The 51,570-nt window shown below is 48.6% G+C and overlaps 5 protein-coding genes and 1 long non-coding RNA gene across 9 annotated transcripts in view; 1 reads left to right on the top strand and 5 right to left on the bottom strand.

The window, feature by feature from the left end:
* Nucleotides 1-1,817: 1,817 nt before the first annotated feature.
* LOC117836853 (protein FAR1-RELATED SEQUENCE 5) lies at nucleotides 1,818-6,423 on the bottom strand. Of its 4 annotated transcripts, none has more exons than XM_034716368.2 (5): nucleotides 5,829-6,423; nucleotides 4,999-5,101; nucleotides 2,675-4,537; nucleotides 2,534-2,599; nucleotides 1,818-2,232 (listed from the first exon to the last, which is right to left on the bottom strand). In XM_034716368.2, the coding sequence occupies exons 1-5, from the start codon at nucleotides 5,906-5,908 to the stop codon at nucleotides 2,155-2,157; spliced, it is 2,190 nt and encodes a 729-aa protein (XP_034572259.1). In that variant the 5' UTR covers nucleotides 5,909-6,423; the 3' UTR covers nucleotides 1,818-2,154. The 4 variants fall into 4 exon arrangements, with proteins under 4 accessions (XP_034572259.1, XP_072147318.1, XP_072147319.1 ...); XM_072291217.1 differs by having other exon boundaries at nucleotides 1,902-2,232; nucleotides 4,999-5,109; nucleotides 5,829-6,422; XM_072291218.1 differs by having other exon boundaries at nucleotides 1,902-2,232; nucleotides 4,999-5,154; nucleotides 5,829-6,422.
* A 13,246-nt stretch (nucleotides 6,424-19,669) lies between these two features.
* On the bottom strand, nucleotides 19,670-23,115 carry LOC117838445 (3-ketoacyl-CoA synthase 10). The gene is made up of 2 exons (XM_034718481.2): nucleotides 22,572-23,115; nucleotides 19,670-21,196 (listed from the first exon to the last, which is right to left on the bottom strand). Exons 1-2 carry the CDS (start codon nucleotides 22,980-22,982, stop codon nucleotides 19,979-19,981), a joined length of 1,629 nt encoding a protein of 542 aa, XP_034574372.1. The 5' UTR covers nucleotides 22,983-23,115; the 3' UTR covers nucleotides 19,670-19,978.
* A 6,015-nt stretch (nucleotides 23,116-29,130) lies between these two features.
* Nucleotides 29,131-31,477, bottom strand: LOC117840440 (protein WHAT'S THIS FACTOR 1, chloroplastic). Its single transcript, XM_034720951.2, has one exon. It carries the CDS (start codon nucleotides 31,154-31,156, stop codon nucleotides 29,810-29,812), a length of 1,347 nt encoding a protein of 448 aa, XP_034576842.1. The 5' UTR covers nucleotides 31,157-31,477; the 3' UTR covers nucleotides 29,131-29,809.
* A 2,984-nt stretch (nucleotides 31,478-34,461) lies between these two features.
* LOC117840441 (protein TIFY 11b) lies at nucleotides 34,462-35,359 on the bottom strand. The gene has a single exon (XM_034720952.2). The coding sequence runs from the start codon at nucleotides 35,238-35,240 to the stop codon at nucleotides 34,695-34,697; it is 546 nt and encodes a 181-aa protein (XP_034576843.1). The 5' UTR covers nucleotides 35,241-35,359; the 3' UTR covers nucleotides 34,462-34,694.
* Nucleotides 35,360-47,586: 12,227 nt separating this feature from the next.
* LOC117839891 (uncharacterized) lies at nucleotides 47,587-49,878 on the top strand. The gene is made up of 2 exons (XR_004636911.1): nucleotides 47,587-47,681; nucleotides 47,760-49,878. It is a non-coding gene; the product is annotated as an uncharacterized lncRNA (long non-coding RNA).
* Nucleotides 49,879-51,283: 1,405 nt separating this feature from the next.
* LOC117836106 (protein TIFY 11c) overlaps nucleotides 51,284-51,570 on the bottom strand; it is a 1,583-nt gene continuing 1,296 nt past the window's right edge. Inside the window, exon 3 of the mRNA XM_034715477.2 lies at nucleotides 51,284-51,570. This exon is cut by the window's right edge and continues 234 nt beyond it. The gene's annotated coding sequence lies outside the window, so the exon portion shown is untranslated.

Genomic DNA, 51,570 nt, shown 5'->3' on the forward strand with positions numbered 1-51,570 from the left:
TCGGCTGCCTCTCCCTCTCCAGTCTCCCCTCCCCTGCGGCGTCCACGCGCGCTCGTGCGGTCGTGTACGCACGCTTCCGTCGGCGCACGTAGCATTATCCGCTTGGCCCCTGGCCCCGGCGTGCTCAGCAGGTTGACCAGCCGGCAAGTTCATCCCCGCATGTTTGCAACGTGCCGGGTCACAACTTCTTCGCTGTGCTGCCGATCGTTTCGGCTCTGGACCGGGGGAAAAGGGCGAAGATGCCGAGCTGGTCCAGCACTCCCGCTTTGGGGTTTGGTGGAGGCCACGCACGAGGTCGGTCAGGATCATGGTGCGAAAGCTTTGGGTTGTTTTTAATGTAGTGGTGGTAGCGTGCAAGCTGTTCCAATTCGTAACAGCATTCCTGAGACTTGTTCGCGCAAGTATTCTCGATTACAAGTCCTAATCCTACAACAAGTGAGTGATCTCGTATCCTACTACAATAAGTAGGAGAGTCTAGTGGAGTTTGGTTCGGTATGTTTGTTGCTCGTGCGTGAGGTCGTTGCCTACGAAAAGTATTGGCGTTGGTCACTCCACTGAGGAGGAGCACGTCAAGGATACGGGCATCGGGTAGCCCAACAAGCGACAGGCTTCTTTGACGCTTGGCAATACTTGAGACATGATGCATGTACGAGTTGTACTAATTCAGGATTATATGCTCATGGAGTATGGTGAGTGTTACAAGGATCCGATCCCCAGCCTCTGACGTCTGACCGCACGAAATCGAGTGGCCCGCGTCTTGAACTGGCATGTGACGAAATGTCAACTTCGACCGAAAATGACCCTTCACTTCCTATCTGCTTCTGAACAGCACTCTACACAGCGTAAAAAGTATGGCAGAACGAACATGACATGGTTTCACCTTTTGCTTTGTTTGGTTGGGTTTGGGTGTTACATTACCATAATGCACTACTACTGATGGTTGCTCTATCCTAATGACTGACACGGCCCGTGTACTGAACCTCAACTACCACACTGACGCGAACCTAGCTAACTTCCAGTGAACTCCACTATCTGCACCAAAAGAGTGCAATCCTAGAAAATAGATCTGACTACTGCCTAATTAAGTGGTCAGATCTGATTTGCATACCAAAACTTCCTGCATGTGACCAACAAATGAGAGTATTAGAGTCTTTTCACGCCACCACTAATCTGTCCTAGAAAAACTAGAATTGCACTTTTCAGGGGAGGGAGGAAGTAGTGCTCAGCATTACCATAATAAACAAAATTACTTGAGCATTAGAACGGTTCGGTTCAACCATCCAGGTTGCTCACACCACCAAATCCACCTCAGCAAGTGCAAGGCGATAGCATGACCACGTCAATTCGCTTAAGAAATGCCATCAGAAGCAGCAGCTCGCCGGTCATGTCAAGCAGGATGTCTCATCTTATTTCCTGCAAAGTTTCCCACTCGATTTCATCTTTTTCTCCCCTGTTGATTCGCCTGTATCGTTGTCAGGCGTCCGGAGCCCATGTAATGTCAACATGGACACTCCATCTGACTCATAATTTCATATGCTTCCGCGAGCATATTTTATTCTTGGCCTGGTCTGGGCAGCCTTGCTGGAAAAGTTCAGACGAAATGCAACCACCAACATGATTCACCAGAATGTCCGAATTGCTGGAGATTGCTGCGATGTCGTAGCTGCCAAACTTGATGATCCTCCCTCAAAAGTTAGTCGAGTAATGACTCCACCATCCAAAGTTTAGGATTCTGGAAATGTTGACATGACACCAACATGTAACATCAAATACTCCATCATAGCAATATTTCAAATTGGAAATGCTCACAAAGAAAGTAGAAAATATTACATGGTACATTTCTGCAGCGGAAGTGATTGAGTAGTTGTTCTTTCCTCTTTACAAAGATACAAACGCACGCATGCTCATAACTTATTATTTTTACCATCCAGAAGTCAAGGGAAGTTTCATTCCTTATAACATCAAACAAACTTCCTACTGCAAAAACATAATGATACCAAGGTCCAACTAACAGCGTCTAAAGTTTCTAGAAAACTAGCTGGATTCTACATTTCTGATGCTACACAAACATACATTATATAATTTACAAGAGAAAAGATATTTTAAAACTGATCAATTGGACCAGTTGGGACAAAGCTCAGTTCCATTTTTGCATCAAAAACCTGCTCCATTGTTAAGGTGAAAATCCCCGATGAACTCTTGCGGCTGCATCCCAACTAAAGGGGTATAACCCTGTTGAACAGCTGCAGGTCAGAAATGTGGAAGACAATAATCTTCTGCATAACTTTGAAACTGAATGTCAGAACTGCAGAATAATCTATATTAACATAGTGATTATTCTTTTCAGATCCAATGGATGGTTCGTGTTCTTTTGTGAAAACAGATCCAGGATGGGTCTTATAAATTTTACCAGCAAAATTTTACCCTGTATAAATTTTATTGGATTATTGTAGAAATATACTATGAAAAAGCTCCACTGTGCTGAGTGACTGGGTAAATGCATCAAGCTAACAGTTCGATCAATGAGCCAAACCTGATTTCCTTGTGCATCTCCATGAAGACCTTGCTGGTGGAAGCTAGATACAGAGGAATCCTGTGGCTGGTAACATGTCAATCCCAGTTGGAAGTGAAACAAAGGAGCTTCTAAATTAGAAGGTGTATTCAATTAACTTACATGGTTAGGCTGATTATTTGTTTGCATGTGTTGGTGATCTATAAATGGCCCCAGACCATTTAAAGAAGAGCTTGGAGTTTGTGAAGATCCATCATTAAGAAATTCTTGATTTCCTGTATTTGCAGACTTTGCGTCCTTCTTCCATCTTCCCAAGAAATATTTTTGTGGTAACTCTTTTATATTTCTGAAGTCAAGAACCTTCAACACATGACAGCACTGAATACCCATTGATTCAAACTTTTTACAGCTGCAAACAACAGAGAAATCACTGGATTCAAACTTGACATAGTGCTCCCCAGGTTTATCCGTTACTGCTACTCTATAGTCTGATGCAGTCCCAGCCTCGCCACAACTATAAATCACTGAATCCACAAACATCTCAAACTCTCTGCGAAAAATTTCAAAGACCACTGGTGTGTACATGCTAGCAGCTTGCCTTAGCATTTTGGATGGAGGTATTCTCGGAAAACTTTGGCTTGCATGAAAATCAGCTTGTAGCTCGGCATATCGATGCTCATCCAGTACTTTTTCAAAATGCTTGAAGAAAGATGACAAATCAAACTGTGGACTCAAGTATTTTTTCAAGACACTGCTTATACTCTCTGATTGTAACGAGTTCTTTATATCTGCAGTGAACACGTGCTTATTGTACACTGAAGCCCATTTATCCCGATCTTGAAACAACTTGCGAACCCACTCATTGTTTCTTAGATTATAATCCTCTAGCATAGTACTCCATCCTAGCAAGAAGTCCTCTTCTTCCTCATATTCATACACACATTTGCTGAAATCCTTTGCAAATGTCTTAGAACCTTGGAAGATGTGATTGAGGTGATTAACAGCATTTTGGTAAACTTGCCATGGACAATGACAATGAGTTGTACCTGGCCATGCTGCTGTTATGGCAGCCGCAGCTGCCATTGATTGATCAGACAAGACTGTTTTTGGCTGCTTTCCACCAGTGGCAACCTTGAATGTGTCAAACAACCAATTGAAAGACTCCATCGATTCATCATAAAGCAAAGCTGCGCCAAAAATGGAAATTTGCTTATGGTGATTCACTCCAAGGAACAGCATTAATGGCCTTCCATGTGAATTTATCTTGTAAGTTGTGTCCAAACAAACTACGTCACCAAAGTAGCTGAAGTCAGTTCTAGATTTGGAATCAGCCCAGAAAATGTTGGTTAGTTTGTCGTCTTCATCAAGCTGAAAAGCATAAAAGAATGAAGGGTTGTTCATCTGCATGCTCTGAAAGTACTTTACAGCGGCCCCTGCATCACCAGGTTGCATATTCTTCATACGCTTTGAATGAAGTGAACTCCTATAATCAGCAGGGAGGAAGTTGACATCTGTAGCTGCCCCCGCCTGCCGGACTAAACAACCACTGGAAAACCTTGATGGTGTTGTTGAATCTTCGGAAGAATCTACTTCAGTGGTCTGCAGCTCGGTCAGTACTCTCTGAGATCTGAGCATATGCATGGTCGATGGTGGTGCTGGTTGATGGTTATGGTCTGCTACAAATTCTGCGATACGATATTTCCCATCTGATGTAATCTTAATTGTCATCCGTGCAGGGCACCCTATTCTTGTTTCTGGTCGTGGCCTTTTAACTTCTTTAGCTCCTTTCTTGTCCTTACGGAAACCTTCTCTCGAGCATACAAAAGTTCTTGACCTTGTGATATTTCCAGCTGATTTATCTGATGAACTCTTACGAACACTAAAGCCCACATGTCCAGCATACTTATTGTAGAATTCATATGCTTTATCTTCATTGTCAAATTCCATGCCGACTTCTGGCACCACTTTTGCAATTGTGGCATCGTCTATGTGGGCATCAGAATCAATAACTTTTCTCGTTTTCCCCTGCTTGTATGAAATTCAAATGACTAATAAGCTAGTATGTTAACTAAATAGGACTAAATTTACACTACAGCAGACTGTTAAAATTTAACACATTCTATTTTTGCACTCATTTCCAGTCCAGAAACAAGAAAAGACATTTAACAGTTCTGACTTTGTAGGGTGTCATCCATGCAGTGTTCACACAAAATGTGTATGGCATCTCAGTAGCAAGTCTGTCATAAGTATATGCAAGTTTAACGAATAATTTGAGCTCGAGGATAATGGCAGTCCACACAAACATTAGTGTTTTGTTATAGAGATGCATAAACAAGTCCTCATGTCATTCATAACGAAAGTAAATGGTCATCCACCGATCACATAAACCAAGGAAGCAAGAAAAATGGTCACAACCAAGAATGTGCCAACACTGAAGTACAAAAGGAAATATAAAAGATAAGTGGTGAAGAGCAATTGGCACCTACCTTTGCCCATGCTATGCCACATGCATTGCATAAGGTCCTCCGTCCCTCCGGCCCACGACGCATATGAGGCGTCGCACTTGCACTGATGCCACAGCGTAGGCATCTGAACAGCTATAGCATAGAGCTTAGAAATTATCTCACTGTCATGCAGTATTACTGCCCTTAATTGAAGACAATACAAAAACAGCATTACTTCCAGGCTCAGCCGCTCAGGCATACTGTTGAATAAAACTGGCAATCACTGACAAGTGCTATACCTTTCTATTCATCACGATAAGAGATAGTGCAATAGCCAAAATAGCAAGTCAAGTAATGTGCCGCCTAGTGCATAAGAATAGGACAGTCATTGAGAACTTTGTTGTTTTGACATTCCCTAAAGAGAAAATGCATTATATATTATCAGCTACAGAACTGGTTTATGTGAATGAAGGTCCCACTACGACATAATCCAAACCTCCGAAAGGCTAAATGGGTCTTGACACAATTAGTAGAACTTCAGATCCACACAGTTACACTAATCATAATACACGAAAAGACCAAAGCAACCTTTGGCTGCAGATATGCGCCTCAAGTTCTTCCATGACATTTCCTAGCTAAATTCGCACTACTTACTTATCTACCTTTGCACATAGATGAACAGAAAGCAATAGCTGCATTTGCCTCCGTATCAAGTTAAGACTTGCCCAGAATGGACGGATTCAATTGGAAATTTGGAAGAATTGTACTGGCTCCTGCAGGATTCCTAAGTTCCAAATTATTTTCACGCCAAAATCCATTGCATAAATCAAAACGTGTCCCTAAATATATAAAAGATAGAATCATTTCCTCACCTGGCAGGCTCATCCACTTTGTCATCAACTTCTCCACTGCCACCACCCGCACCAAAGTCCCGGTCATCATCAAACTGCATGACTTGCAAATCGGGGTAGAGTTAGATTTGCGCATGGGGGGTTCAGTTGAACCCTGCTCTGAGTAGTCAACCAGAGCACCCGCAACGCAAACGATCCGCAACGAGCTGGATGGACTGGAGGGTCCCTCCCCGAAATGAAGAGCGATTTGGATTGGAGGGGGACTAAAGGAATGGGGGGAAATAGTTTGGGGGTCGGGGATGGAGGCGGGGGTGGGCAGGAGGAGGAGGATTTCTAGAGAGAAGGGAGGATGAGAGAGAAGTGGCGGCGTTGCGCGCTTAGTGAAGGGGTGCGCAGGTGGAGGCGCGCTCGGCGGTGAGGGTACAGCGGCGGTGCGGGGGAGACGACCGGGCTAAACGGGAAAGAGAGGGGAGGCGTCAACTGATTGCTCGCCGGCGCGAGGGGATCGGGAGAGGGCGCCCGCCGGCGCGGTGAGGATTGCTGTTGCCTTGTTGGGCTGGAGGGTCAACTCGTGTCAGTAACTCAGTATCTGGGTGAGAAATAGAATTGCTAATCCAGTTCGTCAGGGGAACAAAAAATGAATTTGCAAAGCCTCGCCTGCTAGCTGCATAGCGCATGAAAGATGTTCTAGTGTTCGTTTTTGCACGCAAGGGCCAAGGGGTATACTTCCGTATGATTTTATTTCAAAACTCGTTTTTTTTTAATTCAAAACTTGCTTCATTTCTGTAGAAAACATAGAGTAAAATGTCGGCGGCTCTTATACTTTTTATGGATTTTCGTTTTGGTCTTTATATTTTTCAAATTGCAGATATATCTTTATTTTTTGAAGTGTCTCATTCCAGATGTCAAAACAGCCATGAATGATGTCGTCGACTGCTGACGTGGCTTGGCACGCTGGATCAAGCGCTGCCGCTTCCTGCGCTGGGAGCTCGGAGGCGCCGGCGTCCCGCATCCACTGCATCGCCGAGTAGAGCTGCACGGCGTCCAACCCGCCCTGCCCATCTGCTGCAGCACCGGTGGCACCGTGCCAGGCCTGCCTGGCTGCCTCCCTCCTGCAGCGCGCACGTGAAACTTTGATGCGTCGTGCAACGACTCTGCACAGACAGCTATCCTGAACCGTGTCAACCAAAAAAAATGGAATGGAACAAGCTAACTATATCTACGAGGTGTTGATCTTTCGGTCGGAATAAAATTCATGCCACGTCAAATATTCGGAGGTTAATTAGGAGGACTAAATACGAGCTAATTATAAAACTAATTACACAGATGGATGCTTATTCCCGAGACGAATCTATTAAGCCTAATTAATCCATCATTAGCACATGTTTACTGTAGCACCACATTGTCAAATCATGAACTAATTAAGTTTAATAGATTTGTCTCGCAAATTAATCTTCATATGTACAATTAATTTTGTAATTAGTCTATATTTAATACTCATAATTAGTATCTAAATATTCGATGTGATAGGAATTTTAGGAGCTCCAAACGGAGCCTACGGTGCACAAGAATTATTCAACAGGCCCCGGTCATTCCGTCGGGCCCTGTAGACTTGTCCAGTGGCATGTACCTCATCCTCGGTGAAAGGGTCCTCCAGGTTGGGAGTTGGGAAATCATGTTGCGTGATCCCCAGAGAGGTCAGGTTAACTCCTCTCGGGTGCTGTTGTTCCTGACCCAGTAGCCTGTCAAAGTACTGTACTCATGGATCACATCGGCTATTTCCTCCTGAGTGTATGCTGTTCCATTCTCCCTGCATAGTTATTTGGTGATATAATTCTTCCGTCTTGGCCCGTTTGGCGTCTCCCTCACTGAGGTACAGAATGCGTGACCGCTGCCTGGCAATCGTTTGTTCAAGTAGGCAAGACCGAGGGATAGGATAGGACCAAGAGTTTCCTGCGGAACTCCCTTCCGGCGTCGGATAGGTTTCCTCTGAACTCCTGGAAGCATTTGTTTGCAGCAAAAGTGGACAGTGGTCGGAATCGTCCGAGGACAGTGCTTGCAGGAAGCAGAGAACGCGGTCGAGTTTGACCGGCGTCGGGTTCTCCCTTTCGTTGCTCCAAGTGCAGGTGCGACCATGGAGATGGATGTCAAGCTCGTCCGCCGAGCGCCGGAATCTGGTCATGTTCCTGTGATTTATCCTTGCGTTGTTCTTGTCAGCCAGGTGAAGCATCAGGTTAAAGTCGCCCGCCACGATCGACGGCCCCTCGCAACTGTCAAGGATGGCATGGAGCTCATCGATGATGATCAGTGAGTGCAGCAGTCTCCCTAGTACTTACCAACCAGCCGCAGGCAAGTAAGCAAATTCAGTACTTCCGCGCCATCTCCTCTGGCAGCAGCTCACTACCAAGAGCGGCGCATGAGCATAGCACTACTTGCGCGTGCTTGGAGGAGGCTTCGGCTTTCTTGTTTGGCGCGGCATCAGCGGTGTGCCGAATTCGCATTGGACCTCGCGAACAAAATGTTGTAGCTTGTCACGAGGGGCGTCGGTTGCCGCTGCACAAGGAGGAGGGAGGAGAGCGAGCCGTCGTTGCACTGCCAGAGAACCACAGCTCTGGACCCATGCTTGCAATTCAAAGGAGGATGGTGGCTTGGGCATCCGGCAGCTGGGCAGAAACTCGTGCCTCCTCCTCAAACTGCTCCACCGGCTACATCACCCTGCCGGGTCGGCATAGGCGTCATGGGCTCGCGTCGCGACCAGATCAGCCTGGCGGCGAGGCGACGTCGAGGTCGTGCACCGGAACGCCCTCCTCAACCTACTGCATGCCCGCGTACCGCAGCATCACAGATGGTGCGACGACTGCATTCGTGGAGGTCGTCTGGACAGGGGACCTGCCGTCCCTCTACAGCCATGTCAGCACGAGGGGCGCTACGGTACACGGGACTGTCCTCGAGGAGATTGTTGGCTCCACCACCACCATTGACTCCACTGCTGATGCGAGGACCTGGTGCTTCCAGGACGAGCGGCATCGCCTCGCCACGGCCCAGATTTACCGCTCCACTACCAAGAGCGGCATCTCTGCAGCAGGGGCGTTCAGAACGCTGATCATTTGATCTCAGGGTGTGTTTTCGCGTCACAATTCTGGTTTCATCTTAAATACTGTGGGTGCTTTGCGTGACAACTTTCCCCCTCGATCGGGGGTATAAAATGGCGACTGCACGGCAGACGGCACCGCACCACACAGCACACCACGCGATGGCGCGCTCCAAGATGGCGAGCAACCACCCGGGCCTCTCAGATGAGCGCCAGGGCGAGATCGTAGCTGCGGCTGCCATCCTCGTCGCCATCGCGTTCCTGCTCTGCTGCTGGTGGCGCCGCTACCGCAAGGGCGGGAAAAAGACAGCGACGCCGGGAAGCACCGCCGCCGCGACTTCACCCCTCGTCCCCGCCGCGCTGCCGTCTGCCCCGACCTCGCCCCTCGTCCCCGCCGCGCCGTCCGCGGCGACCTCACCGTCGACCGACCTCATCGTCACCGCGCCGTACGCCACCGAGCCCGTAACCGCTTCGTCTTCGGCTTCGACCTCGCACACCGCCTCACCACGGAGGCCGTCACCGCATCGCCTTCCACTTCCGCCTCGACCTCGCCGACCGACATCCCCGCCGTGCCGTCCGTGGAAACCTCGCCCACCACGGAGCTCGCCGTCGTGCCCGATGCTCCAGAAGAGGAGAGGATCGAGATCGTAGTCGAAGTCCCGCCACTTCGCATCCCCGCTGGAGTCTTCATCCCATGATCCATCTCTTTCGCGAGTTTAATGGACATTCCACTGACGTGTTTGTTGCTGCAAAAACCCCGGTGAGCTAGAGACTGAGAGTTTAGGTAGGCTAGTTGGCTAGCAGCTGCAAGAACATGCAGGAAAATACTATGTACTACATACATATTTTGTCAAGAGATCGTTGAGTGGCCAATGTAATTAATAATGCACTTGTGCTCGTTGTCTATTTCTGCGTGAATGGACGCTTTCAACGAAATGCCTTCAACCAGGTGACGGCCACGGATAGATTCTCCCAGCTTCTCCCCCAAGGTTGGCATGGCATTCAGAGCGCACAAAGACGACAAAACGCCCATCGCATCCTCTCCTCTCGCTCCTCCTGCAAGAAGCATGCACGCATGTCTTTGTGGATCGCTTTTATTTTTTGTGCTCTCGATCCGGCCATCCTGCCGCTGGCTGCTCTGCGCTAATCCGGCTGAGGTCAAATATCCGATCCGTGTCGTGAAGGGAGGGCGGGGTGAAGGCGTCGCGGACGGGCACTGCCATTTAGCGGTCGCTCCCGCCCCTGGACACCGTCACGCATAGCATATTAGTAGCTGGGGAGTAGAAGAAGGCACAGGTAATGGTCAGTAAGTGGATAGCTAGGAGGAGCATAGGCATCCCATTCCCATTCCCTTCCCCTGCATGCATGTCATGTTTCCTGATTGAGTAACCATTCATGATTCTCTGCGCTCAGATTTTCCGTGATTGAGGCCCTGTTTGGATACAAACTCCTAAAGTTTAGTAGTATACTAAAGTTTAGGACCCTCAAATTGCTAGTCATAAAGTTTAGTAGAGGGCTGTTTGGATGGACTACTAATCTTTAGGATGTTAGAGGGAAGATGTCATTTTTACCCCCCAATTACTCCTCTAAACTACCCCTGCACTGTTCACGTCATTTAGAACACGACGGCGGCGGCAACCGATCCGACGATGGCGACGAAACTGACGGCGGAGGAGGCGGCGCCGTTGCCGGTGGGAGTCTCGGTGGGGGGCACCGACCGGGGTGGAGACTGAGGTGGTCGGGGTCATCGCGGAGGGCGCGGTCGCGGTCGGGGCCTCGTTGGGCGGGGCTAGGGGAGAGGCCATCGGGAACGACGCCGAGGCGGTGGGCGGCTTCACGTCTGGGGACGGGGCGCTGGCCGGGGACCGCGTCGGGGAGGCGGCAGGGCCATCCTGGGTGCTGGGGTGGGCATCGCGGCCGGGGGAAAGGCCATCGGGGATGGCGCCGAGGCGGTGGGTGGCTTCACGGCGATGGATCGCGCCGAGGGAGGCGGCAACGGGGCTATCCTGGGTGCCGGGGTAGGCGTTGTGGCCGGGGCCTGCGCGGCCGCGGTGACGGCGAGAAGCGCGACGATGGCGGCGACCACGGCGAATCGGGAGAGAGAGGTTTGCGGGAGGAAGAACCTGCGGGAGGAAAGAGAGAGGGAGGGTGCGGTAGGAGGAGAGAGAGAGCGAGGGCAACAGGGGTAAAGGAGGACTTGTGGATCACTTTTAGGAGAAATAGAACCCATTAGTACCCCTTGGCCCTCCTAATGAAAATAGCCCTCCTAAACTTTAGTAATCCACTTTTAGAACCTATGTTTGGATGCACAAGTCCTAAGTGTCCTAAAAGTGGAGTCCTAATCTTTAGGAGTGTGTATCCAAACAGACCTGAACCTATACCAAACGGCAGTGTGCTTCGATTTCACTGGCAATGTAAACACACGTAGCAATAAAATGTGGTAAACAAAGCGCATCCAAGAGAGATTTTCTTCACGTATGGCAGGAAGGGCATTGATTTGGGGGCAACAATGATACTTTTGGCGGTGAACGTTCAGGCTGCCAATAATCTATTTCTCCATTTTAGAAGAATCTATCGTTAATTTCTCTCCATGGTTGCACAGCTAACGTCTTACCACAGCCGTATCGTTATACTAGTGAGCGTGTCTGTGTATATAAGCCATCTGAATACACATGTAACAGGCCACTGGACAATCGCGCTCGCCTTGCTTAGATCCTGATCACTCCTCACGATTCAGAATGAACACGAGGGACATGTGTGGAGGCTTGCTGCCCACGATGATGATTGTACCTGTACTCTTGTCGTTCCTCGTTTTTTTAAAAAAAAACGGTATACGCGGTAGAGATTGTCGGGCCTCTATTAATTAATAGAGAAGAAAGTCACAAAACAAATTAATAGAGAAGAAAGTCACAAAGCCTAAGCTAAAGTACAAAGAAAGAAGGTATAACTGAATGTACAAAGGGGTGGTTGAAAAAGTGATCACTCCTCAATTTGGTAGATAGAGCCCAAGTACCTTGCTTCCGCTATAATCCAGCATCGCGCCTCCTCCTTGATTTTCCCGAGTAGTTGGTCAAGGCTTTTGAACTTGCACTGAAAAACTCTAGCATTGCACTCCTTCCAAATTTCCCAGGACACGAGAATGATCAGTGATCTTAAGCCCTTCAGGGGAGCACCGCTCATTGATCCTATTTGTGCCCACCATTGGCTGACAGATGAAAATGTAGACCAATCTCCTCTAGGCGGGACGTGTGCAGCCGTCCACTCAAAAATTTTATCCCAGACTCGTACAGTATAGCGGCATTTTGTTAGCAGGTGTAATAGTGTTTCGTCGTGCGAGTGGCAAAGCATACAGACCTTTTGGTTGGGCTATCCTCGTGTAATTCGTCGTGCGAGTGGCAAAGCATACAGACCTTTTGGTTGGGCTATCCTCGTGTAATCAGGCGATCTGCTGTCCACAGTTGATTTTGATAGGCCAGCCATGAGAAAAATTTGCACTTGGGCGGTGCCCACGTTCTCCATATTAGGCGCTCCATGTCAGAGGGTGTTGAAGATTGAAACTGTGCCCTATACGTCGAAGCTGTCGTGTACTCGTCGTGTTTGGTCTAGTTCCAAACTATGGAGTCTGGCATTCCTGGGTTTAGCTGGATTGTTCTTGTTCGAGCCTAAAGGAGAGTGAATTCTGAAAGATGTGTCGTTGACGATATTATCGTCAAGTTTATGTCTGAAATCCAGCTGTCGTTTGTTAAGGCGTACTTGAGTGTTCTTTTCTTATTTTTTGATATTTTATACACAGATGGCGCAATATTTTTCGGTGCCTCCCCTACAGCCATGCCGATTTCCCAGAATTTGGCATTTTCCCCATCTCCTAGCGTGATGGTCGTTGCGGACGCGAACAAATTTTTGTCCTTCTCATTGCACGGTGTTGGCATACCGACCCACGGTTTGCACAGTTCCTTCCATTCATACCACAGCCAGCGTAGTCTCAGGGCTCGCGCAAACTTCTTTAGATGTAATATTCCTAGGCCACCCAGTGTAGTTGGTTTGCATGCTGTGTGCCATGCCACCTTACACTTGCCGCCTACAATCTAGTCTGTGCCAGTCCAGAGGAAATGCTTCCTTCGTCTGTCAATTTCTTCCAGTACCGTTGCTGGGGCATTCAGGGTAGAGAGGTAGTAGAGGTAGTAGATCGGCTATGAGGATAGGACCACCCTGACTAGCGTTCTTCTTCCCGCTGAGGTGAGCAGAGGCTAGCCCAGTTGGCTAACCTTGCATTCGCTTTGTCAGATATTGTCTAAAAGTGGACCTTTTGTAGTCTGCCTAGAGAGAGAGGTAGTCCCAGGTATTTAACCGAGAAGGTTGCTCTGGCTGCCGGGAAGGTAGCTAGGATTGACCAAGCTTTTCTGAATGTTAGTGCTTAGTCCGGTGATGCGGCCAAATTTGTCTAGCAGCTCTTTGATGTTCCAAACATCCGCGGCTGTCAGATTGATGAAAATTACTACGTCATCCGCGTATAACGATAGGCGTAGATGAGCACTTTTACCTCTTAGTTTCGATAGGGCCCTCTTTTCGGTTGCCAGGTGTAGCAATTTTTGGAGAGAGTCGATTTCTAAAATGAAGAGAAAAGGTGATAGCAGGTCCCCTTGGCGGAGCCCTCGGCCATGATGGATGTCCTCTCCTGGTGCGCCATTCATAAGGACCTTGGATGTGGCAGTGCTTAGTAAAGTCGTGACCCAGCTTCTCCATCTCGGGGGGAAACGGTGATGCATAAGTTCTAGCAGGTAGTCCCAGCGCACGGAGTCGAAAGCCTTGGATATGTCTAGCTTGAGCATGAGAGACGGGGGTCTAGATGAGTGGAAACGCCGAGCGAGGCTTCTTACATACATGAAGTTGTCGTGTATTGCTCTTGTTTTAATGAAGGCGCTCTAGCTCTCCGATATCAACGTGTTCATGAATGGTTGCAGTCTTAGGGCCATCATCTTCGGGCCATCATCTTCGTTATGATCTTTGCTATAGCATGAATGGGGCTTATTGGCCTGAAGTCCACAATAGAATCGCCTTCCTCTTTTTGGGTATTAGCACTATGTTGGCCGAACTGAGGATGTCGAAGAAATCATGACATAGGTTGTGGAAAGCATTGATCATGTTCATCAGTTCCCCTTTGATTATGTCCCAACATTTGTGCAAGAACTTAATTGTAAAATCGTCCAGTCCCGAAGCCTTATCTTTGGGCATGAGCTTGAGCGTCCTTTTGACTTTGTCCTCTGTGAATTTCGCATCTAGAGAGGAGAGATCGATGGACGTCCAGGAGAGGAGGTCCCAGTTGAAGTCAACTTCTCGTGTCGGTGGTTGTCCTAATACGTTGGCGAAGTGTGTGTGAGCGACGTCAGCTTTATCTTGTTGCGTTGTTGCCCAACCATTTTATTTTTGAATCTTGGTGATGAAATTCTTCCTTCTCCTAGAATTAACCTTTAGATGGAAGAAACGTGTGTTTGCGTCACCTAGCGAGAGGTTCGTTATTCTAGAGCACTATCTTTTACGTAGTCGTTCTAGAATGGCAAGGCCCATTACCCTTTTCTTCAGTTTGGAACGCAGGGCTAACTCGTCGTCGGATAGAGTTTGTGACTCTTGTGCGATGTCTAGCTGGAGGATGACTGATTGCGCCATATGGAATTGAAGCTTCGCTTTTGAGAATAGGTTCTTGCTCCATTTTCTCAAGGCCAGCGTTGTCCTGGCAAGCCTGAAGTTGAGGCAATGTGCTGGGTTTGTGTGGGTGTTTGTAGAGGACCAGGCATCTTGGATCACTTATTTGAAACCCGGCATAGAGAGCTAAAAATTTTCGAATTTGAAATGTCGTGGTCGCGGTGGACTCTCTTGGTTGGATAGTAGCAATGGCAGTGATCATACAGCGAAGTGGAAAGGGCTTGCAGTACGTGGGGTGAGAAGGTCAAGTCCCAGGCGTCGTTACAAAAGACTCGGTCGAGATGAACTAAAGTTGGGTTGCGACGTTTGTTGCTCCAGGTGAACTTCCTATTTTGAAGGTGAATTTCTTTGAGGTTGTCATTGTTTAGAGTTTCTTGGAAACTTTGCATGCTGTTGAGGTTTAAGTTTGAGTTATTCTTGTCTCTTGCTCTGTATATTAGGTTGAAGTCGTCGAGAATTAGCCATTTGACACCCTGTTGCGGTACTGAGCTTCTGATTTCCTGTAGGAAATCTGATTTATTGCAGCCTCATGTTGGGCCGTAAACTATCATTAGCAAGAAGGACGTAGCAGTCGCTTTTATGTTGACAGTAGTGGATAGTGAGAAATCACGTTTTGTGATGCGGTCTAGGTCCACCACATCATTGTTCCAAAGGATCAGTATGCCCCTCAGTGTACCCGAAATTCTCCCAGCCGGTAAAAAGGTAAATCTACGTAGCCTGAGCCCTCCCACGTTTAGAGTCAACCGCTCATCAATCAATGACATTTTTGTTTCCTGAATACAAACAATGTGGCAAGAGGATGAAGCAAGTACTTGTTGCACAATCTTGCACGGTCGATCGACGCGCTTCGGAATTAAGTCCCTGAACATTCTACCACAAGATTTGAAGATCATTAGCTGCCATGTGAAAAAATCGTGAAGCTCTGCCGATGTGAAGAAGCGCTGAAATTGAAAGTAGCAATAAACATACATATTACAAAGCTGGCAATTCTGAAAAAAGACCATGAAGATGGAAGGAACGAAATTTGTAGGACAAGTTTGGCACTACTGAACGCCCAGCGTAGAGGGCCGCACTGGGGAGCCGTTACAATGGCTGGAGCAAAATACATGGTGAGGATAAGACTCGGAGATTTCTTCATTCTAGGCCACATTGTTGATCACCATCGGTGCTTCCATCACCTCTGTGCTGCCAATCTTGATGAGAGCGTTGGTCGCCTTGCAAAGATCTTCATCCTCAAGATGGAACACCGCCATCATAGCCTTGATGATGTACTGGGGCATGGGACCCTGGAATGTGCGATGAAGTCCCTGATTTGCTTCTTCCACTGGCGTGGTGTCGTCCTTGATGTAGCCTAGGCGCCAGCAGAGGACGTCTTTTGCCCTTTCTTCCGCGGACAGATGCTTGATCTTGCTGCAGGCTTGCCGTTTACTGCGGCACATGCTTGAAATCTCCAACGCAGGCTTCTTGAGATGGCGACCCCTCCTCCCTAGTGCAGGTGGTGGATTTGGGAGGATTCCCTGATCCGAAGTGGTGAAGAGCTCAACGATTCCTCCAGGAGAGCCAGGTAAGTTTACGTTAGGGGTTGATGGTGGAACCTGAAGGGTATAGTTGCCATTGCCGTTGCTTCCATCGTCGTCTGTGCCGAACCTCTCCTGCTGGTGCTGCGGCTCCCTATTCATCTTGGCGGTGAGCTCCTGGATGGGGCCGAGGTCGCCGTCCATAGCACCCATGGGGTTGACCCGGTTTTGAACGGCGGCAGCTTCGACGTTGCCACCCCCTTGCTGTTGGTGTTGTAGGCGCTCCCATTCATTAGCGGCCGCCTCCTGCAGCTTGGCAAGGACGTCGTTGACCTCCTGTATGGATGGCGAAGGGGGAGCAGGCAGCTTCTCTTTTATGCGATAAAAGACATGGCGTGCAGGCAACATATAGTTAGTTCTCGTGTTTGGTACCTTGTATCCTTGCTTGTCACTACCAACATCGAACCAGGCTTCATCCCCCAGGTGTTCCATCATTTCTTCCGCCTTGGAGAAGAGCTGTTGCAGCAGGCGAGGCGAAGGGATGGCCTGCGCCGTCGGCTGTAGTACGGACTGCAGGTTGAGCAGCTTCTTGGTCGTGTCCTCCATGGTGGTGACGTTGAGGGAGAACATGAGCTTGAGGTCCCTCTGTCTTCGCGCTTCCAGCTTCTCCGGTGTCGTTGGAGTGCCATCGTCGCTGGCGGCTTGTCTGCGGCATCCACCGTAGGTGCTAGAGCTCCGACTCTAGCGTCGTGGAGAGCGAGACCACTCCCTGCGCACTGTGTCGTGGTGGTGCCCGTAGCCATCATCGCGGCGTCGTGTGTGGCCGCGGGGGTCACATGGCCAGCGGTCGCGGTCGTTGTTGTCGTTGTTGTCGTTGGCGTCGAAGGCGTCGCGGAAGTTCGGGTGATCGTCGACGTGGTCGCGGCGTGCACGGTCACGACGATCCTCCTCTTCACGCTCGTTCTGCCGCTCTTGTACGCATGGGGGTGGTGGGTGCTGGAATGGCTCGAACGCGGCCGTCGGCACCTGGTCACCATCCCGGATGCCCTAGTACCAGGGGAGGCACCGTCGCTCTGGTTCACCCACGGCCATGTCCGGGTCATGGTGGTCGGTAGACACCTCGGAGAAGTCGTGTATCTCCCAGATGTGGATGATCACCCAGTGCTTGATTCCGCGGTGCCACCGTTGAGGAGGGGTGTCGACCTGCATAGAGGGAGAAGAAGCATCCAGGATTCCGGTGGTGAAGATTAGCCACATGACCTTTGGAATCCTGCTTGGGTCGTCCGTCCACGCCCACAGCTCAATCCCGCGTGTGTTTGTTGGGTGCAGGAGGTTGGTGTCCACGCACTGAAGCGAATAGGTGCAGCCGACAATCATCTCGACGAGCTCCAGCTGCCACGCATGCCTCGAGACGCCATCAAGGACGAGGCGCACCCTGTAGAACAGCGCCGCCTCGAGGGCGGCCGTGAGTCTTCTCCATGGTCAGACGCAGACCTCCACGCCGTGACACTTGAACTTGCCTTTTGCATTGACTTCCTCGCAGCTGCGCCAATTCTGGAAGTGGATGAGGAACGCTTCAGGGCGGTGCCTGGTGACATCAACGTCGCCCGGGCGTAGCCTGAAATTAGCGATGAGGGCCTCCTCCAGATGACGCGCCGTGGTGTTGGGTGGGACGTGCATGGCTCAGGTGACCAGAGCACATCCCTCCCAGTCCCGCAGCTCCCGCTCCAGCTCAAAAGAGGTGGGGACATGGAGTCTGTCCACCTCTAGCCTAAGCGTCGGGTCGTCAACTCTGAAGTCTCTCATCTTCGAAGGGCCGCGAGGAGCAGCAGATGATGGCCCAAGGGGTTGGCGGCGAGAGGGAACAGGGCTGTGTATGTCTTGAGCAGAGCTGGGGTTGCTGCGACTGCGGTGGGTTGCGCGACAGAAGCTCTGTTTGTGCCCTTGCCGGAGACAGCGGAGGCAGCGGATAGGCTCCCTGCAAGAGCTGGCGCGGTGGTCGTGGGCGAGGCAACGGAAGCAACGGCCTTGCGTTCGAAGGTGGAAGGCGGTTTTGGAGAGGGGTCCGGCCGCGAGTTCCCTCCTTGAATACTTCTACGTCGATCGAGCGGAGGAGGTGGGTGGCGGGGACGGGCGCCGCCTTGAATGCTATGCGCGTGCAGGTGTACCCTCCGGCCCAGTCTTGCACCTCCATTGCCTCTAAACGCGGGTCTAGCCTGGCTCGTCCTCACCACGCTGCACTGTTGCCGCCGGAGTATGATGCGATGGCGCGGGTCTCGATGGAGCAGCGCGGCGCAGGCTCCCGTCGCGTCGAGCATTGACTCGATAGGCGGAGTGGTGGGTGGGCGCGGCATAAAGCAAGCTTCTACGGGGAGTAGTAATGGCAGATCTTTATGGACGGCGTACTGGATCTGGGCGGCCTCGGCGGACGCAGTTGGCATAGAGGTGGGGTGGCACGGCATAGCAGGAGCTTCTAGAGGGGGTGGATATGGTGGATGTGAGGGGGTGGCATGGTGGAGCTTTGCGTGGTCGATGTGGATCTTGCAGATTTTGGCGTGGTGGAACTGGGCACTTCCAGCGGACGATGTCAGCATAGAAGGGCGGATCCTAGACGGAGACGGGTGTGGCAGGGACGGCGATGTCGTTGAGGTGAGCGGGAAGGACGGATTTGGGTGGCGGCGGCGGCGGCGACTCCCTCCACAGGCCAGCTAGGTTTGTGGGAGATGCGGGGGAAGATACGAGGCCGTGGAGTAGGCGTGGGACCTGGACCACAGGATGTGAGGTGGGGTGGACGCGGGTGGCTGCGGGCGGCGCTGCCGGAGGTGGCGGCGTCAGGGCGGGGAGGCGGAGCGGGGCGCTGGGTGGGGGAACATTTAGTTATTAACTGTGAATAATTATCGTTCCTCGTTGGGTTTCCTTATCTTTTAGCATTGAATTTGTTGTGGATATACGTATGCACGCGTCGTGCTTATCGATGAACACGATACTGTGAAGCAGGTTGTCCTCACGATGGAGCCACAGCCTCAGGATCGCAACAAGCAACAACGCTGCGCACAGGGAAGTAGATGAGAGGAACAAGTTTCGGTGCGACTCGAAACATGAGTGCTACTGCTGCATCAACGAAAGGCCGGAGCCCTACTGTTATGACACCTGGGATGAGTGTAAGGCCGCGTGCCCCACCTGCAATCCCAAGTGCCCTCCGTAGGTTCTTTTTCTTTTTCTTTTTTTTCAAGTAGAATGCCCCGTCGTAGTTTCGAGTGACGGATGCATACGGGATCTTCTTTCCTCTTCCATTCCTAAAGAATATGATCGGCGGCTTGCCCTGTTAGATCCGTCCCTGGTTGTTCAGATTGCATGATCGATGCACATGGTTAATTAATAACAACACCAAGCTCTGGTCAGATCGGGTCTTTTCCCTCACCTGCTTTCTTTTGTGTTCCTTTCTTTGGATTCCATTAGGATGATCAAATATTACGCCTGAACAGAGCGCTACTTTGGGTCGTGACCTGCACAGCAATCATGCATTTAAGCTTGATCACACAACACAATCACCATTGATAACACCAACACATCTATTACCAACTTCGAGTCTTAAAACACATTAAAATTGCACGTACATAACAAGTTCACACGCAGCCCAACTTCCACGGCGCGCACGCAGGCGCATCCATTATGGTCTAGTGTCTCTTCTCTCTCCCTTAAACCGCTAAACAAGCAACACAAAACCAAAGCTCAAACGTACCTTAAGCATGCAGATCGATCGCGGTCCTATTCCATCCATGGATCATCGGTAGCATATAACTAAAGGCAGGCAGCGCAGGGCGCACGCGACAAATTAGACAGAGATCACCATCATCAACTTACTAGGCGTCCATGCGCGCCGGGTACTGGTCGACGCAGTCCAGCCAGGGGCTGCGCGACGGGCGGCGCACGCGTCGGACGGCGCGCCACACGGCGCTGTTGCACTTGAACCCGGACCCGAAGGCGAGCTGCCACACGCGGTCGCCCCTGCGGACGCGGCCCTTGGCCTCCAGGTACGCCAGCTCGTACCAGATGCTGCTGCTGGAGGTGTTGCCGAAGCGGTGCAGCGCCGCGCGGGAGGCCTCCAGGTCGCCGTCGCGCAGGCCCAGGTTGCTCTGCAGGTGCTCCAGCACGTCGCGGCTCGCCGCGTGCATGCAGAAGTGCTCGAACGCGCGCTTGAAGTCCGGGATGTAAGGGGCCGCGGCGGAGGCGTCCCCGGGTGTCGTCGCCGGCGGCGGTGTGGAGGTCTTGGAAGGGAACAGGTGGCGGAACAGCACCCCGGCGAAGAAAAGAAGCTGCTCCGAGAAGGGCAGCACCAGGGGCCCCAGCGTGGTGATGTTGGTCTTCAGCGCATGCCCGCCCACCTCTAGCAGGTCGCGGCTGATGGACAGGCCCTTGATCCGCTGCTCGTCCTCCTCCTGGTACACGGACCGGAACGCCCGGTCGTCGGCGCCCTTGTGCGTGCGCACCACGTGCTCCAGCTGGTACTTGGCGCGGTGGAAGTCGCGCCGCCGGTTCGAGAGCAGCACCGCCGCGCAACCCGCACGGAAGAAGGCGTTCGGGATCAGCATCGACCGCCGCTTCCCGGGGTACCACGTGAAGGAGACCGCCTCCGTGCTCACCACGACGGCGAGCCCCGCGCCGCTCGCCTGCAGCATGTCGCGTGCAAGGTCGATGGCGATGACGCCCGCGCTGCACCCCATGCCGCCGAGGTTGTAGCTCAGGATGTTCCCGCGCATCTTGTAGTGGTTCACGATCATGGCCGACAGCGACGGGGTCGGGTTGAAGAGGCTGCAGTTGACGACCAGCACGCCCACGTCCTTGGGACGGACGCGGCACTTGTCGAAGAGCTCGTCCAGGGCGGCGAACATGGCCGTGGACGCCTCCGCGCGGCCCTCCTTCATGGTGGCGCAGTTGACGTTGGGCTCGAAGACGCAGCGCGGCATGTAGGACTCGTCGCCGATGCCGGACTTGGCGAGCAGCCGAGACTGGAACGCCAGGCTATCCTCGTCGAACTTGCCCGACTTGCGAGCCAGGTCGATGAACTCCGCCTTGGACACCTGCATGCCCACACCAGCATCAACTATTATATTAGCAGCTGTTAATCCATTCTATTTGCAATTACATGCGGATCAAACCAAGCATGCTCTGCTCCTGTGTTGATGGATGGTCAGCACTAGAGCGAGTGATCCGACCGACATGCCCGTGCTGACAGTACAGGAACACTGAAACAGCGTACAGCTTAAGGTACTCTGACCGAACCACAATTGTACGGCTCATTGATTGCGCGTCGACGATGGCTCGAGCGCCCAACCGTATGCAGAAGTGTGGCGAGTGATGAGTGGCCGACTGACCTCAACCTAACGGAAACCGTTCCATCCTCTACCGACCTGCCCGTCTCCATCATAACTTCTTCTCCAGACACCGGCCGGCCCATTCATACCAGTGGGCCCCGAGGCCCAACGCCCCCATTCATGTATGCGAGCCAGCAGGTCCGATTATTTGCATGACAAACTGTTGATGATGGCTGATTATACGTGTTGATGGAGGATTAGATTCAGATGACAGAGTTTGTAGAATTGTACTAGTCATGTGGATGCGATCTGTCAGTGTACTGTCTGAATTCTCTACAACATTTATGGTCCTGCAATTGGTGGCAGCTGGCCGAGACTGTGACCATATTAAAGGGCCGGCCCAGCTAGCAATGGTAGTAGTACTTGTACGGTTCGTGCATCGACCTCTAATGTTTAGCTGTTCAAGCTTGTTATGAATTGGCCTTGCTATCCTCCTTTCGAGTGTGCTTTATCCCTTCTATCCAACCAACCATGACCTCGCAAAGTTAAGAGCCATAAACTCTAGCTCTTGATCGATTCATGTTTTTTATACAAAATATGCACTAATCGAGCGGTAGCAGACGGATGCCATGAACGACCATGTATCAGGTGCGCCGGGATACCAAGATGCCACAACTTAATTAATCAGATGAAACATTTTTTAGTAGATCCATGAATCACACTTTGTAAGTACAGTTAAAGTGTAAACACGTGACATGATTTTTGCTTGCATCATCTCTTCCCAGTTTGGCTTATGTCAACTACAAAAATAGCCTCAAATAACAAACCTAAATCAAGACATCAGCCTGATCCATTTTTCTCATATATAGTAGATCAGATGTATATATCCATTTGTTGTGTGTAAGGTGCGTGCAACATGACTATGAAATGTGCACTTACAAATTAAACAAGCAAGAGAAAGCAAGTCAAGTCAAATCTGCTTGAGGCTTGAAAAGCATGTTTCTTAGTGGATGCGAGTGCCTAATCTGTGCTGCACCTGCAGATCGATAGGTGCGCTTGCATGCAAATCATACTGCCGGATGCGCTTGCTCATGTCGTAGTGTCGTATAGCACGCATCTAGGCTGAGGCAGGATGCCTTACCTTGAGCTCGTCGGCGGGCTTGTAGCAGGCGAAGTCGATGAGGTAGACGGGCCTGGGCCTGGACATGATGTAGACGGAGATGGTGAAGGCGAGGACGGCGAGGAAGGCGAGCACGGTGGCGAGGTCATAGGTGGCCTCCCCCCACACCTTGTTCCACAGCTCGTCCCGGCTGAGGCTGCCCACCTCGGCGCCGCACACCAGCACGATGACCGGGATGGTGGCCAGGTACACGCCGTGGCTGATGAGGTAGTGGTACCCCAGCCGCACGTACTTGAGGTTCACCGTCTGCAGAAAATCCGGCAGCCGGCGGCGCACGCGCACCGAGAACGTCGGCGACCCGGCGTCCGGCCCCGACGGCTCCACGCCGCGGTTCACGATCTCCGTCGAGAGCAGCGCCTGCTCCCGCGCCATGGCCTCCGTCGGTGGATTGGGAGCTGAGACTGCTGCTGGTGGCAGTCGCCGGATCGAGCGGTGGCGAGATGAGGGGGAGGGGCAAGGGTCCAGCTAGTGCTGATATACTAGCAGCAGGAGCAGCAGCCGGGTAGGGGAGGAGATGGCGGGTGGGTGGGTGGCAGTTAATGCCATTAGAGGCGAGGCCAGGGACGGAGGGGGAGATCACTTCACTAGCCTCCCCTAGAGGCATGGTGTTCATGCCTGCCTCTTCATGCATGCGTCTTTGATGGTGTATGGGAGGCTGACATGTTGGCCCCCTAGCCTGCTGAGCCTGCACAGCGGCGCAAGAGCTTTTTGCATGTTCACTGGGTTTTACTAGTACCGGCATGGTTTAATTATGCATTCTTTTTCAGAAAAATGAAATGAAATGGCCATTGTATGTACACGTTTAAAACACTGATGAGTGTGCAACGGTGTGTATAGCATGAGGGCTTAGCATTTAAATCTTTGACACCTTGATTGTCTCTCCATCAAAATTAAGGTGGTTTAATCGTCATTTACAGTACCTATATGATGAGAACTGCGCTTTGGCTTCAATGTTGCATCCTCTTGCACTTGCATCAGTAGCGTGTGACCATACGCTAAGTTCGTTACTTGTGTGAAGAAGATATGTACGCTTTGTCTGCATGACATGAGCAGGTATGTCTGGTTTTCCTTTAAAACGGCCTGGAACGGACCAGAGCTAACTGGATCCGCACAAGAACAATGACGCACACTGCACCCTCATTTCAAAAACAAACACACACACACAAAAAAAAAAGGAAGTTGGAAGACAAACTGATGGCTGCCTTGAAATGGTGGCCCAATCGGCTTGATCGATGAGACCTGCATTATCCTTAATCAGGTCGATTGACACTCAACGAGATCCCAAAAAAAAAATCAGGTCAATTGGCAGCCGAGTAGCTGACGACGTGAGGTATCGCTGCACTGAAAGTGGCCTAGAATCTGGCCGGAGGGAGGAGGTGGCGGATAGGCCGGTCGGCTGGTGGATGGCTTGCGATTGGCATGATGCTGCCTGGCTGGGCGCCTGGCCTGCACACCTAACCTCGCCGGGGTGACATGAATTGGACCTGCCGTGCTCGGCGATAGCTGGAGCTCATTCATTCCGATTCCCTGAGATGGGTGTGATGAGGCGGTCCAAGGAAACGAGCACGATCCCATCTCACGGACGGCCTCTTAATTGGCCGCTGGCTCACCCAAACCGGTTGGGGCACTCGATCGTTCGTGGCATTGAAACCGCACGGGTACCACCCCAGCTGCCTCAAATTTCTTGACAGGTAATATCACATCACACAAGGAAGCCATGAATTTTGGAAGAATACGAGTTTCTGATTATTACTTCAAATTTAGATGCATAATAATATCTATGAACTTAGAAAAGTTAAAACGACCTACAATTTGTAATGGAACGGTGACGAGGATAATTTCGGAACACAGACAACGTTTACAAAATTACAGATAAGGAGCAGGAAAACAACGCGCTCCGCTTCCTTGTCTGAAGCTGACAGGACTCGGCAAGCCAGTACACGGAGACCTCAGGCTGGGAGTCAGACAGGCAGAGTGACAGCGGCAAGAGCTGCTGCTCATTCATGCCAAGAGCGATAGCTTGACCCCAGTCCGTAAGGGTTAACCACCCTGCTAGTAGTTGGTTGGGGGTTCGACTCGCGACATCACTCGCGATCTTGGCCTCCCGTGGGTGCTCGTTCTCAGGATCTGACAGAAAAGGAGAATAACAATGACTTAAATGACACCAGCAAAAGGAAAAGGCTGTTGAGTAGGTTGAGTGTCTCCGTTTGCCCGGTCAGATGGGTAGATATACTTTTTTCATGTATCATGCACAGTGATGGGGACAAAAGATTAATGTGCGTATTGGATCCCAGCAACTACTTCCGGCCCCCTAAATTTGACACGTCAGTTCACACTGTACCTTAATGGTACTGCTGCAACAGTTTCAGCTGGAGAGGTATCCCGATTTCATGATGAGGTTGATGGTCTAAGCATCCAGCATGGCACACCTTCTGCACATCAAAATCATCTTTTAGCAAAGACCGAAAATGCAAGCAACTCAATTCAGAATAGAAATGGCTTGGAAAATTAGGATTTGTTTGATGGGGAAAAGTATGCTCCATTCCATTGCATCGCCAGTATCCATGGAAGAGATGGTCGGTTCTCCGAGCAGCGCCAGGGCCATAACCCATAAATCCATGAAATCTGAACAACGAAGGAATATCCGGTGAACTCCCAACAGCACTGCCAGTGACGGAGCTAGGATTTAAACTTAAAGTATGCCGAGCCAATCATCTAAAATACAATACGGTAAAACCAAACTAATAATTTGGTAACAAATCGGTAAACAATGATAATATAGATAAAAAATCTATAATATCATGTATACAACGGTTAAATTAAAAGGTCCATAAATTATAATATATAATATAGATAGTTCAAAAGAAGCTTGGACCTACGGACCTATAGTTCAAAGAAAATTACAGTATTATTTCTTCTTCGGCCTACGATTTCTAATGGACATGAAAGTCTTAATTATATCTTCTTTATCCACTTCAAAGAAAATATCTTTCTCAATGAATGTGACAATATCTTTCTCAATGAATGTGACAAGACAATCATCCAAAAGACTATCACCCATCTTATTTCTTAGCTTACTCTTGATCAAAGTTATTGCACAAAAAGTCCTTTCAACAATAGCTGTCGCCACAGGTAGAACCAATATCAATTTGAGAAGCAAGTAAACCAAATTATAAATATTATGCCTCTTTATTTCAACGAGCTTAACTGAGAGGTCAACAAGATTTTGTAGGCCTTTGAAACTATCATCTTGTCTCACATCATCAATATAATTATCGACTGCAATTCAAGTTTTAGCAAATATGTGCTTGCGATGTCTTGTGGATAAAATTCAGCAAGTCTGCGTATCTTTTGTGCATCAAATGAAGCAAATGAATTAGCAGGATTGAAGGCAACCATACAAGAAAGCAACTCCATATTAACTTCGTCAAATCGATTATCAAGTTCTTGACTAATATGATCAATAACTCCAAGATACACTTCCCTTCTAAAATGATCATCATTTGTTTCATTTCGAGCAAACCGTCGAGATCTTCCATAAGGCACATAATTCATCTCCATTGGAGCAACTTCAACACCATGTTTGTTGCAAAACAAAGTGACCCATTTCAAGGAATTGATTCCACCAATTAGATCTCAATTATTGTATTCTACCCTTTGCCACACTAACAAGAGACATTGCATTCAGATATCTTGTTCTCTTCTTTGCAAACATTGAGGCAATTCATTTGTGTATCCAAGAATAACAAGCATTAAGTGAGCACTAAAGACAAAGTTAAATGACTCAAATGCTCCAAGCATAGTATGCAATTTTGGCCGGTCACTCCTTTGTGTAGTATCTTGTCCAAGGGTGATCAGTACATCACGGATCGTGGGATACATAGCTATAATGTTCAAAACAGTTTTGAAATGAGACCCCCATCGAGTGTCACCAGGCCTAGCCAACCCCATTTCTTAGTTTAATCCACTACTAGTTTCTAGTTCATCACACTCAATTGCTTTCATGATATTTTGAAGTCTAGCATCTCAAAGCATGCCATGACACTTACAAGAACTTCCAATAATATTCAGCAACATATATACTTAATCAAAAAACCACACACAATAATCATTTCTCTTAGCAACAGCAACAAGAACAAGCTGGAGCTGATGTGCAAAGTAATGGATATAATAAGCCGAATGTGACTCTTGAATGTCAATGTTTTCAGCCCATTAATCTCTCCTTTCATATTGCTAGCCCCATCATAACCTTGGCCCCGGATTTGAGTTATTGTCAAGCCATAACTAACAAGTAATGTTTCAATTGCTTTCTTAAATGACAAAGAGGTAGTATCATCTACACGAACAACTCCAAGAAAATGCTCACATGGTCTTCCCAAATTATCAACATAACGCAAACAAAGAGCTAGATGTTCTTTATGTGATATGTCACTAGACTCATCAGCTAGAATTGAAAAGGGCTCCTCACCAAGTTCTTCAACTATTTTCTTTCTAGTATCTATGGCACAACATTGAATAATTTGCTTTTGAATCTCTGGGCTGGTTAAGCGACATTTACCTAGAGCATTGTCGATGACACACTTATTCACATCTTCACAATTGGCTGCAAGAAATTTCAAAAGTTCAATGAAGTTCCCTTACTCCTCACTTTCATCATGTCCACGGAGTGCTAATCCCTGGTGCAAAAGAAACTTCAAACAACAAAGTGAATAAGTCAATCTGGTCTTATAAAGACGATGATCCTCATCACTCCACTTCTCAATTTTGTCATCAATTGCTACGTTTGGATTCATAGAGCCAATGTATCTCTCTTCAGCTGCCTTGTGTGCACCAGATTTCATATGTTTGATAAGCGCTCTGTCTCCTACATTCCAATTTCTCTAGCCATACACAGTAAATGCATTTGTCACCTTACCCTTGGATTTTTTTTATCTTGAACAGGTAGCATAAAAAGCAAAACACCGCATCCTTCTTGATGCTTATATTCAACTCATTTGAAGTTATAAAACTAGATAGGAGTGCAACAATGTTTTTTGTTTGCAATTTTTCTTTTTGAAAAAGTATGTGAAAATGGTTGGAATGGACCTCTAAGAATATATGCTCTTCTAATTGCATCGTGATCATTAACATGATAACTTGCAATGAGCAGCCTTTCACTTGGATCATGTGGAAGCCGATTGACATCATAAACCAGCGGCTCTGGCTGGGGAGGTGCCTCTGGCTGTGGCAATGGTTGTGGTTGTGTTGAGACATCTTCAATTACTTCAGAAGGACCAGATGGAATAGGATTCACAACCTCCTCTATTATACTCTCTTCCTCTTGAGTCTGCACTTCTTGCACAATTGGAACCGGAACTGAGGAAGGCGATGCAAAAGCAGCAAGCTTCTTTGCAGCATGTCTCCTAAAAAGTGATGCAATGTCTCCATCCCTCTTCATAATTCAATAATTCTAAAAAAAGATGCAATGTATCAACAATAAATTTCTACGATAACTAACATAAGCATAAGTAATTGAGCAATACACTAATTAGTAGAGCACACCAACACGAGCAGCCAAGAACACATCTACACAATTTCATATTAGAGCACTAACCAGCTAGGGTTTGAAATACCTTTGGTGGTAGCCTGATAGGTCTTGTCGTCTTGGATCCGCGGGCGTGGAGGCAAGGTTGAAGTAGGAGGGCACGGAGGAGGCGTGGACATCGAGGCAAGAGGTCGGAGGAGGCCAAATCAAGGCAGGGCCGCCTATTGAGTTACATGCACCAACCAGTTCAAGCCAAAAGCTTAAGCTGATAGGAAAAGGTGGGCAATTCACTTATACAACACTCCCCCTCACTGCAGGCTCACTCTGGCCGCATGTGGAAATTGGAGTGGGCTGCAATTATTTTATTTAATCGCGCCCACCAGGATTCGAACTCGAGACCTCTGACCCTGATACCATCTACTTCTCTACATGGTATCATGAGATTAGATCGTGAGCCTCCTCTCCTCTCCCTGCGCCTCCCCCTGATCCGCGCAAACCTAGGCGGCGCCCCCCTGCTACGCTGCCGCCACCCACCCTCCGCTGCACCTCCTTGTTTTCGCACAAATTGGTGAAAATGTACACCAGCTAGGAGAAAAGATATTTACTTATTTGTAATATGAACCCTTTTCTCAAGGGAAAAAACACAGAGAGAGGATGTAATGTCTGTATGCATGTTTGCAAACTTGGCTGGCACTGGAATCAACCAGAGAAAGAGAGAGTAACCTTCAAAGCACATAATTTGAGGATGTAATGTCTGTATGCATGTTTGCAAACTTGGCTGGCACTGGAATCAACCAGAGAAAGAGAGAGTAACCTTCAAAGCACATAATTTGAAACATAAACGTCTATATTATGCATAAAAGGAGAAGAATAAACAGGGAGGGCTGAAAAGTTCTAGCAAAAACCAAATAAAACCTAGAAGCACTTACAGAAACAACTTCTGGAAAAGCTCTAGAGCAAGACCAGCAAATCTAATCAGCATATCATCAAGATAGATCACACATTTGACATATTATAGTATAAATAAAATGTTGACATACTCCGTACATATATTTTTTACTGTCACCCGATGTACACTTTTATTAGTCATTTAGGTAATAAATTATAGGCCACCATATCATGTTTTGCACAGCAAAGTCAAATTAACAAAAGGGGAGAGCAGAACAAACTCTAAGTGACATGTTCTTGCAAACGATTTGTTCGTCCATACTACAAAATTGCTTCTATATTAAAGATTGTCATTCATCAATGACGCTGGAAGGTAGTCATGTACATATCTGAACTTTTAATTCATCACCTCCTTCCCCCTGGAGTGCTGAAAGGAAAGATATGACTGTTTAATAATGAAGATATCTTGGACAAAACCATAACTTGAGTACAGCAGCATGTTTTGTTTCATCCTTTTTTCCAAAGAAAATATCATAGGCCACTGATCTGGTTTCATAACATGAATGGGACATGGTATAAGCAATATTCAACCCTCCCACGTCCAATCATTGCAATCTGTTTGAGCTTTGACTAATATTTAGAAGTCCAAATACGTCAGTAGCAAGAGAATAATACCCAATCTGCCTCAATATGTTTAAGCTTGGCTAAATCTTGAACTCTGTAAATGGCAGCAGCTAGGAAATAGTGTACAATTATTCTTCTGTGCTATACATGCACAAACAGCAATTCAGTCTCTGCAAAATTCATCTGTATCCCCTAAATCCATCTCAGAGTCATCTGAAATAGAACAGCCATCTAAGATGTCATCCGAATTTTCACTTTCAATGTCCAATACAGCATCATCACCACCACCTAATAAGTAATCCTCTGAATCAGAAGAAGACGCATCAAATTTACCAAGATTCTTCATCCTCCCTCTGTAACCAGTAAGTTGAAGGAGCTTTTCCCTCCACCGCACCAACGGGCACTTCTCTATCAATTCTGTCCCATCATATGCCTCTGTTAAGAAGACGCTAAATCTCTTTCCCCTCTCAGAAACATAAAAGATGCCATAATGCTTCAAGAGTAACCTCATCAGCTTCTGCGGCATTACAAATTCACGGCGGAAATGCGTAAGGTGATCGGTCACCAGCCTCTTTTCCAACATGAAGCTCAGTATCTCGTGCATCACTGCAACAGCCCTCTTATCAAACTCTGGCGACCCAGGAGTCAATCTCTTTGTCTCTGCATAAGGGGAGAGGTAGGTGATCTTCTGAAACTGCTCGGTATTGCCTGTCTTCACATAGTGATGAGCTTTCCCTCGAAATCTGTAGTAACTTGTAAAATTTGGCGGGAATTTCATCGGGAACGGAAGCGAGAGCTCTCCTGGAGGACTGGCATTGGCATCACCAGCTGATGCAGCAGCCTTCTTCTCAAGCTCAGTGACTGCCCAGTTTGGGTTCCAAGAGACAAGCTCCAAATACTCACCATCCTCCAATCTGACCAACCTGAACTGCTCGGGGAACATGTGCACCCACCGTGTCCGAAAGTCATGAGGAAGCCCCATGTCGCGCCGGAAGTGGGCGATCTTGTCCACTGCCAGCCGCCGGTCAACGGACATCATGAGCATCCTAGTGACGTACTGCGCGGCAGTGGGGGAGTGCTCCTCCAGCAGGCGCGCCTCCTCCTCGACGAGCGCTTCTGCCTGCGGCGAGAGGCCCGCCCACATGACGCCGCGGCTGTCGCGGCAGACCTCGAACAGGTGCGGCGAGCGGCGCACGAAGTGAGCCACCTTGTGCGGCTTGACGAGGCCGAGCTGGGGGCGCAGGATCTCCAGGCGCTTGAGCGGCGTGACGTGCTCCTCCTCCTTCTTGAGCGCGTCAACGACTGTGAGCACCTTGGAGAGGACCTTCCAGCGCTCGGTGGCCACCTCGAGCGCGTGCACGCGCTTCTTCTTGCTCCGGTCCTTCACGCTGCGGCCGCGCGTCATGCCTCGCGCGGGCGAAAGCTGGTAAGGGCACTGGCATTGCCACTGCCCCTGGCCCCGGCAGCGAAGCAGCTCGCTCAGGTAATTGCGCGAACACGTTGCGTGCATAGCGTGTGAACCGGCCAGGAATCGCTCAAGCGGGAAAGATCGAACAGAAGCAGTAATAACTATTTGTGTATATAAGAAGGAAGCTGGGAGGATGACGCCGAGGACACGAAGCTAGTCGCGCCGCCGGACGGCGGCGAGAAGAGGAGGAGGACAGAGGCGGCGGCAGCTTGGAGAGCTGGAGAGGCCGAGGAGGAGGGAAGCAGAATATGGAAAGGGCCGTGTGTTTAATGTCGCATCGATTTCTCTATCGGGCTTGTCAGGCCAATTTTTTGTTGGGCTGTTATCTTAAGCCCATAATTATATAGAAGAGAGAGAGAGAGAGAGAGAGAGAGAGAGAGAGAGAGAGAGAGAGAGAGAGAGAGAGAGAGAGAGAGAGAGAGCGCAAAGCCTAGCGGAGGCCTCGTAGTCGTAGGCCTTCAGCCCACCAGTTACGTTTGTACTCTTTCAATCTCGATCAAGGCGTTTCTAATCTGATGCTTTGCTGGTACTACTACATGACACTGTTTGCAGATGCTAGCTCTTTCTTTCTTTCTTTCTGAAAAAAAAAAGAAGAGCAGAAGTCGGAGCACACGTTGTTGCCTATGTTTCCAAACTTCCATTCCCCAATGGTTGAAGCGAAAAAAAGAAGAGACAAAATGCTGTTCTCAATTTCAGCGGAAGATTTTCACAGCAACAACAAAAAAAAAAGTCAGTGGAGGCATTCTTTACTCCTCACAAGTGAGTAAACGTCTTCAACTTTTCCACTGGCTCTCCTCTGGACACAAACACACAATTGTGTCTAGTCTATCCCTTCAACGAAAGGGAATATGCAGTTATGTAGACATGTGCCTTGTTTAGTTAGCCAAATTGGGAGGTGCCAAATTACTATGCTGGCACTGTAGCACACTGTACCATTTCGTTTGTATTTGTGAAATATTGTCCAAACATTAACTAATTAGGCTCAAAAGATTCGTCTCGTAAAGTACAATAAAATTGTGCAATTAGTTTTTAATTTCATCTACATTTAGTACTCCATGCATGTACCGCAAGTTTGATATGATAGGGAATCTTCTTTTTACATAGTGCCAAAGTTGGGAGTTGGGGGTGAAGTAAATAAGGGCATGATCTGATGCTCCATTGCTCTCACCTACAACCGTTGGTCACAGCACATGTCGCAACTGCCAACTTGCCAAGCCTGCCGCGCCTACTGGTCTCCGAGGTGATCGCTCGAGTCACCGTGCAGGCTGACGACACGCATGCCGCCTGCGACCACGGCGCCCCATCCCGCGTGCGCGCACGAGCCAGGCTGCCAGGGCTGGAAATAGTAGCAGCCAACGAGCAATACCATAATTCTGGTGTACTTCCTCCGAACGAACCAGGACATGGTCCAACGGGGACGGCACCGCGTGATGGGGATTCTTCGCGTGGGCACATGGTGAGAGCCCACACGGTTCGGCCGGCGGCCTCGCGTCGCGTGGGCAATAAACTGGAGACGAGACGCAAGCTGCCCCGCAAATGGACTTGCTCCGATCGCTGCTGCCTGGTTTTCAAACGCCTTTTGACTTTGCAATGATCGACCCGTGGATCCTTTGGACTCGCGCCGCGTACGTGTTGCAGCCTAGCTAGCACGGAGAGTCCATGCCGCCGCCGCTTGCATCTTTTGAAACGGCAGGAACTATGTTGCGTGGGGGGATTTAGTTTAATGCTGCATCAAAATCACACTCTGCCTGGTGTCAAAAGCATGTTATGTTAAAAAAACACACACACACACACACTGGTGGCGAAAGAGAGTAAAACCGCGGCGCCACTTTGACCCTGCTTGCGTTTTCACGTCGTGCCTAATTCAAAGCGCTTTCTGTCCACGGAACCTCAACCTTTCCCGTCGATGTCTGGCTGTGCAGATTTGCTGCATGATTCGCGATTTCGCACATCATCATTGTCATTCGAAGGCCGTCACCGTCAGCTCCTTTGACCTTTAAACCCTGCTCCGATTTTTTTTAACCCTGGTTCCTTTGCCTGGCCGTGGCCGGCAAGGCCCCAATCCCTGAATTCCTGACCTGTGGTCGTGCTGTCTGCTGCGTTGCACCTCCCCCATTACTGAAAAAAAAACGTTTTCTTTTTTAGGAAAAGAAAAGAAACATTTACAGCCAGCCAGAGACTTTGAATTAGCGTGAAGCGCACGACAGATTCTTCCCCCATCCGAGGGCCGAGCGAGATCCCTCTTTAATCGTGGCCCCGGATAAACACCGAGATATTTCCGCACCAACATGTCGCCCGCGCGCCGAGTTGCATCGAAAACGTGACGGAATCCGCGCCGCGCATCGCATCTGACGGCGTGTAAACACCGGAGCACGGGTCCGAAGACCTCCTTTTTGAGATTCTTACCCACATTCAGATTTGAAAGTTAGGTAATCCCATTCCATAACCCACCCTTCCGAATGACGTGGTGTTCGAGTGTCTCCACCAATCGTCTGCGCGGGGGGACCCGCTCTTTTGGCGCTGACAGCATCCTATCCTCGTCCTCCCGCACAGCCACGCCTTCCCCTTTCGAAGCTGCACACCGCCACACCCTGACCGTTCCGTCCCGAGGCGGGCGTGTCGGCCACGTCGCGTGGCAGCCGGGCGCGACAGGGCGTCGGCGTCGGGCCAGGCCGGCGCGCACAGGCCCCGGCCGCGTGCGACACAGGAAAGCGCTAGGAGAGGAAGGCAAACGTCCAAGGGGAGGGAGATACTTTGCGGGGCACGGCGGGAGACTCGATGGGCGGGGCGGGGGAAAGCGACGCGACGGGCTCGGGTTTGATTTGAATAGTAGCGGGGCGTGCAAGTTGCAGGGCAGCGGTTGGATTGGGAGGGGAGGAAAGGGGAAGGTTCCCGTCGCCTAGCTAGCTCGGTCGGGTCGGCATGTGAATTCCGCGGGTGCCCCGGCCCACTTGGCCGGCGATAGACTAATGCGAGCGACGGCATAGTATAATCCACGCGAGGGGAGGAGGGAGGGTGGTGGCTGTTGGTGGTGCCGCTCCGAGACCGAAAGAAAAGGGTATTGGCGCGTACGCGGTTTTGCGGGCACGTTTTCGTGGTGCCCGTTTGGACCACCTTTGAATTTCGGAGCAATAGAATACTGTTACGAGGGTTCTGTACCGATTCGAGCCTGTGGTTGGAGTTCCATTTGGGTTGGGATTCTTCTTGTTTCTGCTTCATCTTTCGTTTTTGTTTTCTTGAACTGATTTTTTTTATACGAGTTATAGGCGTGGAGAACTCGTTGCAGACGTCAAGTTTTGTAAGAATCAGGCATGATTTGTTCACGAAAATCGGAGTATAAAGCAGGATTGAAGGCACAAACTTTTCAATCTCCATCTTCTTTCTATCGAATCTTACAAGAGCAAAGCACTCTTGTTAAGGAAAAAAAAAGGGTAAACAAGAATACATCTCTACAATTCTCTGTCTGTGTAAGAGCACGAGCAAATGCTCCTGCTCTGTTCGATCCAACCCAATCCAACCCCAAGAACCCGCCCAATTAAATCACACTACTAATCGATCTCGCAACCGAGCGAGCTCCAAATCACAGCGCGATGGTGAGGCGCTCGGCGTCCGTGCTCCCCAGCCCGAGCCAGGCGGCCGGTTTCTTCGTCTTCTCCGCCTCCTCGGCCGGGGACGGGCGGGTGTAGGGCGCGCGCTCGACGACGCGGGCCTTGCGCTTGGCGAGGAACCGCTGCAGCGACGCCTTCCTGGCGATGGGAAGGTCGTCGCGCGGGGCCGGGGCCGGGGCCGGTGCTGCCGCCTGCTCGGCGCCGCCGGCGGCGAGGCGCATCACCTCGGCCGCTTTCTCCGCCGGGAAGTCCTCGAACACGACCATCCTCCCGCCGTAGAAGATGGTGAGCGGCGCCGCGGTGGACGCGGGCCCGGCCGCCTCCTCCGGCCCCCTAGCGGCGGCGGAGGCCGGCTCCTGCTCGGCGCCGACGTCCGCGCCGGGCATGAGGCTCAGCGTCGTCGCCGGGGCGCGCGGGGCGACGGCCGCCATCTTCTGCTCCGCCTTGACGTACTGGCTGAGCACGCCGCAGGCCAGAGCGAACCTCCGGCTCTTGCCCTCCGCTGCTGCCATGGCCATATCTACCGAGACCGAACTGCGCTTCTTCGCTTCTCTTGCTCTTCTTGGATGCGGTTGCGTTGTTCACCTGAATGCTTGGTGGTGCTGTACTGCTGTGGTGGGAATTGATGGGTGGGGGAGGGCGCGGGGAGCTTTGTTTTATAGGAGTTGGGGTGGTGTGGGCAAACGGGCTTGATGGAGTGGAGACGTGGGAGGAATCGTTGGTTTTTTCGGCGGGTGGGGGAGACGTGAGGCGCGGTGGTGCGGGGCACGAAGAACACGTGATTCTTGTGCGGAGGGGAGGGGAGGGGAGCAGAGCAGGTTGGGTGTGGTGGGACGGTCGCGGGGCGCTGGCGGATGGAGACGTGAGGAAAGGGAATTGCCTAGTGTATGATTATTCCTTCGCACGGTGGGGAGAGAGGTGCGGCCCCTTTTCGTCTTGTCGACCATCGGCCATTCGGCTAGCTGCGTCCAGTTGTTAGCTTCACGCTGTGCGAAAACGTGGTTGGGAGTTTGGGGCCCTTTCTCTTTTTTTAAGAACCAAAAGCGGAGGGATGCATGAGCTTCTTCAGAAAGCATATATGTAAACGATCGATTTTCTTTTTCTGCGATCGAGATTACGGCATCGTACAACTTTAGAGAACTTGACATGACGTGAGGGTTGTGCTTGGTGTACCACGAAAATATGGAGCATGTTTGGCTTGCAACCAGGGGGTGGAGCTTTACTGTGGCCAGAGTAGGCCATGGCTCCCCTGAATTTGTGCAATCCTGTAGAGAATGGTAGAGTATGCAGACATATTTTGCTAATGGAGCTATGAAATGGTCACTTCTAAACTCCCTAATCATACATATTTTAGTGCTGGCCCCCTTAGAATCTTTGCCCAAGCTCTGCCACTGCTTGCAACGATCACCCACCACACCATAGATGTGGCACCATTGAGATCTGCCACATATGTGTGTCACGGTAAAATAAGTGTTCGAGAGGAGACCTCGTCGTGGTTGTGGGCGCTCAAAAGATCCGCCATGGCTTGGTGTGGCTCAAAACCAAGCATGCCCATGGTGGTAGACATGTGAAAGAGGGTATCTTTTTCATGCATGTACATGGAAGCATACACTAAACTCTATGTAAATTACACATCAATTTGAACAATTCGATTTATAAATAAGATCAAATTTTTTAGACTGATAGTTCTACAACTACACCAAGTTTAGGATCGATGCTTTTAGATTGATAATTCTACAATGGTTAGAGTGTGTAGTGTAATTTTTTCCTTCTCCCTCATCCTTTGCTTTGTATGTAAGTATCCCTGTTCATGTGTATATATGTTTCTTTATTGCAAACGAAGCGCTGCGGGGAACTCCCCATAGTTTTACCTTAACAAAACACTAATAGCATAACTATGGAACTTACAACCAGTGGATCTAAATTAATATCTATGGGTACGACTCTGTTAACTCTCAAATTTAAGTACCAAATGTTTTAAGTTTAAACGCACCAGTATGATAAACAAATTACTATAATTTAAATCACTGAAATGGTCATCAAACTAAATCAAATTAATTAACATGATTAAACAATAGAGTACATGCCAATTACGAGCATAGTTATGGATTGTTCAGTATCACTAGTTTCGGCAACCTCGTAAAAAGTTAGAAGTTTAATCCTCCTCTTGACTTAAGTTAATAGGTTAAAAAACAAGATAGATCCTTTAGAGAAGGTATGAGTAGGGAGTGGGTGCTTTTCACTTATTTTCTCCGTCTAGAAAATAATGTAATTGGAGCAATACCAACCCAAACACTAAATAGTAGTTTACATACTCAATATGTCATATATACATTATTAATATAAACTATATGTTGGATGGGTGGTTTCTTCTAAATAAATCATCATTCAATCCTCTCTTCTCTATTCTTTCCACTCCCTCTCTCTTTCTTGATTCTCATGTAGACATGTTTCCTTGCATGAGAGTTTCTCTCACCTTATTAATTATCTTGCCACATCAGCTATAGAAACCATCAGAGTCATCGTGTCGATGTTATTCTTATATTGTTTTTCTTAAGTTAAACTATTGGGTGATCAAATTTATAGAAAAACTTTCAACATTTATGATACCAGTAGATATATACTATGAAATTATATTTCATGATAAATCGGATGACACTTATTTAATATTATAAATATTTTCTTATATTATACTTCCTCCGTCCTAAATTATTATTCGTTTTAATTTTTTTAGATACATAATTTTACTATATATGTGCATAAAAAAAAGCTACTCCGTATGTTACTAGAAAAGAATGGATAGTAATTTGGGGAATTTTTTTTTATTTTTAACCCTTTTTTTCTTTATTTTTAAAAATAACCTCAGCGGGGGTTTATTTGCGTGGCCTAACCCTTTTGGCCGCGCCAGACCGCCTGGCGCGGCAGGAACATGCTGCCGCGCCACATGCACTGGCGCGGCAGCCCCCTGCCACGCTGGCGCGGCGAGCCGCGGCGCCAGGCGGGCGCCAGGCGGGCGCTGACGTGGGCGGGTTTTCGCCGCGCCAGCCCGCCTGGCGCGGCAGGGCCAACACTTAGGCCGCGCGCCGGCTCCCTTCCTCCTCCCTCCCTCCTTTCTTCCTCCTCCAGAAACCCCCGAGCCCGAAGCTCCAGCGCCGCCCCCCGCCGCCCCACCCCCAAATCCACCCCAAATCCGGCGTTTTCGGTGGGGGAAAGTAGTGGGAATCGATCCCTGCTTCGTGTGGAAGGTATTCCCCTACTTATTCTCGTGTTTTACCGTTGCATTTGGTAGATCAGAGGATGTTTAGGTGACTTAGGGTTAGGTTAGTGATTTGAAATTTCAATGAAATGCAATGGTGTTTTGTGTTAGATGATACGTAGTTCATACGCAATTGAGTCTCTGCCCGCGATATTGACGTGTAGAACTTATTGATTTAAGGATATATTCATTGAATCGTATAGTGCAATGTATATGTGTATTTTTTGTTTGCAATTTGTCCAATATATGTAATGTGTGTAGTTGATATGTCGAATATGTGCAATGTGTAGTGTATATGACATGGTGAAATGTTTGTATTTTGTAGATGGATCGTTTAGTTCAATTTTTTCATGGTGGTGTTGTGAAACAAAATGGGGAGTTAGAGAATATGAATGAGTCAATTGAAATATTTGATGGTCCTCCAAGTTTTAGTGATTTAGTTGACCGTGTAATGACGAAGTATGGATGTAGAGTGGATGAGATAAGTTTGAGAGGTCGTTTTGATTGTGGGAAAGCTAGAGCTCATTATGTTCTCATGAAGTTAGCATCCGATGCGAATTGGAAGCACTATAAGGATGTTGTGCACGAAGCTAATGTTGCATGTTTGGAGGTTATAGTCGAAATTGTTCGTATGCCTGGCCCAAATGTTGTCATGAGGGAGGAAGTGACGGTAGTGAACCATAATGGTACCCAGGAGTCAGAAATGTTGCATCACGTGTTAGGTGAAACAGAACGTGATTTTGACTTGGCTATTGCCAATGATGATTTTCCCAATAACATTTTTGAGAGGGATGAAGCAAATATAGATGTTGATAATATCTCTATGGGTTCCGAAGATTGTGAATTGGAGGAAGATGGGGTAGTAGGTGAGGAGGTAGAGGAGGAATCACTATTTGAGAGTGGTGGGCATGAATATGAGAACGTCGGGGTAGAAAATGAAGAGGATGGACTGCAATTTGACACCGCAACCGTACATGATGTAGAAGGCATTCGTCGTATGGACGATTGTTTTTCTTACACCCAGTGTGAGTTGCGGATGTTAAAAGAACGTGATGTCGAACTGCCATCCGTTCCCAATGATAAGGACATAAGTATGGTTCACAAAGCAATATGTGAATCTAGTATGGTGAATGCCGAAGGGACGTCCATTGGTGAGAGTCCAGTGATTAAGAAGGGGATGAAGTTCAATAGTCTTGAGGAGCTGAAGTTTTTCTTGGCTGACTACGCGGTGAGGTTACATAGACCTTTTACCGTAGTTCACTCTGACAAGAACTTAAGATACAATGTGATGTGCAAGCAAGGATGCCATTGGCGTGTATGGTCTCGGCTAATATCAAGCACCGGACAATGGAGAATTTCAAATGTTGTGCAACCGCATACTTGTCGGTCGTCACAGCCGAAGCGAGAGCATTTACAGTGCACAGCAAAGTACCTTGGACGGCGTATCCTAGGCATTATCCGTAAAGAAAGCGAGACATCGGTGTCATCACTCGTGGAGTCCATCTTCATCTTTAGTGGGTACCGTGTGAAGTATTCGAAGGCTTGGCGGGCGAAGCAACACGCTGTTGCTCTGCTTTGGGGCGACTGGAAGGAGTCGTACGGTATGGTTCCTAGGGTACTCTCAGCTATAACCTACTACAATCCCGGAGTTAAATGGTGGATCGACTCATGTGGCATGATGGTTCCTGACAATGGAGTGTTGAAGCATATACTACAAAGGGTATTTTGGTGCTTCCCTCAATGTAGTGAGGCATTTCAACATTGCCGTCCTGTGATACTGGTGGACGGTACATTCTTGACTGGCAAGTACAAGGGTACATTAATGATGGCAGTTGCTGTAGATCCAGAACAACAGATTGTGCCTCTTGCTTTTGCCTTGGTCGAGAGTGAGAATAATGAGAGTTGGTCATGGTTTATGAAACTTGTTCGGGTAAATGTTCTTGGAACTTCACGGATAGTGTGTATGATATCAGATAGGCATCATGGGCTTCTAAATTGTGCAAAGGACCACATTGATGGTTTTCCACCACTTGTGCATAGGTGGTGCATGAGGCACTTTGCTGCCAACATGTCGCGTCGGCAGAAGAGCAATCGTGTGATTGGAAAATTGAATTTATTATGCACGGTTCATACAGAGAGAGAATTTCGTGAGAAGTTAGAAGATTTAGTGAAGGACTTGAACGACGACGCAAAAGAATGGTTGAAGGGTGAAATGGGGGACAAGGATAAATGGGCGCAGGCTTTCGATGAGGGAGGGATGCGGTGGGGTATTATGACCACGAACTTCTCGGAATCACTCAACGGAGTTTTCAAAGGCATCCGAAGTAGGCCCGTCGCTGGAATTATTGAATACACATTCGAAAAATGCAACGCCTACTTTGTGAACCGATGGGGAAAGGCGCGTGAAATGTTAGATCAAGGCTATAGAATTGGGCAAGTTGCAGATAATTATTTATCAGAGGCTGAGCTTAGATCCGTGCACCACTTAGCAGAACCGTACGGACCAGAAAGGATGGTGTATTCTATAAGAAGTTACGGTTCGACTAACATTGGGGGTGAGAGTCATGGAGGCCGACACTATAGAGTGGATCTGCACGAAGTTTCGTGCACCTGCAATGTTCCTCAATTGTTGCACCTTCCATGTTCACACTTCATTACAGCTTGCAAGGCAAGAGGTCTTAACTTTGAAAGCCCCATGTACATGTCACCGTTGTACTCTAGGGAGCACACCATCAAAATTTGGGAATCAAGCTTTCAACCTTACCTAGATCCGTCACAATGGCCGGCATATGAAGGGGTAGGGTACGTGCCTAACCCCAGTTTAATGAGAAATAAAGTAGGAAGGCGGCAGAAGAAGCGTTTCACAGGCGAGATGGACGTGTTGGAAGGGAGGCTTTCTGCAGATTATGATACTGGTGATTTTGATATTGACAAGTCGGAAAATCGTTGCTCCAAGTGCCACAAGATCATCAGGAATTGCACATGCCGCAGTAGAAAATCAAAAGGCACTAAATCTAGACCGAGCAGTAATAGGTCGGGTAATTCGAACAATTGGGTATGCGCGTTGCCTATCATATTTTCCGTACATTATCATATTTTCCGTACTTATCATGTAATGAAGTTTTTTACTAACGATCATTTATGTTGTTTTTTTAGGATGGCGGCCCCGGGGTACCCTCTTCTTGAGGCTGCTTATGACTTGCACCACCGTGCCCACCACCTCGCGGACATGAATGAGGTATAACAATGGTTGCTATTTTTTGCTGATGAATGCATACCTTAGGATGAGAATTGCAAGATTTTCGTATGAAATGTTCTTATAAATTAATTAAGGATGTGCCTATCGTTACTATTCGCTTGTGTAGAGTGTAAACAATTTCATACTAAAAATGTCATTTGTATCATATTTGTGTTACTTACCACTTTTGAAGCCCGTTATTCACAATTAGATTGACTTCTCATTTTGGTAATAATCTTATAATGTTTTGCAGAATTTGACACCACTGAGGGCTAGGGTGCACTCACCACTTAGGTGGGATGAGCGGTACGCCCAGTACCTGCAGAGAGCAGGTTTCTTGGATATCGCTATTCAGGTCGTGGGGGGTCTCCCTCCAATGGACGGACCACTGTTGACCGCTATGGTCGACAGATGGCGTCCGGAGACTCACACGTTCCACATGCCCTTCGGAGAAATGACCATCACAATGCAGGATGCGGCTATGATACTCGGCCTTCCACTGCATGGGCTGCCAGTGACAGGTATTATCCAGAATGAGAATTGGCGTGATATGGTCGAGATGCATATTGGGATTAGGCCGCCAGAGCCAGAGGGCGGAGATAGCTCGAAGAAGACGTCCGGTGTTAGCTCGGCATGGTTGAGGGAGCACTTCGAGGTGTGTCCTCCGGGAGCAAATGACGAGGTCGTGCAGCGCTTTGCTCGAGTGTGGCTATGGCACTTTGTCAGTACATTCCTCCTTCCAGATGCAGCTGGGAACACAGTATCGTGGATGGTTCTCCCCATTCTAGGTCAAGTTTGGGAAAACATAGCCACTTACAGTTGGGGCTCAGCGGCTCTTGCCTGGTTGTACAGACAGTTATGTGAGGCTTGCCGGCGCACAGCGAGAGATTCTAATGTTGGAGGGTGCACTTATATGCTCCAGATATGGATTTGGGAGCGAATGCCCGTGGGTCGACCTTCCCGCCTCCGTGTCGATGTAAGTCACAACGGCTAATTCCTTTTTCTACGTTAATGTTCGAAAAACTATTGTATCATATGACCAATTGGACTTACTTGCAATTTCAGCCATGCCATCGAGACGATTCTCTTCCCACGTTCTATCACGTGTGGAAGCATGTGCGGCCCGTTCGTGGTAATCCGGATAGGCGCTACAGGGCCTACACGAACGAGTTTGATGTTCTCACGCAGTACCAGGTAATTTGGTAACCATAATAGTTTTTTAAGCTAACTTGCATATAATGGTAGATGAAATAAGTATTGCGTGAAAATTTTTGAAGGTGGAATGGAAACCGTATGACCGTCAGCAGCTTAGCGAGATCGTCTTTTCACCGACGTGCTACAGAGATAGAGAGCTGTGGAGGTGCACGACCCCAATGATACTGTACTACGTGGTAGAGTTTCATATGCCGCATAGGGTGATGCGGCAGTTTGGGAGGATGCAACCGTGCCCTCCTTTGGAATTATCGACTTCGCAGCAGCTGCACAGGTACGTAGGAATAAATAACTATTGGAGGGTATTCAATTAACGCAATTAACGTGTTATACTAATACTTCACTAATTTCTGATGCAGTATCGACCACAGAAAGCGGTACAAGGAAAATGATTGGAGGGTGAAGCATGACCGGTACATCCACATGTGGAACAACAAGGAAGGATGCGATCCTGAAGGTGGACCGTACTGGCGACCCAACAATGAGTACATAAGATGGTACTGTACTTCGACGAGAACCAAAGTGAAACCATCGTGGACTAATGTGCCCATTGAGGATGCACCGTCTGATGATGACGCTGACATAGCTGACGCGTACGACACCGTGACACGCCATGGGACACAGCCTGAGCGTGCACCTCTCCACGACTACATGGTAAGCTTTCGGTTTGTAATTATAGTATCGTCACATTGATCACTTATGGAATGAAAACTACTGCGTGCAGGGACAACAGCTTGCAAGGCTCTCTAACGAGGCGGGCGTGATTATGGAGCACGCTGTTGGGGAAGGTGATAGTCTGCTTCGTGCTTTTGCAGAGGTAAAAGTCCAAACAAATTTTCACTTATACTCGTACTATCTTTGTAACCATCAATAACATAGTCGTGAATATATGGCAGAGGGTTCGTAAAAGTTGCAGGCGAATGGCGCAGAGGATGAACTGCATGACATCCTCAGATGCGCACGACGGGGCCAATGTCCAGGGTACTTCTTCCGGATCACGTCGGACTGCATTGGTGACTACCTCCAGGGCTGCAACACCGTCCACTGCGGCAGGTCCTAGCAGGAGATCGCGAGGTAAGGAACCCGCATCCCCTCAAGAAAGCGAGGACTCGGAAGGTGACCAGTCTGAGGATGATGACCCTACGTATGGTGAGGAACTCGAGATTTCTCACGATGCTCCACCTGTGACTCAGACGCAGGGAGAGTCCAGCCGGGTATATTCAGAAGTTCCTCCAATTTCAATTATACATTTTAATGTTCGCTCCCGAAGTGTCATACAAATTTTATGATTTGTGCCCAATTATTCAATAGGAACCTTCATCTCATACCCGGTTGCCACGCCGACGTCGTCGTTCCCGGGACCACACCGACGTTGGCAGCGCCAATGTGCTGCCCACGCATCCAAGGAGGGAGCGTCGCCCAAGAGATCCTTTTAGCCCTCCGGATGAGCGGCGGTCACGCCACTGAACCTATCATGTGCCCAATTATTCCATGTCACGTTTATTCATGTCACGTTTGTAAAAGACTAAGTTGGTAAAAGACTAAGCATGTTAGGTTTATTCATGTCACGTTTGTAAAAGACTAAGTTGCTTGTTACGTTTTTTTATGTCCGTACAATGTTATATGTTTGCTCCATGATGTACTTGTATTTCGTGTATTTTTCCGTAAATGTTTAGCACAAAAATACGTTTCGGATTGTGCAGCGCGCTCCTAATGCCCCACCCCCCTGGGGCGAAACCTAATGAAAGTTTACTAAAATTGGCTCGGCCGCGCACCCTTGCCGCCACCACCCCCCGGCGAAACCTACTGAAATTGGGTTGCGTTTGGCGCGGCAGCCCAGCCCTGCCGCGCCAGGCCGGCTGGCGCGGCAAGGCCGGCCCCCGGCGCAACCTACTGAAAGAAGTTTGCTTTTGGCGCGGCAGCCCAGCCCTGCCGCGCCAGCCCGCCTGGCGCGGCAAGGCCGGCCCCCGGCGCAACCTACTGAAAGTAGGTTGCGTTTGGCGCGGCAGCCCAGCCCTGCCGCGCCAGCCCTCCTGGCGCGGCAAGACCTAACCTACTATTTCAAGCTTTCACTAGATTTCAGTAGATTTTCGAGTATTTATCTAAAGCATAATATTCTTACATTTTTATATGAAAGGGCTTTTTTTTATTTGGCTATTCCACTCCATTTAGATCTAAGAAAGAACCCAATACAATGAAATTCCACTAGTATAAAAAAGATAAATAGATACAAACACAAGGTCTCAAACCTTGTTATAGAATTTGTGTTTCAAAGAAAAGAAATATCATATATATTCAGCGAATGAAATAGAGTCGGCGAATGAAGCGGATTCATTAACAACTCAATTTACAGATCAAAAATGAAAAAAAAGATCTAATTGCCTTCTGTCCTATACCTTATTCCTTCCGGGTCGGGAAGATGCATGGAGATTGACTACGGTGATCCGTGGACAGGAGTTTAGGAAAACAGCACGCCAAAACCACAAGAAGCCAGTCATGTCACGGCAAACTTTGATGCGTCTGAACATAGTTCTCTCGGAAATGAAAATAGTTTTTGACAACTAATTGTAGTTCCTAGAATAAGCATAAACATAATGTTCTACATAGTTTTCACAGCTACAGAGAAACATGATCCAGCTACATCAACACGTTCATCTAGTCCGAGTCACCTTCATATAGTAACTCGTCGTCATCATCATCATCATCAACATCTCCGGCAACAACAACTCCCTTGCCTTTCTTATCGACATTAACCTTACCAACAGGTAAATCGGCAACAAGAGCCTTCATCGTCTCCATCTGTGCCTCTTCCGCTTTTTGTTGTAACTCTTCCATTTCAAGCCTTCTTTTTCTTGCCGCTTTTTGTTGCAAATATTGTTCCCATGAACCCTCAGGGTATTTCACATTTGGATCAACCACATAACCTAAGCGATCTCTTTCCTCCATCAACCTTTGTTTCTCCAACTCCCTCTCCTCCTGCAACTTCCTCCTATTTTCTCTCTTCTCATTTTCAGTTAGAGGTCGTGGATACTTGGATCTATTTTGCCTCCAATACTTAATAATAGTTTCCCTTGCATAAAGTCCATTAGGTTTCACTCCAGTCTCATGCACCATATCTTCATATATTTTTCCCCAAAGCAAGTCGTCGTCAGGAATAGGCACATCATACTTCTTCCTAATCTTTTCTTTAATTTCTTGTTGTTTCCTTAACTTCCATGGTTCCGATGTATTTCCCAACTTTAATAACAAATCATATCGACCACAAAAATCTTCCCAATCACATGTCCTTCCCTCCTGCAACAACAATTCAATATTCTTACAAATTTGAATCAAGTTACAACCTTCATAAAACATAAGAGACGAGTAGTTACTAACCCAGTAATCGCCATGTGCATTTCCACAGAACAAACCATATCCAAGTTCAGAAGGCACCACACCTTCTGTTGCCAATATACCACACTTGCATCTATCATTAGGAGAGGACATACATGGCCACGGTGCATTTTCACTTTCAAACTCCCGCACTTTCTCCTCTGTTGGCCACATTGCCATTGGGCCGTATATATACTCATTGAAATCACACAACGGCCACCCATCCTGCAAAAAACCCATGACGTGAACTACTCAGATGTAAAGTAACTACAAAACGCTTCTCCAACTACCATGCAATAACATCAAGTTAAAGTATGAACAATATACTGCAAAATTATAACTGCTAGCTAAACGACATACTAATATTCTCGTAATATACTTACATGAGTCTTTAGGGAGCATCGAAAGAATGGAGTAAACTTAGGTGGATCCCCTAAGTTAGGACGCATAAGCTTAGCAGGAACACCACACTTGCACATGGGAGGATCCCTCACACGCCTACAAGCAGCCTCCTGCTTCTCCTCATCGGTCATCCTAGGTGGGTTTGGTGGAGGAGGAACCCAACGCCTAAACTTATGGTATGGTTTAAGCTCTGTGCTATGATATGGGAATAGGCGGATCCTAGGATCATATTTGTCGGGTCCATCGATCCACTGAAAGAAATCGCAAGGTGCGGCAGGCAATGGATCAAAAGTCCATTTGCATACATAGAAGGCTCTTCCGGCTGTCTTTGGATGCCTTGATTGTTTCACCTCTGCTTGCGCGCCACATCTACAAAGTGGTACCGGAAGAGCAGGAGGTACGGGACCAGCAACATTGGACTCGCCCACATAACGCACATACCACCTACGCCGTTTGTATTCAGAACCAAACGACGCCATCTCACCTGTAAATCAAGTGCAACAAATTTAATACACAAATAAACTTTACACACGTAATCCATACTAGCTATATACATCATTTTGATAACATGTAAACACTCGATCTACAAAATACAAACACTGAAACAAAAATGAGACTAATTAATTGAACATATAAAAAAAATACATGTCATGTAAACCACACAATTGGATGAATATATACCTAAATCGAAGCATTCAACAAGTTCTACACGTCAATATCGCGGGCAGAGACTCAATTGCGTATGAACTACGTATCATCTAACACAAAACACCATTGCATTTCATTGAAATTTCAAATCACTAACCTAACCCTAAGTCACCTAAACATCCTCCGATCTACCAAATGCAACGGTAAAACACGAGAATAATTAGGGGAATACCTTCCACACGAAGCAGGGATCGATTCCCACTACTTTCCCCCACCAAAAACGCCGGATTTTTGGTGGATTTGGGGGTGGGGTGGCGGGGGCCGGCGCTGCAAGGTGCTGCTGTGTGGTGTGTCTGGAGGAGGAAGAAAGGAGGGAGGGAGGAGGAAGGGAGCCGGCGCGCGGCCTAAGTGTTGGCCCTGCCGCGCCAGGCAGGCTGGCGCGGCGAAAGCCCGCCCACGTCAGCGCCCGCCTGGCGCCCGCCTGGCGCCGCGGCTCGCCGCGCCAGCGTGGCAGGGGGCTGCCGCGCCAGTGCATGTGGCGCGGCAGCATGTTCCTGCCGCGCCAGGTGGGCTGGCGCGGCCAAAAGGGTTAGGCCACGCAAATAAACCCCCGCTGAGGTTATTTTTAAAAATAAAGAAAAAAAGGGTTAAAAATAAAAAAAAAACGCTAATTTGGGATGGATGGAGTACAAAATTTGGCACACTATATTACTGGATCAGCGATGGTCTGTGGGCATTTGACTTAGGCGTGGGTACTTCAGAGCAGCTGAGCGTCGCTCCCGCTGGGTGCGCTACAGAGGGCATCGTGTATTCTTGCGGGATGCTAGTCTGGTAATCTGCTAAATTTTGTTAATATTCTCTTCCGTATCTTATTTGCTTGCTCAAATGCTCTCTTGTGTGCTTGGGCAGTTGGGCCTGCTGGGGAGAGGGAAAGCAAAATTATGGATTGATAGAGTGCTGGTGATTGGATAGGCCTGGATCATGCTGGATCGAGCTAGAGCTGGATTTGAACAAGGGGTGCCGTACCTGCACTGGCTTAGAAAACGTCGGGTTCGACTGACCGCGGTGTTATTGTGTGAGTCCGCATCTGGGCGCTCGTACCGGCTGATCAAGAAATACATCGAGCTTGCTGACGACCGGCGCCGGACTGCTGGCGGTTGACCTCGCCGAGGCGGCGAAACGGTAGAGCAGGACGTCGCCGACCTGGAGCTGGAGGCGCGCCCAGTGTTTGGAGAGCGCGGTGTCGAGGCAACGGGGGATCAGGCAGAGCCGCGGAACGCATCGTCGGGGAGCGCGCTGGGGACGGTCCACGCCGCACGCGGCGCTGAGGCGGATGTGCGCCTGCCGCCTACCGTGGCGTACGCGGACAGCGCCGCTGTCGCGTCATCGATCTCGACGGCTCGACCCGCGTTCCGCGAATAACCCCTGACGACAACCACGCCTGGGGGCTGGGGCGACGCCAGGAACGGCTGTGTGATGGTCACAACAGCTCATGCCGTCCTCCGCGAGAAGCTCTTCTGCATCGAGTGGAAGAACCGGAGATCTCTACTCGTAGCAATCTTCAACTCGGCTGACAACTCCTGGCAGAAGATCCCTGTGCCGCTTACTGGTAGCTCGAGGCTGGGACTGGATGGATCAAGCATATCGATCTGAGCACGGCGGCCTCGACGTGCAGGAGCAGGACTGCCTCGCGTGGGGACTAAAATCACGTACTACAAGCGATCAGTAATTTCTCGAAGGAACCGTAATACCGTAACCATAGCAGGCATGTAAAAGTGAGGGAGCCTAATCCAGTGGCAACCTATGCCCTTGGCATTTCCGACGTGTTCTGTACTCAATGGATTTGGATCACGAGGTTGGTCATGGGTTGGCGCTCTCCACGGATGGCGTGAGGTCCGTTTTCTTTAGTATCTCCTTTCATTTCTCCCCCTTCTTACATCACCGTTGTAACTTTAATTCTGGTCCTAGGTGACACAGCCACACAATCAATACCCACTGATGAGGATTCGCCCGTAGAGTGCACGGCAAGAACAACAACTGCCTGTCCGTTCTGTGGCTGCTACATTCACTGTAGAGAGAGGTAGAGGAAATCATGTGGTTCTTACGCTGTCTCCTCTCTTGCCACTAATACTGTAGGCAGGCCTAACGCACTCGCGGGCTACAGTAGAAACACATTTGCATGCCAGACTAGCACCACGCCACAGCAAGATCCCGTTGAAAAGGAAATGAAACCGTACGGCCGCCACATCTTCGGCCGACCTCACCTCACCTGCAACCTGCAAGGGTGCGTGCACGCCTTTCCCCTGTCGCCCCGCTCGTGGTTCACGAGAAAGATCTCCAGGGCATCACGCCCCATACCACCCCAGCCATTATTCCCCCACATCTTTTCCGGGCCCCCGCGCCCGCGGCGTATGAATCACGAGGCGAGATCACCCTGCTAACTGAGGCCGTGGATCAAATAATGATTCAGATTTCGAGCGCGCCGCGGTGGTCTTTGTTATCATCGAAACACAAACTCCTGTGGCGGTGGAGCCGAGATGCGTCGTGTGCGCGAACGCAACACGTTTCGTTGTGGGCGACGGGGAGCAGGGACGGCGACGTGCGCACACCTGTCGCCCCGCTTGGCCCCGTGGAGGAGGATTAGCTCGCAAGGAAAGATGCCGCGCGGGGCCGGCAACATGCGCCAGGAAAATTCAATTCGGTCACATGCGCGGCAACGTGCTGGGATAAAGAAAGAAAGATGGCATCGCCAGGCCAGGTCTGAATAATCACGCATGCGGCTTGTTATTGCTGAGCGGAGAATCAATTAAAGAAAAACAAAGGCACACACACCAGCTGTTACAACTTGATGAGCGGGGTTGATCGATTGGTTCTTAATTCTGTCTTTTCTTCCCAAAAAAATATGATTCAGTCGCAGTCGTCTGCTACGCCTACGCCTTGTGTAGTAGTGTGTTGACGTTTTCGTGATGATTCTAGATTCTTCGTTGCTGGGATTATAAAAGAAAAATGATAAAAAATTGAAAGTAAACGGGAAATGGAGTCAACTTTGTGTTTGGTGGTCAGTCACAAAAAGGCATGGTTCGTGGTTGATGGTACTACCAGGAACCCAGGAGCCCAAATGTGACTCAGATCAGATGTACTGTATTATTTTTTTCCCGCGCTCCCATAGCTTCTCTCAGTAGATGAGCACCGAGGAAGAATTAAATTAGCGGCTAGGCTCGGCTTATTTCAATATGTTTACGAAATTGAAAGGAAGGTCGCTCACCGTCAGAGATTAGTGTAAGAATTCTGGACCATTGGGTCTTAACCTGACTGTTCCAGTCATGTCGACTGAAGGGAGCCTAGTTTTAGCTAATTGATGTGCATTTTATTCCATTTCCATGTTACATCAATTTAATGGACTACAGAGATTAATTATTCCAAATACCATGGATATACAAGTATTCGTGTACACAAGTAATCAACGAAAGAAAGAAGGATCAACAAGTAAGGCACAGGATTGTTCTGATACGTGGAATTCCAGATGCAATGCATTATACTGAATAAATTACGAGTTCATGTTCAACCAAAGAGACCTACGATAGCTAAAGGCACATGTGCTATATATACTGATTTGATCAATGGGTCAACTCTCTGAACGAGATGCTGGAAGCCTGGAACTGCTAGCCATACAGTGCAGAGCCTGGCCAAACAAGAGGCTTAATCAGTTCCTCTATTGTTAATTAGCACTACGAATTGATGTTTCTTGTTTGCTTTCGAAATTAATGGCGACACTAATGGTCCAGACAGATGGTCCATTCTCTCTTCTAGTTCTAGCTAACCCTCCTTCGTCCTTCCATTCCACCTCTGAGTTTTGACCACGTACACCTGAAACGTGCCAGGATGCCGACCCATGCGTTCAGTATACCAGCTAATGCGCCATGTTTCCAAGCTTTGAAACGGTAAACATAGACGTCGTCCCAAAGTCTCGCTGAAGACGACGTGTAACGACTGCACTACACACCCATGCACGCACGTTTCTTCTTTCCTCCGTGTTCCTGCGGCTTCCTACTCCGGTTCCTACTTCCTACCGCGGGCACGTACCGCACATGAAACTTTTGCTTTTTGGTGTAAACTAAATCGCCATGAGGCCTGTAGTTTTAACACGTATTGACTTGTCATTAACAATGACGGCAAGTGCTGTGGTTCATCAGTTGTTTCTTTATTTTGTCAGACTATTTGTTCAAAGTTTGTTCATACGAAAGACTTTAATGTCCTCATCTCCACACAGATATCAGATGACAGATAACATTGTTTGCGCGTTTATGTTTTGCATTAAGATTTGCATATAGCATCTCAGGAACGTAGCGTGCTATTTTAATTTTTACTGGCCAACCAAACCAATCCACAAATAGAACACTCTGTCTACCTCAGACATTATATGGCACAAGAACTGAAAAATGTAATAAATAGCACACATCCTGTTATTTAAATTTACAAAGTATATACGTATCAATCGACTAGATTTAGTTCATATCCTTGCAGATGAATATCAGCATGGAAAAAGAATTCTTTTGTCACCAAAGAATTCTCAAACAGACAGACAGACTAATTAACCAATCATAATTAGCTAGCTAGTTCCCCTGAAGTAACCAGTAACTGGTGTAAATGTCAAGGGGGAAGAAAACACGTATCATAATCCAGAAGTTTTTAGGGAAAATAGTAGTACTAGTAGGCAGTA

Source organism: Setaria viridis, chromosome 9, assembly GCF_005286985.2.
Source record: "Setaria viridis chromosome 9, Setaria_viridis_v4.0, whole genome shotgun sequence".
NCBI lineage: Eukaryota > Viridiplantae > Streptophyta > Magnoliopsida > Poales > Poaceae > Setaria > Setaria viridis.

Bases quoted from the DNA above. Each gene is read 5' to 3' on its own strand.
- LOC117836853 (XM_034716368.2), bottom strand. From the start codon at position 5,908: ATGCAGTTTGATGATGACCGGGACTTTGGTGCGGGTGGTGGCAGTGGA. The intron at 5,102-5,828 runs GTGAGGAAATGA...ATAGCTGTTCAG, and splicing joins AAAGTGGATGAGCCTGCCAG to ATGCCTACGCTGTGGCATCA. The intron at 4,538-4,998 runs GTAGGTGCCAAT...TCATACAAGCAG, and splicing joins GTGGCATAGCATGGGCAAAG to GGGAAAACGAGAAAAGTTAT.
- LOC117838445 (XM_034718481.2), bottom strand. From the start codon at position 22,982: ATGGCGCGGGAGCAGGCGCTGCTCTCGACGGAGATCGTGAACCGCGGC. The intron at 21,197-22,571 runs GTAAGGCATCCT...GTGGGCATGCAG, and splicing joins AGCCCGCCGACGAGCTCAAG to GTGTCCAAGGCGGAGTTCAT.
- LOC117840440 (XM_034720951.2), bottom strand. From the start codon at position 31,156: ATGCACGCAACGTGTTCGCGCAATTACCTGAGCGAGCTGCTTCGCTGC.
- LOC117840441 (XM_034720952.2), bottom strand. From the start codon at position 35,240: ATGGCCATGGCAGCAGCGGAGGGCAAGAGCCGGAGGTTCGCTCTGGCC.